The sequence below is a fragment of the Lepidochelys olivacea genome (assembly GCF_965140295.1).
Source record: "Lepidochelys olivacea isolate rLepOli2 genome assembly, chromosome: 2".
Taxonomy (NCBI): Eukaryota; Metazoa; Chordata; order Testudines; family Cheloniidae; genus Lepidochelys; species Lepidochelys olivacea.
Window position 1 is genome coordinate 68,669,178 of NC_140412.1, and position 72,089 is coordinate 68,741,266.

The 72,089-nt window shown below is 45.5% G+C and overlaps 1 protein-coding gene across 3 annotated transcripts; it reads left to right on the forward strand.

Moving 5' to 3' along the window:
• Positions 1 to 12,547: 12,547 nt before the first annotated feature.
• On the forward strand, positions 12,548 to 41,989 carry LOC311515447 (epidermal retinol dehydrogenase 2-like). Of its 3 annotated transcripts, none has more exons than XM_084618511.1 (7): positions 12,548 to 12,834; positions 19,491 to 19,834; positions 31,169 to 31,300; positions 32,535 to 32,634; positions 34,176 to 34,320; positions 35,547 to 35,672; positions 41,140 to 41,989. In XM_084618511.1, the coding sequence occupies exons 2-7, from the start codon at positions 19,514 to 19,516 to the stop codon at positions 41,231 to 41,233; spliced, it is 918 nt and encodes a 305-aa protein (XP_084474637.1). In that variant the 5' UTR covers positions 12,548 to 12,834; positions 19,491 to 19,513; the 3' UTR covers positions 41,234 to 41,989. The 3 variants fall into 3 exon arrangements, with proteins under 3 accessions (XP_084474637.1, XP_084474638.1, XP_084474639.1); XM_084618512.1 differs by having other exon boundaries at positions 12,548 to 12,742; XM_084618513.1 differs by lacking the exon at positions 12,548 to 12,834 and adding an exon at positions 12,873 to 13,147.
• Positions 41,990 to 72,089: the final 30,100 nt, after the last annotated feature.

A 72,089-nucleotide genomic window follows, 5' to 3' on the forward strand; every position in this document is an offset into this window, starting at 1 on the left:
GGCCGCAACACACTGATGTGGGTTCCAGCAGTGTCACGGCCAGACTAGGGCTGGCTGTCCCCGGGCTACTTCCAGACTCCCCGTCTTGAGGTACCTGGCTCAGAGTGGTGTCCTCAGGGGGGTCCAACACCATGGGTTCCTCGGGATTGCTGGTGCAGGGCAGGCGCAGCCCCTCCTCCAGAAAGCTGGCAGAGGGCAGGCTCGGCAACTCCTCCGGGTAGCCGCCTCACTACATGCCTGTATCGAAGTTTGCAACTAGACCACTGTTTTAAAGATCTTTTTAATGTAGCAGACCAGCTTATCAACTTTACCAAACTTGCATCTGTACAGCTCCCTGACAAAAGAAATTATATGTGCATTACATGTAATATGGACAGCATTTGGCATTACACTTTGGAAAATAGATTTGAAAGATTTTGTCATGTAAGTTGCATTGTTGCTTATGAAAGCAGATACTTCGTCAAAGTTCGCACCATATTTTGAAATGACTTCAATTATCACTTGAGAAACTGTAGTGTAGTTAACAGCATCCAAGTAAACGCAATCGGTGAGCACTGTTGTTAATTTTCCTGCTCATACTTGTAGACTCAGATGGGAAGAGTGGTTCCTCCCACCCATTAAGAAGACGATCAAGACTTAATGGGCCATTTGGGACAAAAAGGTTTGTTAGTAACTTCTTCATGGGTGGATGAGGCAAAGTGCAGGAGCCCTCATCCCATCAATTTGAACTGGGGGTGGGGAGAGGTCATATAAAGATGCTTACAAGAAGAAATGGTTCTCTCTTTGCTATTTGAACTCTCACAGCACCAGAGACACTAAACCAAAGCAGAGATCTCCAAGGTCAACCTGGGTCTGCCCTGAAAGACATTTTGAATGGACAGATTAGTACATCTTCACCATTTTTTAGGAATCATAGATGGTAACTTATTTGTGCATATATGATTGCTTGCTTTAACCTGTAAATAACTCTTGGAAGCAGAAGCATCTGTTGCTGCAACTTGTGAAGAAGAGCCAGAAGGGAGCAGAAGCAGAGGCAACAGCTATAATTTCGAACCCTTAAGAGAGGGCCTGGACTAAGTAATGTGGCTTATGTAAACCAGATGACAGATCTGTTTGATAAATGGCTCAACGGATAGGCTGTAACTAACTTTGGAGGAATGCAGGATTTGATGATACAGGAGCAATTCCTGAATATGTCCAAGGATGATATAAAACAGTGTTTATGGGATAAGAAAATGGACTCAGCAGGAAGTCTTGCTTCTTATGCTGACCAATACGAGCAGTCCCAGACCGCCAGAAAGGCGGGGCAAACCGGAACAAAATGGGTGGAGGGAGGAGAGAGAAACAACCCTGGTCGCAGCTGGAGCAGATACCAGAAGGGACACCCTCAGACCACACCCTACTACCAGGGGGCAGCCCAAGGCCTCAACTACACCCCAAGGAACACTCCAGACACCTTATTGTCCCCCCACACCATTCTCCAGCAACCGACCTCGCCCCAGTGACCAGTCAGCTGGGCGATGTTTTAAATGTAACGAGCCGGGGCATGTAAAGGCCAACTGCCCCAAGAACCCCAACAGACTACAGATCATTGCACCGGAATCACACCAGAGGGCCTCAGGCTCAGATGCCTCCCAGATACCCTCAGAGCAGAGGGAAACTGTGAGTGTGGGCAGGAACAATGTCACAGCGTGGAGGGAAACCAGAGCACAAGTGTCGGCTATCCATGCTTCCTTAGTGGACCCCAATTTAATCGACCCAGAGGTCCAAGTGACGATTCAACCCTTCAAGTCAAACTCTTTTGACTTGCCTGCAGCCAAGTTGCCAGTCCAGTACAAGGGCTGGTCAGGAACGTGGACTTTTGCAGTCTATGATGATTATCCCATCCCCCTACTGTTAGGGGAAGACTTGGCCAATCATGTGAAGCAGGCCAAGAGGGTGGGAATGGTCACCTGCAGCCAGGCTAAGCAAGCTGTCACATCTAGCTCTGTTCCAGAAACTTCTACCAGGACCCGGTCAGAGGTGATGAAACCGGACCCCATGCCAACGTCTGCAACAACAGTAGTGGATCCAGTCACAGAGACCCAGACAGAGCCAATCCCAGAACCGGAATCGGCAGAACAACCAGCACCAGAACCACTGCCAGCACTGAATCCAGTACTTGCAACCCCAACACCAGAGGGCCCCATCGAACCTGCCCCGGCAGCAGCAGATAACCCTACACAAGAGGCACAGCTGGAGCCTGAACCCCAACATAGTGCACCAGTTCACAGTCAACGGAAACTGCCCCATCATCTGCATTGCTTCCAGAGGGACCAAGCCCAGGTCCACCATCCAGTGAGGAACTGATGTCTCCAGCACCACAGGAACAGTTCCAGACCAAACAGGAAGCAGATGAAAGCCTCCAAAGAGCTTGGACGGTGGCACAGAGCAACCCACCACCTCTCAACTCTTCTAATCGATCCAGGTTTGTTGTAGAAAGAGGAATTTATTCAAGGAAACTCTTTCTGATGGACACCAGGAAGACTGGCATCCTCAGAGACAGTTAGTAGTTTAGGAGATTAGGAGAATATGCAGCCGCCTACCTTGACGATGTGGCCATATTTTCGGATTCCTGGGCAGAACACCTGGATCATCTACAAAAAGTCTTCAAGCACATAAGGGAGGCAGGACTAACTGTTAAGGCTAAAAAGTTTCAAATAGGCCTAAACAGAGTAACTTACCTCAGACACCAGGTGGGTCAAGGAACTATCAACCCCCTACAGGCCAAAGTAAATGCTGTCCAAAAGTGGCCTGTCTCAAAGTCAAAGAAACAGGTCCAATCCTTCTTAGGCTTGGCCAGATATTACAGGAGATTTGTACCACAATACAGCCAAATCGCCGCCCCACTGACAGATCTAACCAAAAAGAAACAGCCAAATGCTGTTCAGTGGACTGAAGAGTGTCAGAAGACCTTTAACCAGCTTAAAGCGACACTCATGTCTGACTCTGTGCTAAGGGCCCCAGACTTTGACAAACCGTTTCTGGTAACCACAGATGCATCCGAGCATGGTGTAGGAGAAATCTTAATGCAGGAAGGACCGAATCAAGAGTTCCATCCTCTTGTGTTTCTCAGCAAGAAGCTGTCTGAGAGGGAAAGCCACTGGTCAATCAGTGAAATGGAACGTTACACCATTGTCTACGCTCTGGAAAAGCTACGCCCATACATTTGGGGACGGCGTTTCCACCTGTAAACCAACCTTGCTGCACTATAGTGGCTTCATACCACCAAGGGAAATAACAAAAAACTTATTCAGTGGAGTTTAGCTCTCCAAGATTTTGATTTTGACATACAACACATTTCAGGAGCTTCTAACAAAGTGGCCGATGCACTCTCCTGTGAGAGTTTCCCAGAATCAACTGGTTAAAATCGTCCTTGAGATGTGGAAGATATTGTTAGTCTTTATATACTTGGTAGTATATTTAGAGGTTCATGTGTCTTATTAACTCTGTTTTCTCCTAGAGTCCAGGAAGAAATCACAGCCAGTGTTTAACCCTATCTGTGATTTTTTTTTTTGGGGGGGGGGGGATGTCATAAATATAAAGGGAAGGGTAACCACCTTTCTGTATACAGTGCTATAAAATCCCTCCTGGCCAGAGGAAATCCACGTGCCTGAGTCTGGCATTGCAGATGGTGACATGCAGGTGCTTCTTTGCATGTTGGTTGCTCAGGTGGAACGCAGAGACAGCTGTTTGAGGGTTTGGGCAGAATCACCACAACCAGTAATGGTGCCATGATGGATCCTTGTGGGGCCCGGGTGTCCATAGAAGAGATCTGCTGGTCTGTTCCATTAGATGTTCACAAAACCCATCTTTGCATTTGGTGAGCATGATTGTCAGTAGATGCAGTGTTGGTCTGCAATGCACTATTTTCAACCTTCAATGTACGTCATCAGTGCAATTACCTAATTGCGGGTGTTGTAAGTTCTGAGACCTTTCTCTGCAGCCACATTAGGACAGCAGGAGCCATGAGCCAAGAAGCAGAAAGTCACATCCTCACATTCTATCTAAATTCCATTAAAACAATGAAATATCAGGTTGTTAGGAAGGCGTTCCTGTCCTAATAGTACCCACCACCACAAGATACAGAAACAGATCTTAAGATGTTTAAAGAAAACTTTGTTTGACAGCATTCTGTCTGGCAAGGAATCACTTATGAACAGTTGTAGTTGTGAAATCTCTACCTCTGTATTGCTTTGCCTTTATGGTCCCTACTGATCTATTGTTTATCTGTATGATTTCTGTATTGTTCTTTGATTGTTTGTCTGTTGCATAACTAATTTTGCAAGACTTAAGTCAACTAAGGTGGTGGAGTACGACTGGGTAAGGAATTGATTTGTAATATGTTGGGATTACTCAAAGAATTATTTTACAATATTTTGGTAAAATTATTGGTTAAGGTATAGGTAAGCAGGACTGAAGTTTCACTATATAAACTGAGGTTCAAGAAGGAGACCAGCTGGAAAGGAAGGGAGGAAAGAAAGAAGAAGGAGAAGAAAAAGAAGAAGAACTCCTTACCTCCAAGACAGCTCAAGATCAGAGCTACTAGAATCCTAGGCATCACCATGACATGCAGCAACCAGAACCCAAATGAGACTGTGACCTTGCCTGGCAAACAGGGAAAGTCCACCTGCATGATCAGGATTGGTGAGCATAGCATTGTATGTTTAATGTGTGTATTCTTCTTGGTGATTGTTAATAAATAGAGGTTAAGGATATTACTGTATAAGACTCTTTCACTGGTAAAAGGTCCTGTAAACCCTCAGAAGATTATGCCCTGAGTCCTAGGAATTGAGTATGGGTAGATGCCTAAATTAACGGGGTTACACCTTGAGCCCTAGGAACTGGGGAAGGGTGAGAGCCCTACAGTGTGCGGGTAACAGTGTTTCTTCCCAATCAATTGTTCTCCATGTCCACTGGAGTTTGACAGGACGTACTTGGCTTAATCTGCAACAAGGGAGATTTAGGCTAGATATGAGGAAAAACTTTCTAACTACAAGGGTAATTAAGCCCTGGAATAGACTTCCAAGGAAAATTGTGGAATCCCCATCACTGGAGGTTTCCAAGAACAGGTTAGACGAAAACCTATCAGGGATGGTCTAAGTTTACTTGGTCCTGCCTCAGAGCAGGAGGCTGGACTTGATGACTTCTCAAGGTCCCTTCCAGACCTACCTTTCTATGATTCTGTGAAACCCAGACTGATCTTCAGGGATGCAGTCCTTAAAGATGGGTGTAAGTTTCTGGAGTAGCATTTTTTCCAGGAATACGTACATTATGCATAGTAATTATATCAGCTGGTACTTTTTTCGATAGTCAGTTCCTTCCCCTGGTTTCAGAATGGTGGTAACCTTTGCCAGTTACCATATCTTGGGCATTTGGCCAAAGGCATGCAGGTTAGTAAAGAAATGTGTCAGCTAGTCATGGCTATGCTGACCTATGTTTTTCAGAAATTCTGGGAAGATGCCACCTGGGCCTGCAGCTTTGCCTAATTTGGTAAGTGTTATGGCCTTGTCCACTTCTTCTCTAGTGAATGGCTTTGATAGATTTGATGTTGCTGAGCAGTCGGATATGGATCGATAAAGCTCTTCCTTCACTTTCCTTTTTTGATAACAATCTGTCTGAGCCTTGGAATTCAGGAGCATTTATATGAACATAAGAACGGCCATATTGTGTCAGACCAAAGGTCTATCTAGTCCAGTATTTTTCGATAGTGGCCAATGTCAGGTTCCCCAGAGGGAATGAACAGAACAGATAATCATCAAGAGTTCCATTCCCTGTCACCCATTCCCAGACTCTGGAAAACAGAGGCTAGGGACACCATCCCTGCCCATCCTGGCTAATAGTCATTGATGGACCTATCCTCCATGAATTTATCTAGTTCTTTTTTTAACCCTGTTATAGTCTTTGCCTTCACAACATCCCCTGGCAAGGAGTTCCACAGATTGACTGTGCGTTGTGATGGTGATGGCATTAGCTGTAACATGGGGTACTCTGCTTTGGGGAGGGTTAGCAGCGCCTACTGCCAAGATTGAGGATTGGAGCTGACTAAGCAGAGCAGTGCCTAATTTGTGGGTGGGACAGGGCAGAAAGGCTAATTAAGCCATTAGCCAAAGCCCACAAATAGGCACAAGAAGGAATTGAAAAGGGGGGAAAGCAGGCAGTGAGAGGGAGAGAGAGATTGCTCTCCCCCTGCTTGTAAAGGCGCTAGGTATGCTGTGAAGGTGGTGGGACTCATCCACAGCATGCATCCGATGAAGTGAGCTGTAGCTCATGAAAGCTTATGCTCAAATAAATTGGTTAGTCTCTAAGGTGCCACAAGTCCTCCTTTTCTTTTTAAGGGTCTCTGTGTGGTTTGTAGACCGAGACAGACACAGGACCAAGGGGGCCCTGTTACACCATTACTCTCAGCTAATGGAGTTCAGTGATTCCAGGAGAGTGGTTGCAGCAGCAGGGTCACCTGTTGTCCTGAACGCCTTTAGGAGGGTCTCACTGTCTGCCAACCAGCAGGGAATATAGGTGTTCCTGTAGCTGCAGGCAGGGCCGTCCTTAGGATTTATGGGGCCCTATGGAATATTATTAAACTGGTGCCCTATGCCCCATGGCAGCCCAGGCTCACATGTGTATTTTAGATAAGGGTGGTCTTTTGAAAGATTTATTTAAAGAACTATATGTCTGAAGATCCAAGCATTTAAGACTAAAGATGAATACTCAGATTGTGCATCTAAAAAGCTATGCAAGGATTTTTTAGAGATGTGATTTCACAATGTTCAGCAACACACTAATGAATTATTTTTAAAGCAAATTTTAAACTAAGGTCCTGTAAGCTAACATGTTCTGAGTAAATATTACAGTAATGCACAACTGTTTTCATCAGTAAATTCAGAAACTCACCTTATATAGCTGGGGGTTAGCAAATGCCTGTTAAATGGCTTCATTACCACTTGAATGGCTCTTTAACAGTTTCAGTGTTGTGCTAATAGGCCTGGCAGGCTGGAAGGCTTTTTCACTTTTAAGTACTAGATCCCCTCCAGAGGAAGACTCACCAGGCTGCAGCAGCTAGCTGTGGGAGCCTGCAGGAAGGGTCAGATCAGGGATAGGAAAAGGCACTAAGACCCAGGGGTACCCCAAATTTTTGGTTACCCTACACAGCCACTTATGCTGCGTATTCCTAAGGATGGCCCTGGCTGCTGGGGATGTTCCTTTTCGCTGCCACATTAAGGAGGCTGGTAACTTTCTAATGCAAAGAAGCACTGGCAATGTTATAGAAAATTTTCCCTCCCAATTTCCTCTAACTTCTTTCATTTTAATTGTATACCTTGAATGTTGTTTGATTTTATCCAAATTGTCTTAGTTATATTGTTTTCACTGATATAGTTCACCAACTCTTTTTAATATATATAAATATTTAACTCTAATGATGGGGAAAGGGTCATCTATATTTTGCTAGACGCAGTTTTGTATTTTTCTTGTAACAGGGCTTTTCATATATATACTTAATACTGATTGGTGGGTTAATTAGTTAGCTAACTAGCTAATTGAATAGTTCCACAGTCCAGCAGATGAGGAGTAAAAGTCTGTATGGATTCCAGTTGGAGATTTCTGCAAGCAAGAGGAGAGATATTGTTGCAGTGCTTTTGACACAGCAGACTGTACAGAGTTGGTGAATAAAGACTAATTTGGGGGGAACTCAATCTAATATATCAGAGGGATAAATACCGGAGAGGGAGAGGAATTATTTAAGCTCAGTACCAATGTGGACACAAGAACAAATGAATATAAACTGGTTTCAGAGTAACAGCCGTGTTAGTCTGTATTCGCAAAAAGAAAAGGAGTACTTGTGGCACCTTAAAGACTAACCAATTTATTTGAGCATAAGCTTTTGTGAGCTACAGCTCACTTCATTGCGAAAAGCTTATGCTCAAATAAATTGGTTAGTCTCTAAGGTGCCACAAGTACTCCTTTTCTTTTTGTGGATATAAACTGGCCACCAGGAAGTTTAGACTTGAAATTAGACGAAGGTTTCTAACCACCAGAGGAGTGAAGTTTTGGAATAACCTTCCAAGGGAAGCAGTGGGGGGAAAAGATCTATCTGGCTTTAAGATTAAACTCGATAAGTTTATGGAGGAGATGGTATGATGGGATAACATGGTTTTGGTAATTAAATATTCATGGTAAATAGGCCCAATGGCCTGTGATGGGATATTAGATGGGATGGGATCTGAGTTACCCAGGAAAGAATTTTCTGTAGTATCTGGCTGGTGAATCTTGCCCATATGCTCAGGGTTTAGCTGATCGCCATATTTGGGGTCGGGAAGGAATTTTCCTCCAGGGCAGCTTGGAAGAGGCCCTGGAGGTTTTTCACCTTCCTCTGGAGCATGGGGCATGGGTCACTTGCTGGAGGATTCTCTGCTCCTTGAAGTCTTTAAACCACGATTTCAGGACTTCAATAACTCAGACATAGGTGAGAGGTTTTTTGCAGGAGTGGTGGGTGAAATTCTGTGGCCTGCGTTGTACAGGAGGTCAGACTAGATGATCATAATGGTCCCTTCTGACCTAAATATCTATGAATCTATGAAACTTCTCATGACTGGTTATGTTGGCAGGTATTCTATGAAACACTTTTTCCTATGGTTTCCATGTAATCGTTCCAGTCAGTCTTTGTATAGTTCCAGTGCATCTTTGGTAGTGATGCAATTAGGGAGACTTGCAGACTAACATGTAAGATGACAGAACAGTGTTGGCTATGCAAAAAAGTGTTGAGGGCAGTTAGTTCTGCCATTAGGGGCCATGCACTCTGGTCACAGAACACAAAGCACAAGTCTGGCATATAGTCTTTTCTCGATCGTGCAGAATGGAAGACTCCTAGCTGCTTAGAATCAAACAGGAGGCGCTTGTCTTGATTCAAGGCCCATTCAAGAAGTTGTTCACCTGCAGTATTGTTGTCATCATATCCCCAGGACATATGATGGCTATTGAAGTCTCTGACCCATTTTATTGAAAGGCGGCTGTGATGTGGAAGACAGCAGAGGAAATTTAAACAGCCCTTGGATCGTGTGGACTGAAGGTATACACCACTGACTTCCTGAGGAAACTACAATCCATTGTAAACACCATCCTGGCCACTATGGATGTAGAAGCCCTCTACACCAACATTCCACACAAAGATGGACTACAGGCCGTCAGGAACAGTATCCCCGATAATGTCACGGCAAACCTGGTGGCTGAACTTTGTGACTTTGTCCTCACCCATAACTATTTCACCTTTGGGGACAATGTATACCTTCAAATCAGCGGCACTGCTATGGGTACCCGCATGGCCCCACAGTATGCCAACATTTTTATGGCTGACTTAGAACAACGCTTCCTCAGCTCTCGTCCCCTAATGCCCCTACTCTACTTGCACTATATTGATGACATCTTCATCATCTGGACCCATGGAAAAGAAGCCCTTGAGGAACTCCACCATGATATCAACAATTTCCATCCCACCATCAACCTCAGCCTGGACCAGTCCACACAAGAGATCCACTTCCTGGACACTACGGTGCTAATAAGCGATGGTCACATAAACACCACCCTATACTGGAAACCTACCGACCGCTATTCCTACCTACATACCTCCAGCTTTCATCTAGACCACACCACACAATCCATTGTCTACAGCCAAGCTCTACGATACAACCGCATTTGCTCCAACCTCTCAGACAGAGACAAACACCTACAAGATCTCTATCAAGCATTCTTACAACTACAATACCCATCTGCTGAAGTGAAGAAACAGATTGACAGAGCCAGAAGAGTACCCAGAAGTCACCTACTACAGGACAGGCCCAACAAAGAAAATAACAGAACGCCACTAGCCATCACCTTCAGCCCCCAACTAAAACCTCTCCAACACATCATCAAGGATTTACAACCTAGCTGAAGGACGACCCATCACTCTCACAGATATTGGGAGACAGGCCAGTCCTTGCTTACAGACAGCCCTCCAACCTGAAGCAAATACTCACCAGAAACCACACACCACACAACAGAACCACTAACCCAGGAACCTATCCTTGCAACAAAGCCCGTTGCCAACTGTGTCCACATATCTATTCAGGGGACACCATCATAGGGCCTAATCACATCAGCCACACTATCAGAGGCTCGTTCACCTGCACATCCACCAATGTGATATATGCCATCATGTGCCAGCAATGCCCCTCTGCCATGTACATTGGTCAAACTGGACAGTCTCTACGTAAAAGAATAAATGGACACAAATCAGACGCAAGAATTATAGCATTCAAAAACCAGTTGGAGAACACTTCATTCTCTTTGGTCACTCGATTACAGACCTAAAAGTGGCAATTCTTCAACAAAAAAACTTCAAAACAAGACTCCAATGAGAGACTGCTGAATTGGAATTAATTTGCAAACTGGATACAATTAACTTAGGCTTGAATAGAGACTGGGAGTGGATGGGTCATTACACAAAGTAAACTATTTCCCCATGTTTATTCCCCCCCCACCCCCCACTGTTCCTCAGACGTTCTTGTCAACTGCTGGAAATGGCCCACCTTGAGTATCACTACAAAAGGTCATCCCCTCCCCCCCCGCTGGTAATAGCTCATCATAAGTGATCACTCTCGTTACAGTGTGTATGGCAACACCCATTGTTTCATGTTCTCTGTGTATATACATCTCCCCACTGTATTTTCCACTGAATGCATCCGATGAAGTGAGCTGTAGCTCATGAAAGCTCAAATGCTCAAATAAATATGTTAGTCTCTAAGGTGCCACAAGTACTCCTTTTCTTTTTGCGAATACAGACAAACACGACTGCTACTCTGAAACCTGTATTCCCCATGTATGGTCCAGCAAGTGTCAGAAGCCCAGATGCTGGCAGTACATCTTAGTGGTTAGAAACAGAGTGGGAGAGGGCCAGGAGCAGGAGTCAAGAACCAGAACCAAAGGTCAGAGCTGGAGTCAGAAACCAGACCCAGGGATCAGAGCCAGAGTCAGGAGCTTGTTAGCATGTAGGTTCTTTTATTTTTAATACGTTTTCTCTGTAATGATTTCTACCTTAAGAATAAAATAGGCTTGCTTAGAAAGAACCGTGTGGTATCTTATACCTGTAGCACTCTTATCAGACTGATGAGAAAGCAAGCAAGTCTGTTTAGCAGACTGTCTTTGCTATGAGTAACACAATGAAAGCAGGGAACTCTTCCATCTGGGACATACCCTGATCAGAAGGGAATGAGACACAGGTCTCCCTGCCAGGAGAGGCAACTGCAGGGGAGCCAGAAGCCTAAGATTGAGTGTCCTTGCTGGACCACTGAGGGGAAATACAGGAGAAGTTGCCCTGAACTGTGACATATCTGGAGCTCTAAATTTGGGTAGTTTAGTGAGAAGAAGGCCACTGCTCAGCCAGTTCATCCTGGTGTCCATCTACTACTACTTCTAATTCATCCTGAGGACCTTTTATGAACTCTTCACAGTCCCTTTAGCAGTGCTTCTTAGCTTAATTTCCAGTTGGCACTCCCTCTCTCTCAGCATATTGGAACTCCAATCACTTACATCCGTCCCTGGAGTGAGTCCCTAGTCATACCCTGAACATGGTGCTGCCCAGTGTTGCCAACACTCTTGTGATATTTGGTGTGTGATGCCCTCCAGACAACGGATTAGATGAGAGCTACAGCATCCATTTTGTCAAGCCTCTTCTCCTTCCTTTCTCCTCTTCCCCCCACCCTCCCTTACTCTGGGGGAAAAACATGGAGAAGGGAATAGGAAGATGGGCAAGTCTCTACCAACTCCTACACATGATTTTTAAATGTGTGGGGTTCACTGGATCGCTAATACCTGGAAGCTCCCACCCTACACTGTAGTCTGGAAGCATGTGTGGCAAGTTAATGACAGAAAGGTAGGAAGGTGCCATTTTGATTTATAAAAAATAACGTCAGTGACAGGTTTCAGAGTAGCAGCTCTGGGCCACCCATACTCCTGTTCATAATGTCAATGGTGTCTCCCTCTGCAGCATGGCGGGAGGGCCTCACTGCTCCCCTTACAGGTCCTCCGGTTGGTGGAAATTTCCTCCCACAAAGGTCCAAACAAGGCGAACCCGGAGCAGTGATGTAGCTATAGACTCAAGAAACTGTCTAAAACTCAACTTTTTCAATTGTACACGGTGCTTATATCAAAAAGAGGCTGATCTCTGGTCATCCTCGGGAAGTCAGCCTGGGCAGCGGGGCTGAAAACATTCATTCATTAAACTCGTCATCAGCGCCGTCTCGCCGCCGCCCGGGTCACCACTGCGCCAGAGCCATTGTCACACTGATCCTAGTCCGTGCTGCGCTCGCACATTTCCAAATGTCGGCACTGGCTGCAGCAGGGAGCCGTTTTACACAATAGCCGGTTCTTACAACCCGTGACGGATCGGTAACTGCTAGCCGCAGCACATTCCTACCGGGAGCAATGTACTACACTACCCCGGCCAGACATTTGCAGGGTGCCCTACTGGTGCAATCCGCCCTAGGATGCAAGCTCCTCAAGGGAGGGCAGGATCCTACCCCCCTGTGTGTGACGAGCTCCAGGCCCAGCTGAAGGCATGGCTAAATAATAACGATCGATGGACCCGCCCCATTTCCAGCCTTACAACCCTCCCGTCGCCACCCAGTTCCTCTGTGTGAGCTCCCAGCCCGGCTCCTGGGGAACGTCCCGCGTAAGCGCTGCCGGAAGGGAGGGGGTTCCGCGGCCCGGCTGCCTGCGGCATCTGCGTTAGCACTTGAGGCCGAGTGGGGAGCTGCCAGCGCGGTGAGCGGGGCCGCGGCTCTGCGGGCGCTGCAGGGGGAGCGAGGCGCCTCTCCGGGGTCCCAGCGCGTGGGTGTCCGCGGGCTCGCGCCGCTTTGCCGCTAGCGCCAGGCGGCGCCTTCGCTCGTGTCGCTCCCCGCGGCTGCTGTGCTGTGCTGGCGGGAGGGCGCTGGCCCAGGCCGGGAGAAGAGGCTGGGGCTGCCCGGAGTGCGGGGCACCCGCCGGGGAGGGATCTTGGCGACGAGTCGCTTTTTAATGCGGATTAGCGGCCCTGAGTTGTGTGTCTAGACGGGCTGAGAGGCGGCTGCCCCCCAAGGTGTGTGTGATGAGTTGCCCGGGGAGCGCGAGTTCTAACCGTGGGCTCTTTGTTGAGGGGTTAGCCGGCGTTTCTTGCACTGCAGAGTTGGAGGCGTTGGTCTGGCAAAACAAGCCTTGAGGTTGGCAGCTTGTGTTTTTGAAAGGGAGGGGTAAGGTGGGGGATGAGAGGCCGGGAAGGGTTCCGTGGGAGAGGATTCTGGTGGCTACATTTTAACTACTTGATACCAGTAAAGGTAGGAGATCTTCGTTTCTACAGTCTTATCACCCCTGGAGAAATTCCCAGTTTTTTGCAGCTGTCTAACTCCTGCAATGCTTGTACAGTGCCTTACAGTTGGGCAGAAAATCTCCCAGCAATTGCATGCATGCAATGTCAGGATTGCATTTAGCGGGTCTAAAGACCTGTTGCGCCTGAACTATTTAAGTGTCAGGTAGAACGGGAACTAGCTCACCTGGTTCCAGTAGTCCTCTCTACCGTGGCCCAGGACAGCATTCCAAAATATCTCAAAATCCACTTTTTCTGGAGCTAGTGCTAAGAACCCTGGATTAGGTACTTAGAGTACAATGCAGTTGGGATTGAGGAAGAAGCACTGGTGTTCTACAAGTGGGGCAAAAGGTGCTGTGCTTTTTAACCAATATTGGCATAGCCATCTTGGATGCAGTTGAACCAGTTTATGCGTAATGTACTTCTGTCCAGCTCCTTCAGCTACCAACTCTCTAATTCTCTGGTGTATGCATAATCTAATTAACTGGCTGGGACTCACCTAAATTTAGTGTTCACAGCTCTTATGTGCTGATGCTATGTGTATTTGGGGAACTAAATGATGAACCTGATTTCAAAGGTGGCAAATGTAGGAACCTTGCAGTTAATGTAAACATTTGTGCTGGAGGAAATGTTGGCTGTAGTTATGAGATACCTATTTCAAACTGCTAAATTAGTCTAGTGAACATCAAAAAACCTATGTGACTATGGTAGAAATCACTCTTCTTAGGTTCTTGTATATATCTATTCCATACAAGCCAAAATATATGTTTGCTTCTGTAAATGATGTGACATCAGAAACCTCCATTAAGGTTACAAAATTTAAATACCACATTCTTTAAAAAAACCATAAAAACACCACCCTGCTATCTTTCTACCACATTATAAAAGCGAAGATCATCCATCTGATTCTTGGAGAATTGAAAGCTATGCTTATCAAAAGTTTTGTGTAAAAAATACAATTTGTGTTCAGTGGAGTTAATGGAACAGAAAAATGAGTAATTGAGAAACAACAACAGAGGTTTTCTCTTTCATGTTCAATGAACGAAATATTTATGGTACACAATTTTGCAACATTCCAAGTCTTCTCACATTGTTTTTATTTTAAAAGTAAACTAAATGTAATTATGTTACTCATTTCCTGGCTCATAATACCCAGTCAGAAGCTTAAACTTGTTTCCCTAATTTCTGCCGTGTTCTTTTTGGCAATCCATATTTCCACATGAAAGTTCTGAATGGGTCTGGAAAAAGTGAGACTTAATGTCTTGGTTAAAAGGCTTTCTGAAATGACTTGCTCTGTTTCAGTAGCCATCTAATGCCTTCCAAGGAAAGTAACTGCTTGTGCCTTCATGAAAATATGGCAGTAGTAGTAATCTGAGAGCACCAACTCACTAAATTTTACTGAACTTTGCTCAAAGAATCAAGAATCCAAGTAGTTTTATCAGTCGCTATTTGTGTACCACTATTGTCTGTATACATAGCAGTGTACAATAAATGAAGTACTTTATTTTTTTTGGGCGGGGGGGGCGGGGGGGTTATGTAGGACTCTGGAAAGCTTTGTATTTTGGGTACACCAACGTCATGGTCCAATTTCTCAAAGGAACCTCTACCTAGTTTCTAATATACATGCAGTCTGGAACTAAGGTAAATTATATGCACTTGCCACACAAATGAGGAGTGTCCCAAATTTAAAAACTTATTCTTAGTACTGAAAGTTGAACTCTGGACCCCAGTACGCTGAACCTTCACCTGAGGAAGGTAAAACAGTATTTGTACTGCATTTTTGGTTAACACATAAGTAGACCTTTTAATTTTAAGGAAGGGTTTTGTTTGGTTATACATTGTAAAGGGTACAAACAGTTTTTACATTGTAGCTCATCTGCAAAAAGCCAGCAGAGATGATAAAGTTGTAGAAGTTGCAATGTTTTGTTGGATCACGCACATCGAGCAAGGGTTCAGCGCCACATAGACTCGGAAACCTATTGAAGCAGAAAGAGGGCTGTGGATAGTGCATGGCTAATAAACAAAAAGTTACAAATACAAAAAACAATTTCATCTCTTTTTAAGAAGATGACAGAGTTCTGAGACCCGTCATTTAGCTAGAATGGCACTTGTGGATGCATTTGCAAGTGCTAATATACTGTTGAAAAAACTTGATCACCCAAAGCTGCATGAGTTCATTTAGTGGAATGTACAAAATGCCGGTTGCTTACCAACTATGACTAAGCTACGACAGGACTACCTTTCACAGGTTTTTGCTACACATTTGAGTAGATGAAGTCTCAAATTAACTCATGTGAGTCTTTCGCAATGATTTTGGATGATACAAGACAACTAAGTACTGCATGTTCTGTTTGATTTTATTTCTGATAGGGCCAAAGATGTACAGACAGGAAAGTTAAGAACAGTTCTCACCAATTGCATTTACTTGGAGGCTGTTAACTACACTACAGTTTCTCAAACGATAATTAAAATCATTTCAAAATATGGTGCAAACTTTGACAAAGTATCTGCTTTCATAAGTCACAATGCAACTTGCAAGATAAAATATCTCAAATCTGTTCTCCAAGGTGTAATGCCAAATGCTGTCCATATTACATGTAATGCACATATAATTTCTCTTGTCAATGAACTGTGGAGATGCAAGTTCAGTAAAGTTGATAAACTGGTCAGCTACGTTAAAGAGATCTTTAAAACACTGCCCTAGCTGCAAACTTCAATACAGGCAGCACATTGCAAACATGACTGAAATCAGGGAACAAACTATTGCAATTCCCCCAGAGCCACTAATTACTCTCTGGAATTCCGGGTTTAGGGCTGTACAATGCCACGCAGTTCACCTGAAGTACTACTCTGAGTTCCTCTCAGAAGAGCTGACAATGAAAATGCAGGTTTTAACAGAACTTTCAACCCTTCTAAACAATGCTCAGCTGAATGAGAAAGTTCAGTTCATTGCCAAGAATGCCACAGCACTGGTGAACTTAATCACTTGGTTCAAAAGTCAACATGTCGCAATCCACCAAACATACAGCAAAGGAATGGATGTACTGTTCTGGGCTGAAGTGCAGCCAAACGAAAATCACTTGGACAATGCTGAGTTAAATGTCAGTGCTCAGCAGGTATTTTCTTGCGTGGCAAAGAAGCTCAGACAATACTACTGCTATGGGGAAGAGTCAAGCAATGCAGCAAAAATGTCTCAAAAGTTTCAACAACCTGCAGCAGGGTTCCTAAAAGCTGAGCATATATTTGACCCTGTGTCACGGAGTCCCCGGGCAATGCTCTGGAACTGCTCCCTACGAAGCCAGTCAGGACTCTGGGGGAGTCTCCTTTCTGTGAACAGACCGTCTTCAGGACACACAGCTCACACAACTTCCATCTTCCTGGGTCTGAACTCGGCGCATTCAGCATCCTCTGCCCCTCCGTGCGCTTCCCACGGCGAGTCCGCCCAGGCGGGGTCCTGGGGAAGCCAGAGAGTCCTGCACCCCAACTTCGCAGTCAGACGTGACTCTCAGCCAGGCAGTAAAACAGAAGGTTTATTAGACGACAGGAACATGGTCTAAAACAGAGCTTGTAGGTACAGAGAACAGGATCCCACAGCTGGGTCCATTTTGGGGAGCAGTGAGCCAGACAACACCGTCTGCACTTCACTCCATGTCCCCAGCCAGTCCCAAACTGAAACTCTCTCTCCAGCCCCTCCTCCTCTAGTCTTTGTCCCTTTCCCAGGCCAGGAGGTCACCTGATTCCTTTGTTCTCCAACCCTATAGCTCTCACCTTGCAGGGAGGAAGGGCCCAGGCCATCAGTTGCCAGGAAACAGTGTGTTGGCCATTCTCTGTGTGCAGGGGTCTGGACACAACCTTCCCTCTAGGGCTCTGCAACGATCATACACCCTTATCCCACCACCTAGATACTTAAGAACTGCATAGGGGAAACTGAGGCACCCCCTCAATATTCAGAGGAAACATTAAGAACAGTCCCGCTTCGTCACACCCTGCACAAATGCACCTGTTGATGGATTTAACCTTGCTTACTACAATTCCTGGCTTTGACAAGTATTATAGGCTGGAGATTCCTGCTGTTATACCAATAAAATAAAAACCAGCAGGATCTTATTAAAGGGAAAAAGGCAAAATACCACATTTATTGTAAATACAGAAAGAGTCATAGTAAGCAGTTAGTTATAGCTATAACATTCCATTCAATCTCATATTTATTCACACATTCATTCATACAAACACACATACACACCCACACACACAGGTTCTGCAAGGTTGTTATCATAGTTACCAGCCTTAGAGTTGCTCATGCCAAGCCACTGGCCAGGTGGCCTGGACATGAGGAGGGAGCAGGGCCTTGTCAGATGCTCATCTGATGCTCCTGGAAGTTGGTTTGCAGAATCAGACCCCAAAGTTCTCACTTTTTAGAGTCTATTTTTATAGGAATTTCTTCCTATGCCAGTCTATGGGAATTGCTTCATCATGCTGTTGCTGAATCAATCAGCAGATAGCACATTCCTGGCGGCTCCAAGATGTTATCTTGTTCTTTGGTTCTCCCATCCTTGAGGCTGTTGGGTGGATTCCAGTCTGCCCTCCGGGGGGGGAGGGTCCTCTGGTTATTTCCACTTGACGCCTTCTTCAGCCGATGGACACTGGATTCTTCGGCTGGCACCTCCCTGATCATTCAGTTATTATCCACACCAAGCATCCATCCACATACATCCTCTAGCTCTCTTTTAATCACAATTGTTAATACAACAAAAGGGCGGGGAGTCTCTGGGTGCTGTTTCTGTTGTTAGAGTATTGCTTTGAGTCTCTCTCTCTCTGTGAATTGCTTTGAGAACAGACTCTGTCTTAGAATGTACTAACACAATTAGCAGCTTGCAAGTTTCACACAGAGAGGGAGAGAAACAGTACCAAAAACCAAGAGACCTCTTCATTAGTAATACCCTGGAATTGAAACTCTGGGGAATCAAACTCATTTGTGATTTTAATACAGAACTTCTGTAATATGATCCAACACTGCTTACAAAAATACTGCGAAAGAAGTGGACTGTAGTTTGGAACTCAGTGGAAGGCAGAATCCCCCACCTCGCAAGGCTAGCTTGGCACTGTCTGACAATTCCAGTGAACTCTGTGGATGCAGAGAGAGCCGTGTCTAAACATGGACAGGTGTTTCAGCACAGTGACAGGGAATGAAGAAAAACACAGTTGCTGAATGCTCCATTGATGACATTAGAAACCAGAACTACTACTTTTTTTTTTTTTTTCCATTTGCTTTTGTTAACTTTAAGGCAGTGGCTCTCAAGTTTGAGGCTGCCAATTGAGATCGCTACCCTACAAAACTGTCTCAAATGCCCATATCTACCAATCAGGCAGTTGAGCCATGAGTGTTATTTGCTGCTGTAAAGTGTCAATCAATTAATCCTGTCAAGTTCACATGACCTTTCTTTCTTTATTTTAATTGAAACAAGCTAATAATTGCATCTGGGAGGACGGGGCACACACACACTGCACTGTGACCTCCGCCCCGCAGCTGCAGATCTTTCAGGGCAGGAAGTGGGTGCGGGATGCAGAACTTTCTGTAACCAGGAAAGGTAGCAAGAGCAGCTGTGCAGAGAAAAAGGAAGTCCTGTCCCTCCCCAGCCTGGTCAGGATAGAGGCAGATCAGACCCACCTCCGGGAACCTTCTGCAGCTGCAGGAAGCTCTGCAGCTGCTGCCTTCAGAGCCCAGCTTCAAAGGCAACACAGAAGTGAGGATAGCAATCCCCCGACCCCCCCCCCACAACAGGTTTGCAACCCCCACGTGCTCTGTGTTGGGTCGGGACCCCCACAGTTACAACACTGTGAAATTTCAGATTTAAAGATCTGAAAATATGAAATTTGCCAATTTTCAAATCCTATGGCCATTAAATTGACCAGAATGGATCATGAATTTGGTAGGGCCCTACCTATTATTCTTTAATAGTTTCCACTGTTATATTATTCATAGAGGGGATATATTTAGCAATACTTTTTTAAACTCTACAATATTTGAAGTTTCACTGTTGCTGGTTTGTTCTAAATGGTAAATATTCATCATTGGCAGGTATCTGAAAAATATTCTCCAAGATGAACTTCTTCCTGGAAACACTCAAAGTCCTGGTGCTCTCAATCTATTTCCTGTTGGAATCTCTAGTGTTGTTGGTTGTTCCTGTGCGAAAGAAGAATGTTGCTGGTGAAATAGTACTTATAACAGGAGCCGGAAGTGGAATTGGAAGACTTCTAGCATTAAAATTTGCCCGCCTTGGAGTCACCCTTGTTCTCTGGGACATTAATCAAGAAGGTAACAAGGAAACAAGTAAACTAGCTCGAGAAAATGGAGCCGTGAGAGTGCATGCATACTTGTGTGACTGCAGCAAAAGGCAAGAGATCTACAGAGTGGCAGATCAGGTAAAATATTACATGTTCATGTTTGGTGGTTTGTTTGTTTTTTTAGCCCATAAAATACTATCTTATCATAAAGCACTGATCTCTTACCTAGATGTTGTTGAACAGAGGTCATGGATCCAGAGCTCAGTCACTCATTCCATATTAATCCAGTGCTGTCTACATTACCTATCTTTACACACTTCAGTTTCTAGCATCAGCTTGTTCAAGCCCCTCTGCTTCTGCCAAAAGTGGGAGAAACACTTAAGCATTGTCCTTTTTAATAAAATTATCTACTACAAAGTGGACCCTAACTCAAATAGATTAGCTCTTCACCAACTAGTTCACTTACTGAACATGAAGTGTAATTAATATACTGACTTAAGTTAAAGCAACAATTAATGCTTGAACTACTGCAAAGAATGAGCCTTAGAAGTAGCAATATCTTTTGAAATGGACTAACAATTTATACAAATTTAGAATAACGTGTGAGATTAAACCCTGGATTTGTGCTGGAAATGGCCCACCTTGATTATCATACACATTGTAAGGAGAAAAGGAGTACTTGTGGCACCTTAGAGACTAACCAATTTATTTGAGCATGAGCTTTCGTGAGCTATAGCTCATTTCATCGGATGCATACCGTGGAAACTGCAGCAGACTTTATATACACACAGAGAATATGAAACAATACCTCCTCCCACCCCACTGTCCTGCTAGTAATAGCTTATCTAAAGTGATCATCAGGTTGGGCCATTTCCAGCACAAATCCAGGTTTTCTCACCCTCCACCCCCCCCCCCCCCCCCCACAAATTCACTCTCCTGCTGGTGATAGCCCATCCATTGTAAGGAGAGTGATCCCTTTAGATAAGCTATTACCAGCAGGAGAGTGGGGTGGGGGGAGAGAACCTTTTGTAGTGGTGAACACCCATTTTTTCATGGTTGTATGTATAAAAGCATCTTCTGTATTTTCCACAGTATGCATCCGATGAAGTGAGCTGTAGCTCACGAAAGCTTATGCTCAAATAAATTAGTTAGTCTGTAAGGTGCCACAAGTACTCCTTTTTTTTTTTTTTTTTTTTTTTTTTTTGAGATTTTCAAGGACTTCATAGATATGCTTTGATCAAATATATCAGAGGCTTAAATATTGCAGTCTTTCCCTCCTAAAGAGAATTAGTTCCTACAAAGCAAGTACACTGTCAGCAATTACATGTAGAGTTGGTACCAATGCCGAGAGTTAAGATTGCTTAACATCCTTTCCATTATAAGAACCTGTTTTCTGCTGCTTAAAATGCTGCTAAACCTGCCTTCTGGGCTGAAAATTCTGAGTCTGCTTCAGGCTAAATTTTTTGAAAGTTTCAGCTAAAATAGTTCAGCTCTTTCTGGGAACGAAGAGGGAACTAATTGTTTTATCCATGTTAAACTTTTTTAAAAAGTTGATTTGAGAAGCTCTAGCACCTGCGGGACTCAGTTTGGCAAGAAGGTTGGCTACATGTTGAGTTTTTTTGTTTTTTTTTGTGGTTGGTGAAAATCTGTCCGAACTTGGCTAAGTTATAAGCCTCTACCAGTTGGAAGCCTCCATATGATAAGTAGAGGCTCCTTTGCGGCCACCAGTATTACTTTCAGAAGAGCCTGTTTGCAATGAGCATGCTTCTTTATCTCGTAGCTCCTACATGTTGGCTGAATTGCACTTCGGCTGTGCCTGCAGAGTAGCTAAATATCCTTCACCCTAGGGCTTCAGGGACTGAGCAGGGTTCTTCCTGTAACTGATCCTCCTGGATGCTGGGGGCTACTGTGGCACCAGAACTAAGAACTGGAAGACTCCTTTGATCTCATTGTCCCCATTGTACACAGGTAGCATGGAGAGGGAGGTGACAGCCTGACTTAAGAACATAAGAATGACCACACTGGGTCAGACCAAAGGTCCAGTATCCTGTCTTCTGACAGTGGCCAATGTCAGGTGCTTCAGAGGGAATGAATAGATCAGGGCAATTATCGAATGATCCATTCTCTGTCATCCTGTCCCAGCATCTGGCAGTCAAAGACTTAGGGACATCCAGAGCATGGGGTTGCATCCCTGACCATCTTGGGTAAAAGTCATTGGTGAAGAGATCCTCCATGAACGTATTCACTTTTTTTTAAAACCCAGTTACACTTTTGGCCTTCACAATATCCCCTGGCAACAAGTTCTCCAGGTTGACGCCTCTTTGTGTGAACAAATACTTCCTTTTATTTGTCTTAAATCTGCTGCCTATTTCATCCGTTTCTGCAGATGGGAACCCTCTAGGACAGCAGTTCTCAAACTGTGGGTCGGGACCCCAAAGCGGGTCGCTACCCCATTTTAATGAGGTTGCCACGGCTAACTGAGACTTGCTGGGGCTCGGGGCTGAAGTCCGAGCCCCACCATCTGGGGTCCGACCTGAAGCCTGAGAGATTCAGCCCTGGGCAGCAGGGCTCAAGTTACAGGCCCCCGGCTGAGGTTGAAGCCCTTGGGCTTCAGCTTTGATCCCTTCCCCACCCAGGGTAGTGAGGCTCGGGCTTTGGCTCCGGCTCCCCCACCCGGGGCAGTGAGAATCAGGCGGACTCAAGCTTCGGTCCCCCCTCCTGGGGTCATGTAGTAATTTTTGTTGTCAGAAGGGGGTTGCAGTGCAATGAAGTTTGAGAACCCCTGCAGTAGGAGGCGGTGAAACTGCCAAGATTCAGTTCTGCTTCAGCTTGAGGACTGCTAATGAAGAACACTAGAAAGGCTTCTCTCCTATGAGCAACAGCACAAAGGATACAATCCACCCCTACCTTGGGAACCAGAAAAAAAACAGCTGTGGCAGTATAAAGACTGAAACTTCAGGGCCTTTTATGATCTCTCCTTGCAGAAATCACACAAAGGGAAGGCTGACTATTAAAGCAGCTATAGCTTTAAACAGTCCTCTCTCCACCAATGAAGTACCCAACAGGGGAGCAGGGCCCACCCAGTAGAAAGTAGAGTAGGGCCATCCCCTGCTGCTAAGAATCAGGTTTGAAACTCTGACTCAGAAAACAACCCCCTCCACCTGCATTATCTCCTACTGTTCTGGCCCTCCCAACCCAAGAGGAAGCAGAGCGAGGTCCGTATTTCATTGCTGGGTACCAGAATTACATCTGTTGACAGGCTACTTTAAGACCAACCTTCTTCCAACAGTCTCATGCCTGTGCTTATTTTAAAAAATAGGGTTCCAAGTCCAGCCAACTAGGCTGAACAGGCGGTCACGCAGCTTACAGGGAACGCTGTGCTGTTGCTGTGTAATGGGTGTCTCAGACTTGTTGTACTGTAGGCATCTGACACCATTTAAAAAAAAATTTTTTTTTAATGAAAAGCTCTTTAACTGAATTCTCTGAGGCATTAAGGAGCCTTGCTGCTGCTTCCTGTGAATCTGTCACTCCACTAGACTTCTGCCATTGCCAGTTAGAACCACTTCTCTGCATTCCTCCCCAATACAAGGCATAAATAGGAAGGAATAACTGAGGAAATGGAAGCATGCATCCAGAAAAACAATTAACTGGTCAGATGAAGTGTGGTACAAACACCCTGGACCACAGCCTCATGCTGATCAGTGTAAGATCTGTAATCAATAAGTCCTTCACCATTCGCTGTTGACATATTACCTTACTTGGTCTAGCGGTCCCAGAAACAAACAGGTCCTGCAAAGTCAGCTCACCTCATCTCTTTGCTTCCCCCCATCTACTTGCCACACACCCAGAAAGGATGAGTCTGAAATGGAGTGGCCATTTTTATACCTGAGAGAAAGGACCAAGGCTTTCTTCATCCTACTCCACAAAAGAACAAAAAAGCAAACCAAGGATGGCTTGTGTCAGCTGGGTTAAACAAACTGACGTTAACTTTTTAAAGGTTTCAGAGTAGCAGCCGTGTTAGTCTATCCTCAAAAAGAAAAGGAGGACTTGTGACACCTTAGAGACTAACAAATTTATTTGAGCATAAGCTTTCGTGAGAAGAGCCATCTGTAAACAAGGTGGTCAATTTGCCAATTTTTCTTTGCTTTCTGACTGTTATCTGACACTCTTCTTGGGCAGGGAAGAGATCACCAAATAATCAGAAACCAAGCGCAGGGCCAAACACACAGCACCCTCTTTCCAAGAACTTGGTCTATTCGCACAAGTAGTAGTTGGGGTCATAACCTGACCCCTGCCCTTTTGGTGTGGTTAAAAACATAATAGTGACCTACTAAATGGGACTGACACCTCCTTTGTGGGGAAGCTGCTACTTGCCTTAAAATATCCTTTAGTCCAGGGTGGCCAACCTGTGGCTCCGAAGCCACATGCGGCTCTTCAGGCGTTAATATGCGGCTCCTTGTATAAGCACCGACTCTGGGGCTGAAGCTATAGGCACCAACTTTCCAGTGTGCCATTGGGTGCTCACTGCTCAACCCCTGGCCAGTGTTCCCTCTAATTTTTTAAAGGCCCTGTGTGCAAAAAAATTTCTTCTGTGCAAATTTTTGTGCGTGCGGTGTTTAGGATCTGTGTGCACGTGCACAGCTTAGAGGGAACAGTGCCCCTGGCTCTGTCACGGGCCCTGCCTCCACTCCACCCCTTCCCGCCCTCTCCCCTGAGCCTGTCATGCCCTTGTTCCTCCCCACTCCCTCCCAGAGCCTCCTGCACCCAACGAAACAGCTAATCGGGGGGGAGTGCTGATCGGTGGGGCTGCTGGTGGGTGGGAGGTGCTGGGAGTGGGTTGGGGGGAGCTGATGGAGGGCTGCTGACGTATTATTGTGGCTGTTTGGCAAGGTACATTGGTAAATTCTGGTTCCTTCTCAGCTCAGGTTGGCTTTAGTCTGACCAGTTTGAAAGAAGCCATTGTTTGATGTTAGAGACTTCTCAAACTGCTGCCCCGTTACCCAGTATCTAACCTTCCTGTTCTACAGGGTTGCCTAAAAATACAAGTTGTACTACTTTAACCATACTGGTATGGTCGACGTAGTTATACTGCTACAAAGTGTTGTATGCTGTGTCAAAGGGTGTGCCTGCCCTCTAGCACTTCCTGCTGTCCAGCATGTCTCTGTATGGTTTCTGTCCAGTTCTTTCATTGTTTGTCTGTTGCATAACTAATTTTGCAAGATTTAAATCTACTAAGGTGGTGGGGTAAGTTTGGTTCAAGAAGTATAGATTTCACCATCACAACTCTTGATAGGTGATTCCTTGCCAAACAGAATACAATCAGACAAAGTTATCTTTTTAAACATCTTAAGATCTGTTTCTTTATCTGGTGATGGTAGGTACTGTTAGGACAGGAACGCCTTCTTAACAGCCTGATATTTCATTGTTTTAATGTAACTTAGCGGGAATGTGAGGATGTGACTTTTTCTGCTTTTTAGCTCATGGCTCCTGCTGTCCTAACGTGGTTGCAGAGAAAGCCCTCAGACCTTATGATCCCTAACTAGAATAGTTACAATACCAGTTTGAAAACCAGTGTAAGCAAACTACAGGTTTAAGCAAATTAATTCAGAAGCTAGCAAAAAAGGTCTTCCCATACCATCTTTTAGGTGCCAGGATTCTTCTGCTGGATTTCAGGCTGGGACAATGGTCTTATTACAGCAAAAAACAAAAGAGAGGCAATCACAGCCGCACCTGTGTGCGTATACGCACTTTTTCCCACCCTTACTAATAGGCCAAATCCTCAGATTGGTGGGAATTGGATAAATATAGTAAAGCCTACTCCTAATTATTAACCTTGCCTACAAATACCTGAGGAAAATTTTGTAATACAGAAGCAATTAGGTTCTTTCTCCTCCCTCCCACCCCACGCTGCCATAGGAAAAACTTACATACACTTCTCTGTGAAATTCTCAACACACCTGCCATTGTTAATTGTTTTTAGTATTATAGTAGTAGTATGCAGTATAGTAGTGATTGTGCAAATAGAGGAAGAAGTGGTGCATGCTTCAAAGAGTTTACAGTCCTAAATGACACAGGTGGGGGAGAAAACAAAAAGCAAAGTGGTCAGAGTGGAGAGAGGCATTGTCTTGTCCATTTTATTTACACATTTCCTCAAAAGTCCCCTCTATCTAGTCCCTTTTGTGAGTCTCTTTGCTTTATAACCTTTTCCAGCTCCTCCTTTTGTTTTTTTTTCCTAATCTGTTTACCAGGTCTGTTTCTCAATCTCCTTAATAGCCTCAGGAATGTAAGATAATGGAGAGGACTTGCATGGTAAATCTTTCTCTCCATTCCACTCCCTTACTAGATGTTGCATATGCCGCCTGAATTCTTAAATGCGTAACCGTGTAATCTTTACATTCTCTTAACATGAAAGGTTCTAGTTTTAAAAAAAAACCCACCATAGTTGTGAGTCTCAAGGGAAAACTGAAAATATGTGATCAGGAACTACTTGACTAGACAACATAGGAACACCATTTCTCATGGACTCGAGTGGCTCTTGTAACGTGAGCAAAGACTGAGACCAGAGTATATGCAGAAGACTCACTGTACATATAGCAGGATATACACTTTTGCTATGTAGCTAAATTAGCCCCACCAATGCTGCAGAACCTCTTTGCTACAAAGGATTACACATAATAAGTGTCAGACGCAGAACTAAAACTTAGATATCTTGATTCTGCCATTGTAAAAAAGCAACTTTGTATATCTGCGATTTATTACACATGGAATTTCATGGTCAATATTGTACATGAGCAATCCAAACTAGCTTGCCATAGGTGGCTGAATAAGTTCAAAATAGTTTGTTTTAAATGCAGCCTGTCTGAAGTGTCTGCCAACGATCAGGCTATTCAATTTCAACAGAATCTTAAAATCTTGTCATTGACGGGGCTTTGTAAAGCATCATGCATATCTATGCTGCTGTATAAATAATGACTAAGCATGTGAGAGCCTGGTGTGTTGGATGGTGCTCAGCTGGAATGGACTCAGGGGGATTGAAGTGTGTTGGCCACTGCCCATTCCTGAAGGAGGATTCTGGGCCAAATAGTGGTGCTACATAGGAGTTGATTAACATAATCTATAGAGCCAATTGCAGTGATTTCAGTGATTTATTACAGGGATACAAGATCTCCATGTGGATAGCCCTGTCCTCCCATGGATCCAAGGGAACTGCCAAATTTGGCAGACTTCTTCTCAAGGAAGCAGTTCGGGAGGGGTATTGCCTGAAAAGGACACTGTACATGTGTGGGTGTAATCCCATCTCTATCTATAACGTACTTTGTACTCCTTTTGACTATCTCCAGTAACATAAGCTTTAACTTCAAGATTACATTATCTGAGCACTGATATAAACTATGTACTACTTATTTTAAGAACTGTTCTAAGACCTTTTATTCAACTTTCTTTATCCTGTCCCTTTGTAGAAAACATTCATATTTGTATTTTTAGTTGCCAGGTTGCGTTTACAGGCAACTAAACAGGCATCTTCCACTTGTAAGATGAGCACGCTCAATCTGGAAGTGACTAATCAATACAGAACTACACTTTGACAATTTCTTCTATATAAAAAAAAACAAACAAAAAAAACCAGCTACCACCTCCTCCATACTCCCTGGCAAATATTATGCCAGTTTCTCATAAGTTAGTATTATAATGGTAGTTATCAAGCATTGGACTTGCTAAAATTAAAACAATTTCTTAATTTTTGTGCAGAGAATCAACTAAGTTAAATTCTATTTTATAAATAGAATGCTTACCTCCTTTTACATTCTTTATTGAAGGTACACAATTACCCTGCAGCAACTTCTAGCACATGAAAGGATAAAAGAAAAAAATTATAAAGCAAATACACTAGACTTATAAATAAGGGATCCACAAAAATTACACATGAAATTGCTAATGTACAAATAAGCTGTCTAAACTGAGCATGCGTAGCTTGTGTGATTTACAGCTTGTATTTTAGCACTTAAACTGTCAACAGTCAGGTGACTACGTTATTTTATCAAGTGTGTATATAAGGATAATAGAAAGTGCACAACACAGAATGAGTCTCTTTAACTTGTAGTCAAAATGAAGTTACAGTTGCAGCCACATCAGTAATTTGACTGTATTACCTGTCACAGTTCAGGGCGGTGACATCTATATTCCCCCTCATGGTCTAGCAAGAGCACCATACTAGGTTCTTGGTTCGTCAGCCATCACCTTTCTTGGGCAGAAACCCATGTCTCTCTCCTTCCTGACCAGGGTATTTCCAGATTGCACAGCTCCCTGCCTCTACTGTGACCCCTTCCTTCCTCACCACCCCAATAAAGCCAGGCTGCTTAAGCCAGCGTACTTGACTTTTCTCCTCTGAGATGGTAAACAAGGTAACTGCCACAGTTAGGCTTCCACACAGCTCTTTCTAAGCAAGCATCTTTATTCTTAAACATTTCAGAGAAAGCCTATTCAAAACAATAAAAGAACATGTATGCATGCTAGTAAGCTTACCCAGAAATCACTCCTGACTCCAACAAGGGCTCTGGCTGGTGACCAGTCCTTCAAACCCCACCCAGGAGTTTTCTTGTAGCGCTCAGTTCATCAATCCTTTTGCTCAGAAGGAGAACTCCAAAGAGTGTCATTTATTCCTTTTTGTTAGGGGTCTGTTTGTTTTTTTTGTTTTTTAGCGGTCTTCATCTAACAGGTTTCAGAGGGGAAGCCGTGTTAATCTGTATAAGCAAAAACAACAAGGACAACAATAAACAACATTTATTTGGGCATAAGATTTTGTGGGCTAGAACCCACTTCATCAGATGCACAGGGTGAAAAATACAGGAGCAGGTATAAATACATGAAAAGATGGGAGTTGCGTTATCAAGTGGGAGGTCCGTCTAACGAGACCATTCAATTAGCAGTAGGATACTAACTTCTGCTACTGTTACTCACACCTTCTTGTCAACTGTTTGAAATGGGCCACTCTCATTACCACTACAAGTTATTTTTCCTCCCTTGGTATCCTACTGTTAATTGAATTGTCTAGTTAGACTGACCTCCCACTTGGTAAGGCAACTCCCATCTTTTCATGTATTTATACCTGCTCCTGTATTTTCCACTCCATGCATCTGATGAAGTGGGTTCTAGCCCATGAAAGCTTATGCCCAAATAAATGTGTTGGTCTCTAAGGTGCCACAAGGATTCCTCATTGTTTTTTTCATGTAATAGGTGATCAGGGCCCTCCAGGAAGTTTCAAAGGCTGAGTACAGAAGTGGGAATTTGCAACCTTCTTCTCCAAAGAATTCTACTTCACACATATTGTCACCCCTACATTGTTCAAGGCAGTCTTTTGAAGCTCACAGTACTTCCCAAAGATTGTATTAATCCTGTCTTCCTCCTAAAGAAGTTCTATACAATCCCACAATAATACGTAAACATTTGCATTTTTTAATACAGTGAACTCCTAAAATACTTAAACTTAGGTCTTGTCTACAGTACAAAGTTTTGTCGGCAAAAGTTGTGCCGCTTTAATTAAACCGTTATTGCATGTCCACACTATGCTCCTTGTGTCAGCAGAGTGCATCCACTCTAGCAGCTCTTGCAATAACACAGAGAGCACTTCACTGTGGGTAGCTATCCCACTGTGAAACTGGGGTGCTTTGGGAAGGGTTTACAATGCCTCATGGGGCAGGTACAGCATCACATGATGCAGGTTTCTCAATCCCGTCATTCCATGGGCATCCTAGTAGACTGTCAGCTGCTTTTTCAACTAAAGTGTGGGGGAGGGAGAGGAGAGTGGCGTGAGCAGGGGAGAGACAGAAACCTGTGTATGTTGCGGGAGAGTGTGTATCAGCATGCTGGCTGTTTAAGTTCAGACAGCAGGCTGACCAACCTATCCTGTGGTAGGGGGTGGGGGACACCCCCACACACATTAGCCCCCAGCTTTGCATGGCACAGCAGTTTCTCTTTTCCCCCTCTCTGCCTGCCTGCCTATAGTTCTGTGATTCACTCCGAGTTCTCCCACAGCCTCTTCAGCTGCCAGGAGCCACATCCTGAGCAGCTCTGTGAGCTCTCCATGCTGAGGAATGTCAAAGCAGTACAGCAGTCAACCAGGGCCTGCTCCCTGCAGCAGCAGTCGGCCTGCAGCTGTGTGCCTAGTGCAGGGCAGAACAGGAGCACTCCACCTTTAACGATTTGAATGGAGCAGCACACTCAGCTGTGCCATACTTCCTGGAGCTTGAAAGTTGAGGAGCTCATGCCTGCAGGGCAGCAGAGATCAAAACAGTGAGCAGAGCGGTCATGGCAGGCATTATGGGATACTGGAGGAAGCCAGTTATGTCAAGGTAACGTGCAGCAGTGCCTACACTGACGCTTTGTCACTTTCATTTTTGCCTCAAAAAGCTTTACGCCTCTCGTTGAGATAGTTTTGTCGGCAAAATAGCAGAGTTTTACCGCAAAAAGGAGCTCTGTAGTGCGTACACTTCCCCTGTTTTGTAAGCAAAAGGCAGCTTTTGCTGACAAAACTTGTAGTGTTGACAAGGCCTTAATTCAGTAAGGATTTGACCAAGATATTGCAGGAAACTGCCATAACTATCTCATTACCTTTCAAGAATGTTAGTTACACAAACATCTTTAGAAGACCAAGAAAAATCTTGTGATCTTTGGAGAAGCCACAGAGGATTCTCCTATCTCTTCCTACACAATCCTTAAAAGGTTTGTTGGGGAGTCCTTATGCCCCACTATCTGCAAGACCTAAGGGTAGGTCTACACAACAAAAAAAACCTCATAGTTGGCCCGTGCCAGCCAGCTCAGGCTCAGGCTGCAGGGCTGTTTCACTGCTGTGTAGATTCCCGGACTTGGGAAGCCCAAGCCCTGCGAGCCCAAGTCTGTTGTCACGGGTCAGCCATGGCTTTTTCTTTGCTGTGTTGACATACCTTAAGAGGCTTATCAGGGCCTCATTGTCTCTGGGGAGGTTGAATATGTCTGTTTGTGAGCTCATAACACCTTAATTGAAGGTATTGAATATGACAAAGGTTTCCTTTATTCAAAATATTCAAATTTTGTTTAGCTTCAGTGAAGTCTGACTGAAAACTTCCCCTCTTCCTCCAAACCTCATTGGCTTTTTGTGATGACCATTTACACTAACTCTCCTGGCATCATGTTCTTCCTGCCACCTTTATGGTATATAAAGTGTGGGTGGCTTTTTATTAAATAAAGCCCAATAATTCCCCTTAGCAGGTCACATTTAAATTACAGACCTGTAAAGTTGTTGTCTGCAGAGTTCTAACACTTGACTAAAGGAAAAAGTTGTAGAGTGAAAAGACTTTGGTCTTATGAACTACTTTCTCACTGTCTAGCATTATAAAATTAGCAGTGTTGCAACTTCCTGTAATATAAACGAATAACTAAACATACTCTCTTTCTTTTGGCCTGGAATAACATCTTGATTTGGTTGCCTTCCTTTAGGTTAAAAAAGAAGTTGGTGATGTTAGTATCCTAATCAACAATGCTGGTATTGTAACTGGAAAGAAGTTCATTGATTGCCCAGATTCACTTGTGGAGAAAACCATGGAAGTGAACACCATGGCACACTTCTGGGTAATATACAGATATTCTTTTTTTATAGGGAACTGTGAAAGAATGTTGGCACTTAAGTCTGTTTTGGAAATGAGGGGGGAAATCGCTTATATAATTGCTGTTTAACTGGGTGAGCTTGTGAGGCCCTACACGCAACTCAATGACGTTTGTGAATTCCAGAAATAGAGGGTGGCCCACAGAAAGCTTGTGGGAGAGAGTTAAGGGATATGTTTATCCCCTTGTGTGGGCAATCACTTCTGCCTAAAGAAGCAATAAAGTATGTGACCCCCTTAGTATTGGTTCTCTGATATTAAGAGAGACTTCTGGGAAATGTAAAGCTGAAAAGTACTGTTATTGTGGGCAGTCTGGTGCTATAGCCCTTGATATGAACTGACTCAGAGCAGGGCTGCCAAAGCTGCCATAAACTGGCTATTTCATCAACCATTAGCAGAAAAGAGCCTGGTTCATGTGCTTCCATGGGTTGGGTCAGAACTTGTTCTGATTGCATTCTGTCACCTGTTTGCCACTGGGAACTTGCAATATTACAGTGGATCCTCTAAAGCACTCTTACTTGGTGTCTTAAATGTCAAACTGACATACGCTGGCATGATTGATTTGAAGACTTTTATCTTAAATTAGTCATTTGATTTGCATTTCGCTATGAAGGAGACGAACCGATATTGTAATAAAGAACTGAAAGTGAATTATAATTAATAAAGAAGGAATGGTGGATTAAAACATGCTGCTCTGTTTCCGTTTGCTGGAAAACATGGAAATGACACAGAATGGGTAGCTGAAATCAGCAAGTGATAGCAGAAAGATTAGGAGTTCAGTTTTCCCTTCTCAGCTGCTATTTTTAAGATGGAAGCCTATTCGGAAAATGTTGCAGTACTGAGCTCCTGGGTGTGGGGAATTTACAGCTTCCCAGGACTTTAGCTGATTTCTGCCAGCGAGATTGCAATCTGATTTCTGACTCCCCCTAGTGGATGACTACAACATCAAGAAAACTATGGAAACTTATTGGAGCGTCCTTAAAAGATCCACCTTGGCGGATTCAGTTAGTAGACGAAGTGGAAATACATATTAGGACAGGAACTATCTTATTAGCCTCTGTAGAATGAGGGGAAAGCATTAAGACTTAAAAGGTCTCCTTAATAGGTGGCACTTTTTCAATAGTAATGTTCTAACTAATTGCACAATTAAATCACTTTAAGTAATGTTTAACTGTAAGTGTGGGTTTCAATGTGTTTCATAGACTTACAAAGCCTTCCTTCCAGCCATGATGGCCTCTAACCATGGACACTTGGTTAGTATTGCAAGCTCAGCAGGACTGATTGGAGTCAATGGGCTAGCAGGTTAGTGTATTCAAGATCACTCTAAATGGAATCTAAAGGTATGTTCTTGGTTATGTACTTCAGCTACAAGCCACCTAAATAAAATGGTCTGACTTTCAAAACACCTGTACGCTTAATGGCTCCCACTGACCTCAATGGGATCTAGGTTCTCAGCACCATTAAAAATTCTTTTCACCTTTTATTAAAGGACTGGTGGGGGGGTGGGGAGGGGAAGAAGAGAACAGTTACAGCATTTGAAATATAAAGTGTTAAGTAGGGCTTTTATTATAACATCATGTGGCTTTAGCTGCAGCGTTAGTAGAAGGAATATCCACCCCTTCCTCCTCCCCCCTCATTTGAGAGTATTTTAGATAGTATTAAAGATAAGTACCGTACCTTTCTGGGGGGGAAGAGAGGCTAATTGAAATGGTTAGAGCTGCTCCTGTTACGAAGTCTGATCCTCTTGTTTAGAAGATGAAGCAGGACACACAATGGGAGAGAAAAGAACAGCTAAAATAAAGTGCAGCTTCTGTGTCTTTGATGTTGACTTTTACTTGAAGCATTACTGCTGGAAAAATACACGCATGGCACATTGTCTTACTAGCCACCCTAAGATCTGGCAAACTTGTACCATCATCTGGACATTTAGGACATTTAGTTTTAGCTGCCTTTCTGATAACAGGCTTACAGTAGTGTTGCAGAACATGTAGGTGTGGCAGGCTTAGCCACTCTTAGCCACAGAAGGTGAAAGAAAAGAAATATGGTGAGGAAGGGAAAAGACACATGGTGTGGGAGGGGGGAGTCTCACATATCAGATGATAGTTGGGGTTTACCCAGAGCCAGTGGAGGTGACAGTCATCTGAATCCCTCTCTCTCTCTGGCCCAGTCTGGTCAGGACATGTCTCAGGATTAGAATGACAAAGGCCCAGTGTGGTCACGGTGGATTCTTTGTCCTAGGAGACAGTTGAGGTAGCAGCTATGATGGTAAAGTTTGTCCCTTTCCTGTCTGTCAGACAGCTTTTGATTGGTGGTGGGGAGTCTTTTCTTTTAAGGACCCCAAAAGAGAGCAACAGCAGTGTAGCTCATCCCCTTCATTATTTTGTTCACCAAGTAAGCCTAATTTTTGACACACTGATTTGGGTTCATTAATGTCTGGTCCCACACTTTTTTTGTTGACCAAGCATAATCTTAATACTGTCCTTGAATTATATAATTCAGCCTTTTTGTATGAACTAATTTAGTCTGTCTCCCTTTCATACCTATTCACATCAGCATTTGTTATAGGTTATTGTGATAATCCGTAAACTTACTCACTTTTTGCAGTTGAGCTCACAATTCAGATAAATTTGTAGGCGCAATTATTCTAACAGTACCCAGACTACTCTTGTTAGAGCATAATTTTGCCAGACTTTCTTCTCAGACAAGAAGTTGTGCTTGGTTTGCTCAGCATGAGACACTGGACTAAAACCAGGTAGTTATGTTGTTTGCAAGAGTTGTGAGATTCTTCTCTTAATAAAATAATTAACTGCAATAAATAACTCTTCATCTTTCTTCACTTACAGATTATTGTGCAAGTAAATTTGCAGCAGTGGGCTTTGCAGAAGCAGTTGGTTTAGAAATGCTGGCTCTGGGGAAGACTGGCATTAAAACCACTATTGTGTGTCCTTACTTCATCAACACAGGAATGTTTGATGGTTGTAAAGCCAAGTGAGTGAATTTGTGGGTTCTGTGTGTAATTAGTATATGGCACGTCAAAAATGTTTGATTTAAATACATGATTTATGAAAGGTAATTAGTAGAAATGACATAATCTGAAACTATTATAAGGTAGGTTTTTCTCCCTTGTGCCATTTTTAGGGCTCATAGACAAAGCCCAATGATTGCCAGACTGCAGAATCTAAGACTCTTTAATTACATTTCTAGCCCCTATGGTAAGAATATGAATTTTCCAAATTTCAATCTAGTGTAATCCAATGAAGTGTTCTCTTCTTGATTCTGCAAATAGCCTGAAACAGTAACTCTGAAAAAAAATGTGAACTGCTACTCAGATTATTAACTCTACAACCTAGTGATGGTGTCACTTTAATTGTCAACACATTTAACTACTTTGCTGCTCATTTGAGAGAGCACAGACTACGTGTTTCTTTTCTCACAATGTCATGCCTTCTCCCTAGATGCCAAAAGCCTCAACTGTCTCCTATTTGGCTGCTAAATCTCCACTTCCTCATGACAGCTTCAGAAGTGTAGCTCGTCATTGTCAGTACAATCTTTCGTGGGATGTTAAACACAGAAAATGTAGAAGCAGAATAAGCTTATCTAAATAAAAACTTTGCTTGATTTGAAGATAGCAAGAATTGAGCTCACAGGCACCAATACCAAGTGAAAACAAGACAGTGGCTGTTCACCACTTTCGAGCTGATTTGTCAGGTGTTATATAATTCCATGAACAGAACTTCATTTTGTAATGTTAGCTTCTAAGTTAGGCCTGGTCTACACTGGCGGGGGGATCGATCTAAGTTACGCAACTTCAGCTATGTGAATAATGTAGCTGAAGTCGACGTACTTAGATCGACTCACCGCGGTGTCTTCACTATAATTCAGACTGCTGCCACTTCCCCGTCAACTCTGCCTGTGCCTCTCGCCGAGCTGGAGTACAGAAGTCAACGGGAGAGCGCTCGGGGGTCGATTTATTGCATCTAGACTAGACTCAATAAATCAATCCCCGCTGGATCGATCGCTGCCTGCCGATCCTGCGGGTAGTGTAGACATACCCTAAGAGGCAAAACCTTTTGTAAAATGGGGTATCCTCCTTTTGTAAGGAGCACAACTTTAAACTTGAAGCTGACTTGTTCTAAATTTGAAGTTATCCAGATGAAACAGAGGGGAAAGTTTTGACAATATCATATTAGTAACCATATGTTGTCTTTTTCCAGGTGGCCACGTCTACTTCCTATTCTAGATTTGGACTATGCAGCTGAGAAGATTGTGAGTGCTATTCAACGGGAGCAAGAGATTCTGATGATGCCACGAAGCCTGTACTTTTTTTGTTATATGAAAAGGTAGGGATGGGATTTCTTCTGTCAAATGCATTATGTTTAGTTGCGTGATTACGGACTCTACATGCTACAATATCAAATGATTACTTGGGCTGTCAAGTCTAAGCCTACTTAGATATTTACCTTCGTGAGTTTCAAGTTGCTTTTAAGTTTTAGATAAGTTGTTGCTACAGGAAGGCTTCCTCAGGTGGTGGTCTTGGATACTTTGCATGTCTACATGTCTTATACCAGACTCTGAAGGTTCCTAGTAAGGAACACTTTCCCATAGCTATACATATTTAAATAATCTGTAAAGGGAAACTGTTAGTGTTGACTGAACAAAACTGCAACAGAGAGTTTTCTTCTTGGCTGTGTAGAGGTCTGCCCTTGTAATACTATTGAGCACTTATGCAGGTCAGTAGCAGTTGCTGGATGCTCAGCATTCTTGAAAATCTGGCCACCGAGTTAGGTGGCCAAATATGGATTTAGGAGCTTATCTGTAGGCTTTTTTTTTTTTTTTTTTTTAAATCTTGGCCCATCGTTTGATTCTAAATCTCTCTCCTTAAGCTAAAGGGAGCCAAGAGTACTGTTACAGTGGATGTGTTAAATAAAGCAGTGCAGGCACAAATGGGGACACAGAACAACCCCTGTAACAGCACAGAAACTAGAATCCGTCAACAAAGATGGCTGTAGCACATAACTTCTAATGTTAGGGATAGCAGACAGGTGGGGAGGAGCCACCTGAATCTCAGAAGGATTTGTGAAGAACCTTGAAAAGAAAGGGACTACTGTACCAGAAATGCCCCTACTTATACAGCCCAAAATGCCATTGTCCTTCTTAACAACAAGGGCACACTGACTCATATCCAGCTTCTCGTCCACTGTAACCCCTAAGTCCTTTTCTGCAGAACTGCTGCCTAGCCATTCGGTCCCTAGTCTGTAGCGGTGCATTGGGTTCTTCCATCCTAAGTGCAGGACTCTGCACTTGTCCTTGTTGAACCTCATCAAATTTCTTTTGGCCCAATCCTCTAATTTGTCTAGGTCCCTCTGTATCCTATCCTTACCCTCCAGCATATCTACCTCTCTTCCCAGTTTTGTGTCATCTGCAAACTTGCTAAGGGTGCAATCCACACCATCCTCCAGATCATTTATGAAGATATTGAACAAAACCAGCCCCAGGACCGACCCTTGGGGCACTCCGCTAGATACCGGCTGCCAACTAGACATGGAGCCATTGATCACTACCCGTTGAGCCCGACAATCTAGCCAGCTTTCTGTCCACCTTATAGTCCATTCATCCAGCCCATACTTCTTTAACTTGCTGTCAAGAATACTATGGGAGACCGTGTCAAAAGCTTTGCTAAAGTCAAGGAATAACACATCCATTACTTTCCCCTCATTCACAGAGCCAGTTATCTCATCATAGAAGGCAATTAGATTAGTCAGGTGAATCCATGCTGACTGTTCCTGATCACTTTCCTCTCCACTAAGTGCTTCAGAATTGATTCTTTGAGGACATGCTCCATGATTTTTCCAGGAACTGAGGTGAGGTTGACTGGCCTGTAGTTCCCAGAATCCTCCTCCTTCCTTCCCTTTTTGAAAGATGGGCACTACATTAGCCTTTTTCCAGTTGTCCAGGACCTCCCCCGATCACCATGAATTTTCAAAGATAATGGCCAATGGCTCTGCAATCACATCCGCCAACTCATTTAGCACTCTCGGATGCAGCACATACAGCCCCATGGACTTGTGCTCATCCAGATTTTCTAAATAGTCCCGAACCACTTCTTTCTCCACAGAGGGCTGGTCACCTCCTCCCCATGCTGTGCTGCCCAGTGCAGTAGTCTGGGAGCTGACCTTGTTCCTGAAGACAGAGGCAAAAAAAAGCACTGAGTACATTAGCTTTTTCCACATCCTCTGTCACTAGGTTGCCTCCCTCATTCAGTAAGGGTCCACACTTTCCTTATCTTTCTTCTTGTTGCTAACATACCTGAAGAAACCCTTCTTGTTACTCTTCACATTTCTTGCTAGCTGCAACTCCAAGTGTGATTTGGCCTTCCTGATTTCACTCCTGCATGCCTGAGCAATATTTTTATGCTCCTCCCTGGTCATTTGTTCAATCTTCCACATCTTCTAAGCTTCTTTTTTGTATTTAAGATCAGCAAGGATTTCACTGTTAAGCCAAGCTGGTCGCCTGCCATATTTACTATTCTTTCTACACATCGGGATGGCTTGTCCCTGTAACCTCAATAAGGATTCTTTAAAATACAGCCAGCTCTCCTGGACTCCTTTCCCCCTCATGTTATTCTCCCAGGGGATCCTGTCCATCAGTTCCCGGAGGGAGTCAAAGTCTGCTTTTCCAAAGTCCAGGGTCCGTATTCTGCTGCTCTCCTTTCTTCCTTGTGTCAGGATCCTGAACTCGACCATCTCATGGTCACTACCTCCCAGGTTCCCAATCACTTGTGCTTCCCCTACTAATTCTTCCCAGTTTGTGAGCAGCAGGTCAAGAAGAGCTCGTCCCCTAGTTGGTTCCTCCAGCACTTGCACCAGGAAATTGTCCCCTACCCTTTCCAAAAACACCCTGGATTGTCTGTGCACCGCTGTATTGCTCTCCCAGCAGATATCAGGGTGATTTGAAGTCTCCCTTGAGAACCAGGGCCTGCGATCTAGTAACTTCTGTTAGTTACCGAAAGAAAGCCTCGTCCACCTCATTCCCTTGGTCCGGTGGTCTATAGCAGACTCCCACCACGACATCACCTTTGTTGCTCACACTTCTAAACTTAATCCAGAAACTCTCAGGTTTTTCCTGCAGTTTCATACTGGAGCTCTGAGCAGTCAGACTGCTCTCTTGCATACAATGCAACTCTCCCATCTTTTCTGCCCTGCCTGTCCTTCCTGAACAGTTTATATCCATCCATGACAGTACTCCAGTCATGTGAATTATATCATGCTAGCATCCAGAAGCCCCAGTGAAGATCACTGTTGCATTGCATAAACACACAAAAATGCTGCTTCTGCCCTGAAGTGCTTGCACACCCTGGGTATTGTGACAAAGTTCCTGCTCTACCTTGGTGGGTCTTGTGCTTATTGGCAGATTTGTTCGCCTTGGAGCTTCACGACAGCCCTAGCTTGGCCGTTTTTCTGAATGCACAGTCTAGGTCAACTCCTCCTGTGTCTGACCAGGAGTTGGGAGGTTTGGGGGGAACCCGGGCCCTCCCTCTACTCCGGGTTCCAGCCCAGGGCGCTGTGGAATGCAGCTGTCTAGAGTGCCTCCTGGAACAGCTGTGCGACAGCTACAACTCCCTAGGTTACTTCCCCATGGCCTCCTCCAACACCTTCTTTATTCTCACCATAGGACCTTCCTCCTGGTGTCTGATAATGCTGGTACTCCTCAGTCCTCCAACAGTCCACGTTCTCACTCTCAGCTCCTAGTGCCTCTTGCTTCCCAGCTCCTCACACACACACACCACAAACTGAAGTGAGCTCCTTTTTAAACCCAGATGCCCTGATTAGCCTGCCTTATTTGATTCTTAACAGTTTCTTGATTGGCTGCAGGTGTTCTAATCAGCCTGTCTGTCTTAATTGTCTCCAGAAGGTTCCTGATTGTTCTGCAACCTTCCCTGTTACCCTACCCAGCGAAAAGGGACCTGCTTAACCTGGGGCTAATATATCTGCCTTCTGTTACTCTCCTGTAGCCATCTGGCCTGACCCTGTCACAATATGTATACTCAAGGAGATAAGCCAATGATACAGAGTGCGCCCAACAATAAGAACAGCTAATGCCAATAAAGTTCTTCAACTCCTAAAAAAAAAAAAAAAAACCTTCCCTGTTACCCTACCCAGCGAAAAGGGACCTGCTTAACCTGGGGCTAATATATCTGCCTTCTGTTACTCTCCTGTAGCCATCTGGCCTGACCCTGTCACAATATGTATACTCAAGGAGATAAGCCAATGATACAGAGTGCGCCCAACAATAAGAACAGCTAATGCCAATAAAGTTCTTCAACTCCTAAAAAAAAAAAAAAAAAACCTTCCCTGTTACCCTACCCAGCGAAAAGGGACCTGCTTAACCTGGGGCTAATATATCTGCCTTCTGTTACTCTCCTGTAGCCATCTGGCCTGACCCTGTCACAATATGTATACTCAAGGAGATAAGCCAATGATACAGAGTGCGTCCAACAATAAGAACAGCTAATGCCAATAAAGTTCTTCAACTCCTAAAAAAAAAAAAAAAAACCTTCCCTGTTACCCTACCCAGCGAAAAGGGACCTGCTTAACCTGGGGCTAATATATCTGCCTTCTGTTACTCTCCTGTAGCCATCTGGCCTGACCCTGTCACAGTATGTTGAAGGCCAAAGGTAGTGTGTGCTGTTTTGAATGGCTGAGCATACCAATAGCCTATTTAATGCATGCTCTATTGTGGCTTATTTCTATTGGAGCATATTAATTTTATTGGAAGCTTGATGCATTATTATTCCACTACTTAAAAAAAAAAAAAAAAAAAGAAAAAAGAAAAACTAGGATAAAACAGTAGGCTATGAAGACCTTTTTCCTTAGTGGTTTCAAAATATATTTGTTGTTTAGGCATTTTTTTAAAGTTCCTGGACTATTTGAAGGCTGGTTGCGCTCCCAGCAGCAGTTAGAGGTCCAATACCTACTTTAAAATCAGTGTTTCTATTTTTTCTTTTAAATGTAACCATTCCCAGTTCGATTTTGATAGTAGAGATTCTTTAAGTAACAGGATGTGCATAAACAGCTGATGAAAAGATAGCTTTGGAGGCGGGAGGAGGGCAGCCTAAAATTTTTTCCTCCTACCTTCTTTTCTCCATCCATCTCCCCTGATATCCCTCTTCATTTGCCCTTGCCTTTCTATTAGACATCTATTCGTAGTCCCATCTTAAACACTCCAGAGATGCTGATCATCTAGGTGAACATGCGTGAGACACATTTAGGGAGGAGTGAAAAACTATTTCCACAGAAATCCTGTACTACTTCAATTACATATATATAATTTTTGTAGCTGCTGCCACCACTTGAGTGAGTTAAATACCTCTACAAAACTGCAAGTTCTGTTGTACAGATGGGTTATACTAACATGGAGAAATTTGGCTTCTGAGGTCTTGAGTTCAAAAATAATTTATTCCTAAAACTGACAGTTTCCAAAATAAATTGAGAAATTGGGCCCACTTAGATTGAGGAGTGTCTTTCATTTCAGTTTCTTTATGTACATTATCATATGGCAGTATGTTCTAAAGGAATGTCCCATTTCGTGACTTGGGTTCCTGAGTTCTAATCCTTGCTCTGATATTGGGGAAACGCTGCCTCAGTTTCTCTCTGTACACTGGGAATACTTGCTACCCCATAAATATATTCTGAAGACTGTTAGTACTGTACTTTAGAAGCTGTAAGGCTTTGTGTTCTTGGGCTTAGCCACATGGATCACTTTTGTGATTTATAAGACTATGTAAATACTCTGTGTTTTTTCCTTTAGTCTTTTGCCTGTGAAAATGGGAATACTCATTGGAGACTACATCGGGGCCTTCCAGTTCATGGACCACTTCAGAGGTCGAGTGAAGAAGGACTGAAAATAAAGAATGAAAATATCCAATACTAGCAGGTCTAAATTAATGGACCAGTTTAGAGTTTAAAAAATGGCCTGCTATTTCAGCGGCACAGAACTTGCCTTCTGTATAACTGTGCCTCATACTTTTGTTAGTTAACAGTTTTAATCAACAGTTTCCAACACGAGCTGTCTCTCCTTCATTTCCTGAATATCTGTTCTCGATGTAATGCCTGTACAGAGCTCATTTATCTAAATGAGTTCTGTTCATAGTCTCTTATCCTTATTGAATGAGTATGGGACACAAACTAATCACAGTTGGCACCTATATGGGTATTCTCAGTTAAGAAACAGGGTGTAATGGGCTGGGAAGCTGAGTTGACTTTGCATGCCTTCAAGATAGTCCCCTCCAGAACAATATTGTTAGGGTTGTCTGAGAAAGCTTATCTTTGTCTTTGCCTTCACTGTTAGGTTGATGATTGGAAGTATTTAACTATCAATTTCCTGAGCTGTTTGGCATCTTTTACGAGCGCTAAAATTCACATTCAGAAAATTAAGTAAAATGGCAGTTGTACACGCTGAAAATATTTTCCATAGCTGTGGTGTTGATTCACTAATCAAATACATCTGAAGGGTAATAAACAATTTACTATTTAATGTCTGTGGAAAAAATTCCAATAGCCAGTGATTATAAATGTGTCCCTTCCAGAAATGGGCTGATAACAATTGTACATGCTTGTCTGATTACAATTAACTTTTAAATAAATGCCCGTATTTTTAATAGGACAGAGTCATTTATCAAACATAAAGTAAAAATTTAAAGTTATGTCTAAAATATTGTAAATCTTAACGCTGTCTTGAAACAAGAGATACAGAGACACGCTGAATAAAAGTGGCAGTGAAAGAGCCTTCAGAAATCCTTTCAGATGAGATGACTGGCAACTAAACACAAACCACTGGCAATAAATAGTTTAACATGAGTTTCTCTGTTAGAAATTCTTGCAGAGCATGGTGGTGGAGGAAGTTAAATTGGATGGAATCTTTCTACACCTGTAAAAATCAACAAGGACAAACTATCAACCATGTAATAATTTAAAAGTTTAAATAACTTATAATTTGTTCCTCTGAATGGGCTTTGCATCATTTATACTAATCCCATTCGTTATAGTAGCTCTGCCACTCCTCATTTCTCTCTTACACTGTATCTATGCTGACACCTAAGTTCCCTCTTAAGCTGCCAGGCTGCGCAGCAAGCTATCGAGGGCTGCGCAGGTGGGGAGAGGCGCCCTTCCCCTGGCCTAGCCCAGCCGGAGCTGTCGCAACCAGGAAGAGGCAACCCGGCCCCAGGCTGCTGCAGTGAGAGAGGGCTGAGGAGAGTGCTCTCTCTCTCCCAACCGCAGCCCTGGGGCAGCCTATACCCTAAGCCCCTCATCCCTGGCCACTCCCCGGAGCCCACACCCCATTTTATTATGGCTGGAGCCCCCATTCCCTGCACCCCATCTCTGCCCCAGCCCTAAGCCCCTCCTGCACCCCAAACCCCTCATCCCTGGGACCAACCCAGGGCCTCACTCCAGAGCCTTCATCATCCCCAGCCAGAGCCCTCACCACCACCCCCTCACCCCAACTCTCTGCCCCAGCCCTGAGCCCCCTCCCACACTCCGAATCCTTCTGCCCCACCCCCACGACACATCACCTCCATATTAGTGCACATAACAAAATTCATTCCGCACATGGACGTAAAAAATAAGAGGGAACACTGCTGCACACCTCTTGCGGCAGCATATAAGATAGGTGTAGCCACATGCCACAATGAAAAACAGGCTGCGTCCACACTGTGGTATGTAGCTACATGTATCAGTGAAAGGCTCTGTGGCGGGTGGCAGTGGGGAGCACTATATTTCTTTGCTGCCTCTCAGCTGCTGTAGCCTTTGCCCCCAGTGAGGAAAGACTCCAACAGCAGGATACTACACTGCTAAATATAGCAGTGTAGATGGGAAGGTCCTGCTGAGGTGAGTATAGAGAGTACATACCCAGAGTCCAGGAGTGTCTTTATTTGCCTAAGCCATGCCTCATCATGTACGCTGCTATTTATATCTGTGCTGGGGGTGGGATGCCAAAAGCAGTGTGCAGTGTAGACATACCAAAGTTTAGATAATTAAGAAACCATGTATTTAAAACTTAGGAAGGAAGGATGGTCCGTCCTCAGGGCGTGGCACTGGCCTTCTAGTTATGAAACTAAAAGCCTCTTCTGTAAATGTGACCCTGCTGAAGGGATAGACCACCAGCTGCAGAGCTTAAACTTGTTCCCACGGGTAGTAAACTTTAAACATACCAAAGAAGCACAAATATGAGTCACATTTCAGCTTAAACGAGGACTGGCTTATCGGGGAAAAAACTGTTGCTAAAAGCTACCTTGGATGCCCTAGTCAGACTTTATATTTTTGCCAGATAAGGGTTATCCCAGAGCTGAAGTGCACCATTTGACCAGAAACTTAATCAAATTCTAAATTTGACTTGATCGTCAATGCTTGTGTTTTTATTTTTTTGCAGCTAAAAGTTGTATGTTCATGTATTCATTCTAATGAATAATCATTTCACGTGGATAGGGGGCCAGTGCTACATAATCATACCTCAGATGATTTACAGTTTTACTCAAAGTAAGAGTGAAAGCCAGGGGGGTTGTGTTATGTGCTCTCCTTCAAAGCATTCTGTAGGGAATGTTTATCACTTCACTGCTATGGCATCTAAATCTTCAGTGAGAGAGAGTGAGGAGCTAATAGTTTAAATTAACTATCCAAAACCAAAAAATTATTATTTAAATCTATTTTCACAAAATACCTAGTAAAAACAAAGAATGCAGCATATGTGATTTAAGTTCTAATTGTACAAAACTTGCAGAATTAGGATTAAAGGCAGTAGTAGGCCTAGTCAAGGCTACAGAAATGGGTCAATGAAAGTTCCCTTGCATCTATCTGTGTGTGTGTTTACACTGAAATTTGTCTCCTGCCAATGTGAGCATCCCATTATGGCAACGTAGTAACACCACTTCCCCAAACAATGTTGAGCCATAGTTGACATACTGGCGGGAGACAGAGGGTGAGTGTAAACACTGTGTAACCTATGGCAACCCTAACGGTCCTCAAGTAGCAATTATACAGTGCCTGACCGTGACTGGTTTGGTCACAAAGGTGAACTCCACTGCCCAGGGGTCATGGAGACGGAAGCCACCCCTTTTCCACATCTAGCCGCTCTCCCTTGTGGTGTGCAACTGTTCAACTGCTCTAGATGTGCTCCTGCCTGGAGTAGCCAGGAGGTATTGGATCTCCTGGGCCTATGAGGAGAAGAAGCGGTGCAGGCACAGCTACGGCCCAGTCATAGAAATGTGGACATTTATGAAAAGATTGCCAGGGGGAAGCAGGCAGGCAAAGGGATCAGCACCAGTGCTGCGTGAAAGTGAAGGAGCTGCAGCAGGCATAACACATGGCCAGAGGGTCCAACAGTCAGTCTGGTGCCAAGCTGCAGATCTGCTTTTGCAATGAGCTGCAAGCCACATGTGGCTGAGATCCCACCAGCATCTTGCAGACCACCATGCGTACCTTTGAGGAACCCAAGACACAGATTTCGGCTCTGAACGGCAAGGAGGAGGGACCTGGGGCAGGGAGGGGGGAGGCGGTCCAGCTAATTCTGTGAGCCAGGATTTTTTTGAGCCTCCACCAGAGTCTAGCCAGTCCAGCCAAGCATAGATAAGATCAATCCCGAGGAGCAAACTTGGGTAAGCGTGTGCATGAAGTCTCCCTTACCATGTTTAAATGAAGAGATGGTGCCTGGCCCATCCCCAAGTTAGCAGGGACACCAGTATCTACTTTTCATCATTTTACTCATACAAACGCCTCTACCTCTGTCTGTTTTTCATTTCTCTGTGGGATTAGGTGGGGGGACCGTGCGGAGCAATTTCCTTATGTACGTAGGGGTGTCCCTTGTATCCTCCTGAGTGAGCTTGATAAAACTTTCATGGAGATACTCTGCAGTGCTCTCCTAGAGGTTTCTAGGGATGGCTGCCTTATTTCTTCCTCTGGTGGAACGCTTTCTGATGCCACTCTGCAATGACTGCAGCAGGCACCATTGCAGTGAACAGGTCAGTGGCATACAGCCTGGGCACCTGTGTGCTCTGTGCCTTTGTGACCCTCAGAAGTGAGATACTCACTAAAATCACCAACGCCTGTGGAAAATAGTGCCACTGCTCAGTGCCATTGCCCTGTACTCCTGCCTATGGAAACTAGAGGCCTACATTTTGTTTTAATCAAACAATTTCCTTCTCATTTCCCCAGCCCTCACCCATGGCAGGCCATACTCACCCTGCCTGTGGCTGGAGAGCAGTGCTGTGCAGAGCCTGTCTTAACTGTCGTTAACCATTGTGACTGTAAATACGATGATACATCTGCCTGTTTTATCCGTAGCTGCTGCCATTGCAGCTTTGAGGGGTGCCCTCAAAAAAGCGGACTAGGGAAGACGTGTTCACCAAGGTCCTGCAAGCCAGTGCGGCATCAGATTGTGAACAGAGGGTCTAGAGAGTGAATATAGCAGACAGCCTGGAGAAGGAAAACACGGACAGGAGAAAGACCCAGCAGGAAAAGCAGAGGAAGATGCACCATAGAATCATAGAATATCAGGGTTGGAAGGGACCTCAGGAGGTCATCTAGTCCAACCCCCTGCTCAAAGCAGGACCAATCCCCAACTAAATCATCCCAGCCAGAGCTCTGTCAAGTCTGACCTTAAAAACCTCTAAGGAAGGAGATTCTACCACCTCCCTAGGTAACGCATTCCAGTGTTTCACCACCCTCCTCATGAAAAAGTTTTTCCTAATATCCAACCTAAACCTCCCCCACTGCAACTTGAGACCATTAGTCCTTGTCCTGTCCTCTTCTACCACTGAGAATAGTTTAGTACCATCCTCTTTGGAACCACCTCTCAGGTAGTTGAAAGCAGCTATCAAATCCCCCCTCATTCTTCTCTTCTGCAGACTAAACAATCCCAGGTCCCAGGACATAATGGGGCTTCTCAGGCTGCAAACACAAATGCTGTAGGCTCTTGTTGACCTGCAGGTACAATAGTCATGTGCTTGCCTCCCTTTAAAATCAATGGAGAACTCCATTTCACCCCCCACCCCGCAACATTCCACATGGCATCACAAGCCACATCCCACCCAGGCCACCCTGGGGGATAGCAAAGAAAACCACAGCTTCACATACACGGACCTGTGAGAGCCATGGTTGCTATATGTTTGGCAGAAAGGGACTGAAATGGCCACAATTCTCCCATTCTATTCTTAAGGCTCTGTTCTATAACTTTTTAAGTTTGCGCTATATTGTTTGTTTTTAATTGCATATTATTATTTTGCACTGTTTTTGCTATACAATAAGTTATTTGGAAATAAATTCATCTTTATTACTGGATAACATAGAGTGCAGAATACCTAGCGCTCCTCAAAGCACACATTACTTGTAATATAACAAGACCACAGTGTCTCTGTTCAAGGCAAGTTCAACTGTATTTCATGAGAACCGTGCAGGGCTGTGCAGGCTCCTTGCGTCTGTCAGAGATGGCAACCAGCGAAAGGTGCTGCATGGGTTTATGGCTTTTTTTTAAAAAGTGAAAATTATGGTTTAAGAATGGCATTCTAGGACAGAGAAAGTTTTATGATTGGTACTTGGCCCTTTGCTCCTAGATCCTCCCCTCCCTTCCCCCGCACGACTTGTGTGTCCTCCAAAATGTAGTGCGAAAATTCCCCAAAAGGCATTGCGCCAGAGGGTGGCATATGGCACACTGGGATACCTACCCATCATGCACCACACTCTGTGTCGACACAAGCAATCCTAGTGAGTGTCTGTGATAACTGAAGGGGGGGAAGGGGTAGCTTCCTTATGGACATCCAGCTAGACAGTTAGCTGAAAAATCCTTTTGGTGTCTGTTCTCTGCTTGCTTTACCTGTAAAGGGTTAACAAGCCCACAGGTAAAAGAAAAGGAGTGGGCACCTGACTAAAAGAGCCAATGAGAAGGTAGAATTTGTTAAAATTGGGAAATAAACTTTCCCTTTGTCTGTTGTTCTCTGGGCTGGAGGGATAGACCAGCAATGCTATAACCAGGAATGCTGTGTAAGGCTTGAATCAGGTATGAAAATTCATCAGATCATCCCTAGAATTATTTATTTGAACTCCTCCACTCTCCCCCTCCCCCCCCAATATGTAAGTAAATTAGGAATGTTGGGCTCTGAATGGGCTCTGAGTGGTTTCACACATTGTTCTGAGGCGATAGATAGCTAAGTAATTGTGACACTTCTCTTGTTCAGGTCTTAGTGATCCTACCATTGTTAAAATATTTGTAGCTTTTAGCACATCAGAACTCGTGCATGAAATTTATTAGGGTCCTCCACACTAATGAGACCTTTCTACATTTAAATCAGTTCTTCAAACGATTGCTCATAGCTATTCCAATTAGGTGTGTGCATGCTGCATGCAGTCGTCGGAAAGTTTTTCCCTTAGCAGCTCCCGGTGGGTCAGCTGTGGAGCCCCCTGGAGTGGTGCCTTCATGGTGTTGAATATATGCCCCTGCCGACCTGGCGCCTCCTCAGTTCCTTCTTACCACCATTGACGGTTGTTGGAATTACGGTTGCTTGCAAAATAGCAAGTGCTTGCCTTAGCATATCTTCTAGTTTGTAGTTATAGTTTCCAGTTCACAGTTATAGTTGTATATAGTTGATAGATAAGGTTTGGGAGTGGGGTTTCCCCAATCCCTTACCCCTCCCTTGGGTTCCGGGGCATGCCTCAGTCCCAAGGATTTAAGCCCTGCAGAAACTGCAGCAAGCCTATGATAACAGGCGACCCCCACAACTTGTGCCTGAAGTGTCTGGGGGAGGTGCTCCAGACAGGTACAAAATCTGCACAGCTTTCCACCCCAGGATGAAGAAAGAACATGATTTCCATCTAAAACAACTCTTGTTGGACTCTGCTTTTCGCCTCCAGCCTGCTGCGGACCGTCAGGACCCAACACCAAATGCGTCCACGCGGAGAGCCCTGGTCTCCATACGCGACACAGTGCTGAGGAAGGACTCTGATCTAAGAGACCCTCAGCACCGGAGAGCAACAGGACTCAGTGGTCACCATGCCTCAACAGGTACTTGAGTCCCTCCGATGGTGGCTTCACCCTCGGGCAGTGTGCGAGGGAGTCCCCTTCAACAGCCCCCAGCCCTCCTTGTCCCTGGTAATGGACACATCAGCTCTGGGATGAGGAGCACACTTGGGAGGCCTCCAAATGCAGGGCCTGTGGTTGCAGGACAAACTCTCACTCCATATCAATATCAAGGAGCTGAAGGTGATGAAACTAGCATGTCAAACTTTTCAGGCCCCACTACTAGGACGGTGCGTGGCAGTTATGACAGACAACACCGCTGCCATTTTTTTACATCAACAAGCAGGGAAGAGCCCGTTCCTCTCCCCTCTGTCGGGAAGCCCTCCAGATGTGGGAGTTTTGCATAGCCCACTCCATTCATCTGTAGGCGTCCTATCTCCTAGAGTACAGAATGAGCTGGCAGACCACCTCAACAGATCTTTCTGCAATCATGAGTGATCCATCCGGCCAGATGTCAGACACTCCATCTTCCAAAGGAGGGGTTGTCCCCAGGTCAACCTGTTCGCCACCCGAAGCAACAGAAAGTGTCCAATGTTCTGCTCCTTCCAGAAACACAGCCTTCACGGACACATTCCTGCTACCCTGGGGAGACCGCCTATTGTATGCCTTTCCCCTGATTCCCCTCGTGCACAGTCCACAGAGACAAGGGGGAGTTAATTCTGGTGGTACCAGAGTGGCCTCACCAACATTGGTACACCACGCTCCTGGAGCTGTCAGTGATTGCCCCAATCACGTTGCCACTCCTCTTCAACGTGATCACTCAGGACCATGGTCGCCTTCATCACCCCGACCTACAGTCCCTCCACCTCACGGCCTGGAAGCTTCATGGCTAAACCCCATGGAGCTCCTGTGCTTGGAATCGGTAAGAGAGATCCTACTTGGCAGCAGAAAACCTTCCCTAGGGCCACATACCTAGCAAAGTAGAAAACGTTCATATTCTGGTGTGCTCAGCATCACACACCTCCACTCCAGGCACCCATACCAATGATCCTGGAGTATCTGCTGCACCGTCATCCATCAAAGTGCACCTTGCAGCCATTTTGGCCTTCTACCCAGGAGAGGCCAGACATTCAATCTTCGCCAACCCTATGGTTGCCCATTTCCTCAAGGACCTGAAGCAGTTATACCCACTAATTAGACAATCGCTCCCTGCTTGAGACCTCAACTTTGTCCTCTCCAGTCTAATGGGGAGGGCTTTTGAACCACTGGCGACTTGCTTTATTCTCTACCTGTCATGGAAGGTTGCCTTTCTGGTTGCCATTACCTCATGTGTCGGAATTAAAGGCCCTCACTTCCGACCCCCCACACATGGTTTTCCATAAGGACAAGTCTCATGCTAATGTCCTAGAACAGAGGCTCCATTCCTGGATGTTTGGAGGGCGCTAGCCTTTTACATCGAGCACACAAAGCCGTTCAGGAAGTCGAACCAGCTGTTTGTGGCAGTTGTGGACCGGATGAAAGGGCTCCCAGTATCATCTCAGAGGATCTCATCATGGATTACGTCCTGCATTCAGACATGCTACAAGCTAGCCAAGGTTCCATCCCTGGCCCTTATGGCACACTCCACAAGGGCGCAGGCTTCTTTGGCGGTATTCCTGGCCCAGGTTCCAACAGAGGAGATCTGGAAGGCAGCAACGTGATCCTTGGTGCATACGTTCACCTCTCATTACACCATCATCCAGCATGCCAGAGATGATGCAGCATTCAGCGGAGCAGTGCTCCAGTCAGCGATTCCATAACTCCAACCCCACCGCCTAGGTAGGGCTTGGGAGTCATCTAATTGGAATCAGTATGAACAATCACTCGAATTCTAGTAACTGTTGTTGTTTGAGATGTATTGCTCATATCCATTCCAATACCCACCCTCCTACCCCTCTGTCAGAGTAGCCGGCAAGAAGGAACTGAGGAGGGGCTGGGTCGGCAGGGACATATATTCAGCACCATGAAGGTGCCACTCCAGGGAGCTCTACAGCTGACCTGATGGGAGCTGCTAAGGGAAAAACTTTCTGACAACCATGCACGTGGGTGCACACACACCTAATTGGAATGGACATGAGCAACACATCTCGAAGAACAACAGCTACGAGAAGGTGAATAACCGTTTTTTTTCTGTTTAGTCAGAGACTATGCTAGTCTTTTAGCCATAATTTTTCAGTATGTCACAGATTAGCAACAGATTTTCATTTCCAAAATAGGAGGTGTTGCTTTATTTTCAGTGTGTGGAGGTCTGTTTCATGTTTTCTTGTATATATCTGGGCTTCTCTTTATCCTGATATGTTAGTATCTGGAGATGTGAATAAACTTTTAGTGGACACTGCCCTAACATAAGTCTCTTTTCTTCTGAGTTTTTCAAATAGAGCCTTTTCTATTCGCATATGAAATGGGTCACTGAAAGACATAACGTCATAGATAATTATGATAGTTAATGCTAACATAAATTTTGGAATTAATATTAAATCTCATGCTTCAGGATTGTGATGGGGTGTATTTCCTACACTGCCCTCAAAGAGTTGAATTAGACCAGGTGGGCCCAATCAGCCAATTAATCACAAAAGGGGGAGATTTAGGCTGTGTGGAGGGTACTAATTAGAAGGAAGCTCTTCTGTGAGGAGAAAAGGAGGACTTGTGTCACCTTCAAGACTAACAAATTTATTTGAGCATAAGCTTTCGTGAGCTACAGCTCAGTCGCTAAGGTGCCACAAGTACGCCTTTTCTTTTTGCGGATACAGACTAACACGGCTGCTACTCTGAAATCTGACATCTGTGAGGGGACAGGCAGGGCTTCTATAAAGCCAGGAGGCTGGCAACAGTGGTGGGGGCTGGAGGAAGCCTCCACTCTCCCTTTCTAAGATAAGGGAGAAGGAGGTGGGATAGGAACCCAGGAGGTTTAGCTTATAGACCTAGGAGAGAGGGGGTTGACTAGGAAGGCTGGTGAAGGAGAAGCTTAACGAAGCTCAGAAGGAAGTACTCCAGGGAAGAGAACAGTGAGATTGGTGAATACTGAGACCTTAACTGCTCCCTGTAGGGCCCTGGACTGGAACTGAGAGTAGAGGGTGGGCTAGGGTTCCCAGGTGTCTGGTTTTCAACTGGAACACCCAGTCGAAAAGGGACCCTGGTGGCTCCAGTCAGCACCACTGACCAGACCGTTAAAAGTCCAGCTGGTAGCGCAGCAGGGTAGGCAGGCTCCCTGCTTCCAGGAAGTAGCCAGCGTGTCTCTCTAGCTCCTAGGTGGAGGGGTGGCCATGGGGACTCCACGCACTGCCCCCAGCCCAAGCACCGACTCCGCAACTCCCATGATGGGGCAGCTCACAGAGCCCCCTGGCCATGGGGGCTCCACGCACTGCCCCCAGCCCAAGCACCGGCTCCGCAACTCCCATGATGGGGGCAGCTCACAGAGCCCCCTGGCAACACCTCTGCCTACGAGCCAGAGGAACATGTTGCCACTTCCTGGGAGTTGCCTGAGGTAAGTGCCACTTGGAGCCCACACCCCCTCCGACATCCCAACCTCCCGCCTCGGCCCAGAGCCCCCTCCAACATCCCAAGCCCCTCATCCCCAGACCCACCCCAGAGCCCACACCCCCAGCTCAAGCTCTTACTCCATCTTGTGCCCCAACCTCCTGCCCCAGCCCAGTGAAAATGAGCGAGTGAGTGAGAGTGGGGAGAGCAAGCGACGGCGGGAGCAGGGATGGAGGGCCGGGAGGGCCTCGGAGGGAGCAGGGATGGAGGGCCGGGGGGGCCTCGGAGAAGGGGCAGGGTTGGATGGGACCTCAGGACAGGCGGAGGGCAGGGGTGTTCAGTTTTCTGCTTAGAAAGTTGGCAACACTAGTTTGGGCCTGGGTTCCCCTGCCAACCACTGCAGAGTGGTATTGGTAGGAGCAGCGAATGGGAAGACTACCTGAGTCACTGTGGGAGTGACATAGGGCAGAGGGCAGGAGGACTGCCTGATGCTGCTTGTGCAGAGAAACTTTGAAAGATCTGCTCCCCCTGGAAGGGGAAATTACAGTGTGACCTGGCTGGAGAGCCAAGTCACAAGGTAGCAGTACTGTTACTTGGTGAGTGGGAGGAGAGCTGCATGGTGGAAGAGAAGTTCAACTGGGTGGAGTTAATCCCCAGAATTGCCAGAAGGTGGCATCACCCAGTGCTGAGTAGAGTACTACATTATAAGGATTTAAACCAATCTCTAACAAAAGGATTTAGGAGAAGACCTAATAAAAGGGCAGATTATCACACAGCTGCCTAATGTAAGGTTTCTTCCATCTTCCTCTGTGACTGACCAAAAACTATTAAAGAAGGGATGCATTTTACTTATATATTTGGTTCCCCCGTGCCTTTCACAGATAAAGAATTTGCCTCTGAATCTAACCTTTGCTACCTGATCGCCATAATCTATACTCAGTTGTTTGGTTGGTTTTAATTATATTTCTAGCCCTAATGGTTGTGAAGACAATCTTTAAAATGTGAAACAAGTGAAAACCAATCCCGTGTCAAGGAAGAATTGGAGGTCAGATACAGGACATTAGTTGGAAATGTCTTTTGCATTGCATGTTGTGTTTGACGGCTTGGGGGGGACTTTTGGTTTGTTTGTTTTTTTTATAGGGGAGACCATTACATTTCTCAAGGAGGCTGGTAGGCTTGCTTTTGTGTAATAGGCATTGATAATAGCTGTTAACCAAGGTCATAATTGTCCCACCCTGATTTTTCAGCAGCCCAGTGGACAGTGTCTCACTGGCGGTTCTAATCCTTCTCAAAGCTTCTGATAATTCTATGGCTGTCATCCAATTACTACTGTTAAATTTGGGTTGTAAATAGACTCTCGGTTAAACAGGAAAACCCAGCAAATTATTTTTTTTTGTCTTTGTGTGTGTGTGTGTGTATGTATAATCTCTGAGAGAGATACAGTAGCTGTTGGTAAACCCATACAGCAATAAAGGTTGCACCTAATTAAGATAACTATTTTGAAAATAAGTGTGTGTAAACCTACCACAGGCAGACTGGAAGAAAGCATAATATATGTGTAATTTTAAGATAGCGAGTGACTTCATAAAATGGGCTGTGGTAGATTACTGAGGAAGTTGTGAGGTGGACTTCCTGTGCTAAAGCAGTTGACAGCTTGAAAAGGATGAGCAAAGGTAGAAAGGCAGAAAAGACATCATAATCAGTGGGTGATCAATTATGCTTATGCAGATCTGAGATTTCTTTATGTATTGTGTCAACCACTGAAAAAGAGAACCTGGCAGCACTGATATCAAGAATAGAATGGAATTTAAGTACACCGTGTCACGTGCTACTACAGAAGCAATGTATCCCCATGCACAAAGTTTCTGTGTTAGTATTTTGGGTGTCCACGCTTTCCTTTTGATGTCAGGAATTTGTCATGTGGCAGAACTTTATCTGTACAGCTGTGAATTTGCAAATGGTGACTGTAGAGATATGTTTGTAGAAGGTTATAATTTAGAGACATTCCTTCATAAGGAACAGTATTATGAACATGGGGATTTGGAAGTGTGCCCCTGAGGCAGGGATTGGGAACACCACATGGTTGTGTGCAGCAGCTCTCCAGTTTGTTTTATGAAAGTGTTATTCCTTTCTTATTCAGTGGTTTGCTATTTAATGCTATTTACCTTGGGGTGAGAGGCTCCCACTGGTATGGCCCTGCAGCTCCTAAGCAGCGGAGGGGCTGGGGGCAGGGCGGGGGGGGCTCTGCACCACACACTGCCTGCACCCAAAGACCCCACCCCTGCAGATCCCATTGGCTGTGGTTCCCAGACACTGGGAGCTGTGGCAGCTGGCACTTGTGCCCCTCCACCGTGTAGGAGCTACAGGGACGTGGAGCCGGGTAGGGAGCCCCTGCCAGCTCCGCCAACCCCCCCCCAGCACCAGTGGGGGTCCTGGGCCATGTGCTGCGGCCCGGCCCTCTCCCCACCAGCACCAGTGGGGTCCCGGGCACCTCCCCTAGCACCCCCGGACTGCCCCCCCAAGAGCACCCATGGCCCCCCACCCAAGTTTTAGTCACAGGTATTTTTAGTAAAAGTCATGGACAGATCACAGGCCGTGAAATTTTGTTTACTGCCCATGACCTGTCCATGACTTTCATTAAAGATTCCCATGACTAAAACGTAGCCTTACTGACAATTGAGCTCTGGGAATGATTTTTCCAACCAGTTATGCACCCACCTTTATAGTAGCTCCATCTAGGTTGTATGTCGCTAGCTTTTCTGAGAAGTTCATGTGAGACCGTATCAAAAGCCTTACTAAAGTCAAGATATACCACAGCCCTCTATCCACAAGGCTTGTTACCCTGCCAAAGAATGCTACAGTAGAACCTCAAAGTTACAGACACCTTGGGAACGGAGGTTGTTCTTAACTCTGAACAAGACATTATGGACTTCAGCCACAGAGGGTTGGGTCTGCAGACGTAGGGGAGGGGAGGGTGTTAAGGCTCTGGGAAGGGGGGGGGGGGGCTTCTGGCCCCTGGGGAACCAGGGCTCTGGGTGGGAGGTTCAGGGCTTCTGCCCTGCGGGAGCACAAGGACTCAGGGCTTTATATCTGGGGGGAGCTCTGGGGCTTGGGGCTTTAGTTAGAGGGGGAGCTCTGGCGTTCCCAGTTTCAGGGGACGGTGGGGCTCAGGGCTTTAGCTACAGGGGGAGCACAGGTGCTGAAACCAATGCTCCCCTCATAACTAAAGCCCTGAGCCTCGGCACCCCCCACAGAGCTAAAGCTGGGAATGGAGCCAGGGGCTGAAGTCCTGAGCCTCAGGACTCCCCCCGGATCTAAAGCCCTGAGCCCTGGTACATACATGGGGCAGAAGCTCTGAGGGTCCCCCTACACACTGTAGCTGAAGCCTTGTGGTCCCAGAGCTAAAGCCCCAAGGCAATACAGTATTTGCTGGGGGTTTTTTTATCTCCACTGCTTCCTGATTGATTACTTCCGGTTCCACATGGTGTCCGATAGACCAATAAGTCTGTAACTCTGGTGTTCGTATCTTTGAGGTTCTACTGTATCAGGTTGGTTTAACCAGTTGTTTTGTTTTTTTGACAAATCCATGCTGACTGTTACTTATCACCTTATTATTTTCTAGGTGTTTGCAAATTAATTGCTTAATTATTTATGCCATTACCTTTCCAGGTACAGAAGTTAAGCCGACAGGTCTGTAATTCCCCAGGTTGCCCTTATTTCCCTTTTTATAGATGAGCACTATATTTGCCCTTTTCCAGTCCTCTGGAATCTCTCCCTATGCACATATCTCTCTATGCTCATTTAATCTCCCATTTGGAAGATAGAGATTCTTATGCTTATCCTTCTGCATAGCTTCAGCACCAGAAGTGTACCACAAAACCATACATATGATCTATGAACATATTAATGGTGTTGGTACCTCTTTGGATGACATCATCCTCTGGGGTTCAAGGAAAGAGGAGCATGATCAGACTTGGGGGCGTCCTGGATGCAACTAGAGCTGCAAATTCAGACTAAATAGGGAGGTATGTGATTTAGGGGTTACAGAACTGACTTCCATTGGGGACTTTTTTTCCAACAAAAGTGTAAAACCTGGTAAGAAAAAGATTTTAGCCATTGAAATGATGCCACATCCCCAGTCAATGGAAGATGTCCAGCCATTCCTGGGAATGGTTAATTATCTTGGAAAATTTATACCTAATCTGTCTACCAAAGCAGCAGCTTTGAGAACTCCTAGAGCAGGGGTGGGCAAACTTTTTGGCCTGAGAGCCACATCTGGGTGGGGAAATTGCATACAGGGCCATGAATGTAGGGCAGGAGCAGGGCGTTGGGATGTGGGAGAGAGTGCGGGGTGGGGGAGGAGGTGTGATGTGCAGGAAGGGGCTCAGGGCAAGGGTTTGGGACAGAGGAGGGGTGCGGGGTGCAGCAGAGGGCTCAGGACAGGAGGTTGTGGTGCAGGAGGGGCACGGGGTACGGCAGGGGGCTCAGGGCAGAGGGTTGGAGTGCAGGAGTGATGCGGGATGTGGGAGGGGCTCAGGGCAGGGGGTTGGGGTGCGGGGTGCAGGAGGAGTGCGGAGTGCAGCAAAGGGCTCAGGGCAGGAGGTTGTGGTGCAGGAGGGGCACGGGGTACGGCAGGGGGCTCAGGGCAAGGAGCTGGAGTGCAGGAGGGATGCGGGATGTGGGAGGGGCTCAGGGCAGGGGGTTGGGGTGCGGGGTGCAGGAGGGGTTCGGGGTGCTGGCTCCAGCCCGGCGCCGCTTACCTGGAGTGGCTCCGGGGTGGCAGCGGTGCACACCGGAGCCAGGGCAGACTCCCTGCCTGCCTGCTCTGGCCCCGCACCACTCCCGGAAGTGGCTGGCACCATGTCCCTTCAGCCCGTGGGGAGGGCGCAGAGGGCTCCATGCACTGCCCTCACCTGTGGGTACCTCCCCCAAAGCTCCCATTGGCCACAGTTCCCCGTTCCCGGCCAATGGGAGCAGCGGGGGGGCAGTGCCTACAGGCAAGAGCAGCGTGCAGAGCCCTCTGCACCCCCACTCCCTGGGGCCACAGGGATGTGGTGCCAGCCGCTTCTGGGAGCAGCATGCGGCCCGTGGTACCATGGGGGTGGCAATCCCACAGGCCAGATCCAAAGCCCTGACGAGCTGGATCCGCCCTGCGGGTCATAGTTTGCCCAACCCTGTCCTAGAGAATACAAATGAATGGTATTGGGATACAGAACAGGAGGAGCCACGGGAAGGTTTAAAACAACAACTCATAAAAGAATCAGTGTTGAAGTTCTGTGCACCAGGAAGGCCTATTAAGCTTTCAGCAGATGCTTCACAGTCAGGGCTGGGTGCAGTGATTTTACAGAAGCATGAGGATTGTTGGCAACCACTGGCATATGCATCCAAATCACTGACTGAGGCAGAAACCAGATATGCACAGATTGAGAAGGACCTTTTAGTAATATTGTTTGCCTGTGTGAGATTTAATCAGTATATTTATGGCCAGATTGTGGAAGTTGAAATGGATCCAAAAGCCCCTGAGAGCATTATTTAGCAAACTGATAAATGACTGTATCTTAAGGATTTAAAGAATGATTATAATGCTGCAAAAGTATGATTTGGTTGTGACCTACATGCCTGGTAAATTCATATTCACTGCAGATGCACTTTCCAGAGCAGCGGCTCCCATGAAACTAGAGAAGACTTTAGAGACAGAGATGCAAGCCTATGTAGATTTGACTATGAAGTCAATTCCCATAGCTAACAGAAAACTGCAACAAATAAGAGAGGAAATGGAGAAAGATGAATTGTTGGGAATCCTTAAAGAAGTGGTTGTTAAGGGGTTGAAGAAATAAGCAGTTGCTGTCCAAGAAAAAGACTATTGAGACTGCAGACATGAACCTACTGTAATAGATGGGGTGATTTTCAAGGGCAGTACAGTTGTAATTCCAACAAGCCTCAATAAAGAAATGCTAAGGAAGATCCATGAGAGTCATTTAGGAATTGAGAAGTGCAACCAGAGAGCATGAGAGCTACTGTATTGGCCACCACTCAATCATGACATACTAATGTGGTAAGAAACTGCTTTTCATGCTTGAAATACAAGCCATGCCAGCAGGCAGAGCCATCCATGAATTTTGCCAGAAAGCCGGGAATGGGCAGCAAGGGATGGATCACTTGCTGATTACCTGTTCTGTTCTTTCTTTCTGGGACATCTGGCACTAGTCACTGTTGGAAGACAGGATACTGGGCTAGATGGACCGTTGGTCTGACCAAGTATGGCCATCTTATGTTCTTACTCAGTTCCACAAAGGCCTTATGAGAAGGTAGGCAAAGACTTATTTACCTGGAAATCAAAGGATTATTTAATAGTCAATGTGACATTCTATACCTTGGGAGAGCCCTGTAACCCCCATATTCCTCATTTATATATATAATTGTGATCTTACCTTATATGGCATGCTTTATATGCATCAGCGGAAAGGTTATGATCTGATGAAAGTCACTATTCTATCTAAATCATTAATGCATATGAAATTATAAGAATTGTGTTGTATGGCTTTCACTAAAATATGCTGTCGGTTTGGGAAGTGCCCAGATACCAGCTCTACAGAGACCATGACAAGGGAAGAGGTAAACACTCCCCGGATAGGTGCTGAACAGACATCACCAGCCATTGTCCATCAGAGGAGTTACAATTCAATGACTCACTCACAGGAGACACACCACGGTATTGCTTCACCTTGTGACTCAGCAATGCCCACCAGACATGCCTGGACTTGTGTTCTCAGGGCATATGAACTACGGGTATAAAATACAACATGGGAACCCCATGCTTGGCCCATCTCCTTCCCCCACCTATGCTGCAAGCAACAAAGACACTGAGAAGACTGAAGACTCCCAACAGAGGAGACTGGCCCAGGTTTCAAGGGTGAGACCTGGGTACAATGTACTGCAATATGCAGTGGGGTAAGAAAAACTGCTTAATCTAGATGTTGCCCAGTCTAATAGGGTTGAGAGTTTAGACTGCGTGCTTATATTTTATTTTATTTTGGTAACCACTCTGACTTTTTGCCTATCACTTAAAATCACTTAATCTATCTTTTGTAATAAATAAATTTAACTGTTTATCTTTACCTTTATCAAGATGAGCAGTGCAAAATGGTATATTCCTGAGGTACGAGGCTGGGGGAATGTGGCTGGTGCCTGTCTCTGTGTGATTCCTGAGTGGCTCTGGGAGCATTCGTACATCTAGTTGGGTGTGGGGCTCCACATGCTGTTGTACTGAGTGATAACAGCACCTGGAGGGGTTTGCTGCTTGTCACTAGTAAAACATTGTGAGACAGCCCAGGCTGGAGATTTAAGGGGGCACAGCAGTCCCACAGTCCCAGGCTGCACCCCAGGATCCCATCACAGTCACAGATTATTATTCTCTGTACCCAGAAATGTGCACACTGCACAGTACTAATAGTAAGTCAGTGATAGCCAGCATGAAGGGAAACTTGACATGGAATTCCAGATGAAATCTTTAGCGATAATGGGCCACAATTTTCCAGTGCAGATTTTAGGCAATTTGCCATCAATTGGGATTTTCATCACAAAATATCAAGTCCAAATTACCCCCAATCAAATGGACTTGTGGAAAGGTCTATACAGACAGTAAAGAACCTTATGAAAAAGACTTTTGACCGGGGGAGGGGGGGTGATTTGTATAAAGCATTATTGATAGGGTTGCCAGGCGTCTGGTTTTCGACCGGAACGCCCAGTTGAAAAGGGACCCTGGCAGCTCTGGTCAGCACTGTTGACCAGGCCATTAAAAGTCCAGTTGGCAGCACAGCGGGGGCCCGGGGCTAAGACAGGCTCCCTACCTGCCTTGGCTCCGCGCTGCTCCTGGAAGCAGTCGCCCGTTCCCGGCAGCCTCTAGGTGCTGGGGCAGCCAGGGACTGGCCTGGCTCTGCGTGCTGCCCCCTGCCCTGAGTGCCGGCTCTGCAGCTCCCATTGGCTGGGAACCATGACCAATAGGAGCTGCAGGGGGAAACGCCTGCGGGTGTGAAGGCAGCAGGCACCGCACAGAGCTGCCTGACCACCCATGCGCCTAGAGGTCACAGGGACCTGGCAGCTACTTCCTCGGAGTCGCAGTAAACACCGCCAGGACCCCACACCCCCTCCTACACCACAACCCCCTGCCCCAGCCTGGAGTCCCCTCCCATGTCCTTCATCTCCAGCCCCACCCCAGAGCCCATACTGCAGCTAGAGCCCTCCCCCCTGCACTCGGAACACCTTAGCCCCAGCCTGGAGCCCCCTCCTGCACCCCAAACCCCTCAGCCCCAGCCCGGAGCCCATACCTCCTCCTGCAGTCCAACCGCCTGCCCCAGCCCGGTGAACGTGAGTGAAGGTGGGGAAGAGCAAGTGATGGAGGGAGGGGGGGATGGAGTGAGTTGGGATGGGGCCTCAGAGAAGGGGCAGGGAGAAGGGTGTTCAGTTTTGTGTGATTAGAAAGTTGACACCTCTAGTTACTGGTTTGCTGAAGAACACCCCAGGAGAATGGCTTTTTTCCAGCTTACCTGTTAATGGGAAGAAGGATCAGATCTAATTTTTGAATCACTGATAACTTGCTGAAATCTTATAACAATGAAGATGAAAGAAACCAGAGGTGGAAGCAGAAATATTATTCTGACAAAAGGGGCCCTTGATCTCCCATCTCTTAACCCAGAGGCTAGAGCGTGCCTGAGGAATCACACCTCTAATACTTGGGGCCAAGAGGGTACCATTAAAGAATTGCTGCATCCAAGGTCTTATGTAGTCCGGACAGACCAGGGGGACCATTTTGATGTAATCAAAGGGATCCATGACTAATCCAAGAAAGCTCCAACACATTGATAGTAGATGTGGAGCCTGGCATTTCCCATCTAACTGATGCTCTATCATCAGTGCACCAAGGAGAAAGCTGGTTTTATATATGTATATAATCGTTAATTTGTTTTTCTTTAAGAAGGAAGATGTGGAGACACGTTTGTAGGAGATTATAATTTAGAGACACTCCCTCGTAAGGACAGTATTGTGAACATAGGAATTTGGAGATGTGGCCTGAAGGCAGAGATTGGGAACATCGCATGGCTGTGTGCAGCAGCTCACTACAGAAGCTCTCCAGCTTGTTTTATTTAAGTTGTATTCCTTTCTCATTGATTAACTGGCTTGTTATTTCATGAACCCTGAGATCATTACAATGACTACTCTCAAAGCCAGTTACCCAGACCATGGAACAACAGCTTTTAATATTGAAGACATGGGATAGAGTAGACATGTAGGTACAATGACTGGAAATGCTGCAGAGAGCACGTCAGATCTTGTCTCAATGAAAATGGCTAATTCAAACTAATTTAGGATTCACAGAGAGAGATAGAGAGTGTGCACCTAAATTTTGGATGTTGCTATTTCTCTAATAAGCCGGGCTATGCCATATAAAATTGTGAATTATGATCTGAGACTAAGTGCACTTATAAGGGTCATAGGATTCCTCATTTGGGGCTTGATCCTGCAAGATGCTGAGTACTCTGGCGCTTAGCTAGCAAATCATTGAAGGATGGGCTTAACGTTAAGTACATAAATAGTCCAACCCTATTGACATGAAAGTTAAGTACGTGCTTAAGTGTTTTGCTGGATCAGAGTCTGGGTGTTCTGCATCCTGCAGGACTGAGGCTTTATTAAGTCATGGGTAGGCAAAAATAGAAAACAATGTTCAGAAAGGTTAATTTTTCTGCACATTTTCCAATTCAGTCTTGTTCTTTTGTCACTGATACATTAGTCTTTTGGAGCAGAGAGTGGAGAGTGGGAAGCCAAGATATTTAGTGACTAAAGCTGCAAGTGCTGACCAAATTTCCTTCAAATACCAGTAAGTGAAAGAACTATCTGCTGTCCCCTTGTAAGGTTTCCGTGATTTTTCTACCTGGTAGGTGGAGAACAGAATGCACTCCCTCCTCCTGAGATCGCAGGTTCAGTTGAATGACCTAGAGACCATCCTAATTAACTTTTCACAATATCTGCTGATCTGTCTGCAGGGATAGTCAGTATCACCACTATTGAAGACAGACAGATAGCTAGCTAAGAATCTGCTGATTCTGTGAAAATATAGCTTGTGATGGAGGTGGTCCATGCAAAACACCAGTGCCCTGATCACATTAGTTAGCAATGATCTGTAGCTGTAGTAGCCCTCTTCTGGATCTGCTGTTCTGTTAGCAAAGAGCTGTTGCTTGCTCCTGGACAGATTATATTATTATTATTTATTTATTTATTTATTATATGTTCTCCTTGCTTTTCTCCATAATTACCAGTTGTTCAACCCTAGTCAGATGATCAAGCAGGTTTTCAACATGAGAAAGGGCCAGACTGAGTTTTCCTTTGTTTTCTCAAGTCCTCCCTCCCCTATGCCCAAAAAACAAAACAAGAGCAACCAGACAAAAATCTGCTGAATGAGTGGAATAACCAATTCTCAGAATGCTATTTCAGCACTGATTTCTTAAGTGGCAATCACCCTTGAGTTCACGTAGAGATGTTCCATTATGATTCATTGGCCAAGTAGAAAATAATGCCTCTCCAATTACAACTCATTCAAGGAGGAGTGTTAATGGGCCACTTCACCTTGAATGGTCCCTTGAAATATGTGTTAACTACTTATGCTAAACAATCTGTTCCACTTTGTATTTAGCTGGGACATGGAGTAACATGGAGTTAGTTTCACAGACCTGAAGAAGAGCTCTGTATAAGCTTGAAAGCTTGTCTCTCTCACCAACAGAAGGACCTTGAGTTCACGTAGAGATGTCCCATTATGATTCATTGCCCAAGTAGAAAATAATGCCCTCTCCAATTACAACTCATTCAAGGATTGCTATTTTGTTAAGAAAAATCTAGTGTGCCATATAGTACACATTTGGCTTCACTATCTTGAGTAAGAAGTTGCACTGGAAGGGTTTGATTATTCAACGATTCAGTGAGTCTTTCAGAGTAACAGCCATGTTAGTCTGTATTCGCAAAAAGAAAAGGAGTACTTGTGGCACCTTAGAGACTAACCAATTTATTTGAGCATGAGCTTTCGTGAGCTACAGCTCACTTCATTGGATGCATCCGATGAAGTGAGCTGTAGCTCACGAAAGCTTATGCTCAAGTAAATTGATTAGTCTCTAAGGTGCCACAAGTACTCCTTTTCTTTCAGTGAGTCTTGTGATTTTTCACTACCTGTGTGGAAAATATATATTCTATACAGATGAGGGTGTTTAGCCAGTTCTTCTAAATTTTGTAGAGGCAAAATCTATCATTTTGCCAGTGAGCACAGAAATCTTCCTAGCTACAGAAATCTAGATTTTCTGGAAATTCAGTTTTATCTAACCATTCATTGAGCATATTACAATTTTGATTTCCTCTCCCTGTCTACCTCTTTCTTCCTCTAGGGGGAGTTCAACTCCTTTTAATGTCCATGAGTCATGACTAATCAGTGGTAAGCCTAAGGCTGGAGAATTTGCATAGGCAGAGATACTTCTGTGACTGCTGGCCAGCCCCCATTCCTAGGCTGTCTACTTTCCAGGTAGCCAGGCACTCAGATACCGCAGAATATGCTCCACAGAGAAAGTCTGGGATATACACTCAAAACTGCTTTCACCAAACAAGGACACTCCCCCAGAGAAGTAGTTCCCACTATGGAATGATACCCAAATATCCCAAAAGAACCTGCTTCAATGTAAAAATAAAACCCCTTCGGACCACAAACCCCTAGTTGTCATCTGCCACACTACACTGGAACCCATACAGGCTCTCATCAAACAACTACAAGCCATTCTTGATGAGGACCCCATATGAAAGAAATCTTTCCTGAACCCCCTCCTCTGCTAATCAAACAACCCCCCCCCCCCAACTTCACCAAGCTTATCATCAGAAGCAAACTCCCCACAGACCAGGACATACCAACTCAAAGCAGCACCAGAATCTGCCAGAACAACAGAGGTAAAACCTGCGGACAGATCTCCACTGCTACAGTGATCAACACTGCCCCCACAACACACTTTTCAAGATGCATGGGCCCTACACATGCCTCTCACAATATGTGATGTACCTCATCCAGTGCACTAAATGCCCCAATAACAACTATGTGGGTGAAACCAGACAATCACTACACTCTCAAATGGAAAATGATAAAAGACGAAAACACCAGATCACCTGCGAGTGAACACTTTTCACAAAGGGATCACACTATATCTGACCTCTCAGTCCTCATCCTCAAAGGAAACACGTTCAAAAAATGAACCTGGAGTTTAAATTCATAACTTTGCTAGACACTAAAAAACATGGACTGGATAGAGACATTGGATGTATGGCTTATTACAACAATCTGTAACACTGACAACCCTTCCCTCCTCCCCTTGGCTGTCTTCCTTTCCTCCCTATGACTGGAGGGGTGTTAATGGGCCACTTCACCTTGAATGTTGAAATATGTTTCATCTTGAAATATGTGCTAACTACTTATGCTAAAAGAAAAGGAGTACTTGTGGCACCTTAGCCCTGGTCTACACTAGGACTTTAGGTCGAATTTAGCAGCGTTAAATCGATTTAAACCTGCACCCGTCCACACAGTGAAGCCCTTTAATTCGACTTAAAGGGCTCTTAAAATCTATTTCCTTACTCCACCCCTGACAAGTGGATTAGCGCTTAAATCGATGTTCCCAGCTCGAATTTGGGGTACTGTGGACACAATTCGATGTTATTGGCCTCCGGGAGCTATCCCAGAGTGCTCCATTCTGACCGCTCTGGACAGCACTCTCAACTCAGATGCACTGGCCAGGTAGACAGGAAAAGAACCGCGAACTTTTGAATCTCATTTCCTGTTTGGCCAGCGTGGCAAGCTGCAGGTGACCATGCAGAGCTCATCAGCACAGGTGACCATGATGGAGTACCAGAATCGCAAAAGAGCTCCAGCATGGACCGAACGGGAGGTACGGGATCTGATCGCTGTTTGGGGAGAGGAATCCGTGCTATCAGAACTCCGTTCCAGTTTTCGAAATGCCAAAACCTTTGTGAAAATCTCCCAGGGCATGAAGGACAGAGGCCATAACAGGGACCCGAAGCAGTGCCGCGTGAAACTGAAGGAGCTGAGGCAAGCCTACCAGAAAACCAGAGAGGCGAACAGCCGCTCTGGGTCAGAGCCCCAAACATGCCGCTTCTATGATGAGCTGCATGCCATTTTAGGGGGTTCAGCCACCACTACCCCAGCCGTGTTGTTTGACTCCTTCAATGGAGATGGAGGCAATACGGAAGCAGGTTTTGGGGACGAAGAAGATGATGAGGAGGAGGAGGTTGTAGATGGCTCACAGCAAGCAAGCGGAGAAACCGGTTTTCCCGACAACCAGGAACTGTTTCTCACCCTAGACCTGGAGCCAGTACCCCCCGAACCCACCCAAGGCTGCCTCCTGGACCCAGCAGGCGGAGAAGGGACCTCTGGTGAGTGTACCTTTTAAAATGCTATACATGGTTTAAAAGCAAGCATGTGAAAGGATTACTTTGCCCTGGCATTTGCGGTTCTCCTAGATGTAGTCCTAAAGCCTTTGCAAAAGGTTTCTGGGGAGGGCAGCCTTATTTTGTCCTTCATGGTAGGACACTTTTATCACTCCGGGCCAGTAACACATACTCGGGAATCACTGTAGAACAAAGCATTGCAGTGTATGTTTGCTGGCATTCAACCAAAATCCGTTCTTTCTCTCTCTGTGTGATCCTCAGGAGAGTGAGATATAATTCATGGTCACCTGGTTGAAATAGGGTGCTTTTCTTCAGGGACACATTCCTGCTGGGCTGTTTGCCTGTGGCTGAACAGAAATGTTCCCCGCTGTTAGCCACGGGGAGGGGGGAGGGTTGAGGGGGTAGTCACGCGGTGGGAGGAGGCAAAATGCGACCTTGTAACGAAAGCACATGTGCTATGTATGTAATGTTAACAGCAAGGTTTACCCTGAAAGAGTGTAGCGACTGTTTTATAAAATGTGTGTTTTTAAATACCGCTGTCCCTTTTTTTTTCTCCACCAGCTGGATGTGTTTCAATGATCACAGGATCTTCTCCTTCCCAGAGGCTAGTGAAGCTTAGAAAGAAAAAAAAACGCACTCGAGATGAAATGTTCTCCGAGCTAATGCTGTCCTCCCACACTGACAGAGCACAGACGAATGCGTGGAGGCAAATAATGTCAGAGTGCAGGAAAGCACAAAATGACCGGGAGGAGAGGTGGAGAGCTGAAGAGAGTAAGTGGCGGGCTGAAGAGAGTAAGTGGCGGGCAGAAGACAGGGCTGAAGCTCAAATGTGGCGGCAGCGTGATGAGAGAAGGCAGGATTCAATGCTGAGGCTGCTGCAGGACCAAACCAGAATGCTCCAGTGTATGGTTGAGCTGCAGCAAAGGCAGCTGGAGCACAGACTGCCACTGCTGCCCCTCTGTAACCAACCGCCCTCCTCCCCAAGTTCCATAGCCTCCACACCCAGATGCCCAAGAACGCGGTGGGGGGGCCTCCGGCCAACCAGCGACTCCACAACAGAGGATTGCCCAAAAAAAAGAAGGCTGTCATTCAATAAATTTTAAAGTTGTAAACTTTTAAAGTGCTGTGCTTAATGTGCTGTGTGGCATTTTCCTTCCCTCCTCCACCACCCCTCCTGGGATACCTTGGTAGTCATCCCCCTATTTGTGTGATGAATGAATAACGAATGCATGACTGTGAAGCAGCAATGACTTTATTGCCTCTGCAAGCGGTGATTAAAGGGAGGAGGGGAGGGTGGTTAGCTTACAGGGAAGTAGAGTGAACCAAGGGGCGGGGGGTTTCATCAGGGAGAAACAAACAGAACTTTCACACTGTAGCCTGGCCAGTCATGAAACTGGTTTTCAAAGCTTCTCTGATGCGTGCCGCGCCCTCCTGAGCTCTTCTAACCGCCCTGGTGTCTGGCTGCGCGTAACCAGCAGCCAGGCGATTTGCCTCAATCTCCCACCCCGCCATAAACGTCTCCCCCTTACTCTCACAGATATTGTGGAGCACACAGCAAGCAGTAATAACAGTGGGAATATTGGTTTCGCTGAGGTCTAAGCGAGTCAGTAAACTGCGCCAGCGCGCCTTTAAACGTCCAAATGCACATTCTACCACCATTCTGCACTTGCTCAGCCTGTAGTTGAACAGCTCCTGACCACTGTCCAGGCTGCCTGTGTACGGCTTCATGAGCCATGGCATTAAGGGGTAGGCTGGGTCCCCAAGGATACATATAGGCATTTCAACATCCCCAACAGTTATTTTCTGGTCTGGGAAGAAAGTCCCTTCCTGCAGCTTTTGAAACAGACCAGAGTTCCTGAAGATGCGAGCGTCATGCACCTTTCCCAGCCATCCCACGTTGATGTTGGTGAAACGTCCCTTGTGATCCACCAGAGCTTGCAGCACTATCGAAAAGTACCCCTTGCGGTTTATGTACTCGCCGGCTTGGTGCTCTGGTGCCAAGATAGGGATATGGGTTCCGTCTATAGCCCCACCACAGTTAGGGAATCCCATTGCAGCAAAGCCATCCACTATGACCTGCACATTTCCCAGGGTCACTACCCTTGATATCAGCAGATCTTTGATTGCATGAGCTACTTGCATCACAGCAGCCCCCACAGTAGATTTGCCCACTCCAAATTGATTCCCAACTGACCGGTAGCTGTCTGGCGTTGCAAGCTTCCACAGGGCTATCGCCACTCGCTTCTCAACTGTGAGGGCTGCTCTCATCCTGGTATTCATGCGCTTCAGGGCAGGGGAAAGCAAGTCACAAAGTTCCATGAAAGTGCCCTTACGCATGCGAAAGTTTCGCAGCCACTGGGAATCGTCCCAGACCTGCAACACTATGCGGTCCCACCAGTCTGTGCTTGTTTCCCGAGCCCAGAATCGGCGTTCCACAGCATGAACCTGCCCCATTAGCACCATGATGCATGCATTGGCAGGGCCCATGCTTTCAGAGAAATCTGTGTCCATGTCCTGATCACTCACGGGACCGCGCTGACGTCGCCTCCTCGCCCGGTATCGCGTTGCCATGTTCTGGTGCTGCATATACTGCTGGATAATGCGTGTGGTGGTTGATGTGCTCCTAATTGCCAAAATGAGCTCAGCGGCCTCCATGCTTGCCTTGGTATGGCGTCCGCACAGAAAGAAGGCGCGGAACGATTGTCTGCCGTTGCTCTGACGGAGGGAGGGGCGACTGACGACACAGCTTACAGGGTTGGCTTCAGGGAGCTAAAATCAACAAAGGGTGTGCCTGTACATCAAGGAGTATTTCAGGCAGGACTGCACGGAGGGTTCCAATAAGAAATGGTGCACCAAAGTTATCGTTCTTATTGGAACAAGGAGGTTAGCCTGGCCTCTGATTGATACATGGCTAGATTAACCTCGCTGCGCCTTCTCTGTGACTGACTGCAGTGTGATCTAGACACGGGAGGAGGAAAATGAGTCCAAAACAAATCTGGTCTATGTCTTGTTCTGACCCACTCCATCGATCCTTTACATCTTTGGCTGGCAGCAGACAAAAAAGGCGCGAAATGATTGTCTGCCCTTGCTTTCACGGGGGGAGGGAGGGTGGGAACGGGGTCCTGACGACATGTACCCAGAACCACCTGCGACAATGTTTTTTGCCACATCAGGCATTGGGATATCAACCCAGAATTCCAATGGGCAGCGGAGACTGCGGGAACTGTGAGATAGCTACCCACAGTGCAACGCTCCAGAAGTCGACGCTTGCCTCGGTACTGTGGAAGTGCTCCGCCGAGTTAATGCACTTAATGCACTTAGAGCATTTTCTGTGGGGACACACACACTCGAATATATAAAACCGATTTCAAAAAAACCGACTTCTATAAATTCGACCTAATTTCGTAGTGTAGACATACCCTTAGAGACTAACCAATTTATTTGAGCATGAGCTTTCGTGAGCTACAGCCCACTTCATCGGATGCATACCGTGGAAACTGCAGCAGACTTTATATATACACAGAGAATATGAAACAATACCTCCTCCCACCCCACTGTCCTGCTGGTAATAGCTTATCTAAAGTGATCATCAGGTTGGGCCATTTCCAGTTCCAATTTCTGTTAGCCAACGGCCAAGGATGTTTGGTGAGGTGCCAGCTATGCCCGTTTATACCATCCGTGACTTTAACCGCTAGGACGCACTGTCCCTTCGCGGCGGGCAGCCCGGGCTAGGCTGACGGATGCCCCAAGGTCCTAACCGCCCGTGACTTTAACTGCTAGAGCTCAGAGCTCCTTCGCAGCGGGCAGTCAATACTGACTGACAGGTGCCCCAATGGCAGCACTAAGAGCCTCTCCACACCCGTGACTTTAACTGCTAGAGCTCAGAGCTCCTTCGCAGCGGGCAGCCAGGATTGACTGACAGGTGCTCCAAGAGTTTGCCCCGTGGAGACGGCACAACTCAACGCTAGGCTCTTAGTACTCTCACCTAATGGCCAGGCTTTAGAGCCAAAACGGCTGAGGTTCTTTAATTGTGTTGGCTGCTTTACAGTAAACCAGAGAAAACAAGTCAGGCTTATGCATAAATGGTTACCAAAATTTATTAAGCTAGATTCTAATCATGTGGTTACAAAATTGCTAGTGCCTACTTATTTAAATGTAGAGATGTTACACACACAAACAAGTGCAGGAAATGGCCCAACTTGATTATCATGCACATTGTGTAAAGAGTTGTCACTTTGGATGGGCTATCACCAGCAGGAGAGTGAATTTGTGGGGTGGGGGTGGGTGGAGGGTGAGAAAACCTGGATTTGTGCTGGAAATGGCCCAACCTGATGATCACTTTAGATAAGCTATTACCAGCAGGACAGTGGGGTGGGAGGAGGTATTGTTTCATATTCTCTGTGTATATATAAAGTCTGCTGCAGTTTCCACGGTATGCATCCGATGAAGTGAGCTGTAGCTCACGAAAGCTCATGCTCAAATAAATTGGTTAGTCTCTAAGGTGCCACAAGTACTCCTTTTCTTTTTGCGAATATAGACTAACATGGCTGTTACTCTGAAACCTGTACTTATGCTAAACAATCCGTTCCACTTTGTATTTAGCTGGGACATGGAGTAACATGAAGTTAGTTTCACAGACCTGAAGAAGAGCTCTGTATAAGCTTGAAAGCTTGTCTCTCTCACCAACAGAAGTTGGTCCAATAAAAGATATTACCTCACCCATCTTGTCTCTCTACCTTCATGCTGCATGAAGGCTTTCTATGGCCTGGTCTAGCCTACAGACTAAGCAGCCTTACGTCGACCTAACTCTAAGCATCTGTGATGGGGTGGATCACAGAAACTCCCTTGGGAACTGCCAACACTATGTGCTGAGACTACCTCTAAGCCTGTCTTCCCTGCCAGCTTGGGACTCCAGAACCCTGCCTGGTTGTGCCAGAGATACTAGCCTGCTACAAACACAGACCCAGGTCTGAACCACGTCCCCCACAAGCTGCAGGCTTAACTGAAACAGCTTAAGAAGTGCTCCTGTCTCCAACACTCAGGTACCCAGCTCCCAGTGGGGTCCAATCCCCAAATAAATCCATTTTACCCTATATAAAGCTTATATATGGCAAACTCATAAATTGTTCACCCTCTATAACACTGATAGAGAGATATGTTTGCCCCTCCCCCAAGGTATTAATACATACTCTGGGTTAATTAATAAGTAAAAAGTGATTTTATTAAATGCAAAAAGTAGGATTTAAGTGGTTCCAAGTAATAAGAGACAGAACAAAGTGAATTACCAAGCAAAATAAAACAAAACATGCAAGTCTAAACCTAATAAAGTAAGAAAGTGATTACAGATGAAATATCACCCTCAGAGATGTTCCAGTAAGTTTCTTTTACAGACTAGCCTCCTAGTCTGGGTCGAGCAGTCACTCACACCCCTGTAGTTACTGTCCTTTGTTCCAGTTTCTTTCAGGTATCCTTTCGGGGGGGGAGAGGCTATCTCTTGAGCCAGCTGAAGACAAAATGGAGGGGTCTCCCAGGGGCTTAAATAGACTTTCTCTTGTGGGTGGAGACCCCCTCCTCTCTCCTGTGCAGAATCCAGCTGCAAGCTGGAGTTTTGGAGTCACGTGGGCAAGTCACATGTCCATGCATGACTCAGACCTTTACAGGTGGCAGCCATTGTTCACATGCTACCTTGAATGTCCCCGGGTAGACTTCTTAGGTGGATTGGAGTCTTCCAAGGTTCCATTGTCCGTTAAGTGTTTCTTGATTGGGCACTTAACTTGCAAATTCCTTTCTCAAGAAGAAAAGGAGTACTTGTGGCACCTTAGAGACTAACCAGTTTATTTGAGCATAAGCTTTCGTAAAGCTTATTCTCAAATAATTTGGTTAGTCTCTAAGGTGCCACAAGTACTCCTTTTCTTTTTGCGAATACAGACTAACACGGCTGTTACTCTGAAATTTCTCAAGAAGCTGACCAAATGCCTTACTAAGGCTACTTAAAATCAAACAAGTACACAGCCAATATTCATAACTTCGAGTACAAAAATGATAAATGCATACAAATAGGATGAATATATTCAGTAGATCATAACCTTTACAGAGACATGTTACATAGCATATGTAGCATGAAACATATTCCAGTTATGTCATATATACATTCATAAGCATATTTCCATAAAGCATTATGGGGTGCAATGCCACAGCATCTACACTAAAATGTAGCTCCTGCAGATGTAAGTCACTCACTACACCAACTTAATAATGCCACTTCCACGAGAGGTGTAGCGGTTAGGGCAATGTAGTTAGGTCGACACAGTGTCAGGGTAGACATTGTGTTGCTTACATCGAGTGTTGCTGCCTTTCAGAAGCTGTCCCACAATGCCCCATACTGAGAGTTAAATCGGTGCAAGCGCTCCTGGTAAGGACGCACACCACTGACACAAGGAGCCTAGTGTGGACGTGTAAAAGCAATTTAATTGCTGCAATGGCTGTATGTCAACATAACTTATGTCAACAATTTGGTAGCGTAGACTTGCCCTAGTCTCCATCCCCTGGGGGCACGTACACACTACCACTTATGTCAGTATAACATATGTCGCTCAGGGGTGTGAATAAGCCAGCCTCTTGAGCGATATAAGTTACACTGACCTACGCGCTGGTGTGGACAGCACTATTTTGGCAGGAGAGTTTCTCCCTCCAGCATAGCTACTGCCACTAGCGGGGATGGTTTTATTATGCTCATGGGAGAGCTCTTCACCAGACAC

Coding starts and splice junctions, on each gene's coding strand:
- LOC311515447 (XM_084618511.1), top strand. CDS start 19,514: ATGAACTTCTTCCTGGAAACACTCAAAGTCCTGGTGCTCTCAATCTAT. Junction 34,321..35,546: donor TTTGATGGTTGTAAAGCCAA/GTGAGTGAATTT, acceptor GTCTTTTTCCAG/GTGGCCACGTCTACTTCCTA. Junction 35,673..41,139: donor TTTTTTTGTTATATGAAAAG/GTAGGGATGGGA, acceptor TTTTTCCTTTAG/TCTTTTGCCTGTGAAAATGG.